This window comes from Petromyzon marinus, chromosome 85 (assembly GCF_048934315.1).
Source record: "Petromyzon marinus isolate PM22_M1 ecotype Great Lakes invasive population chromosome 85, UKy_Petmar_22M1.pri1.0, whole genome shotgun sequence".
NCBI lineage: Eukaryota > Metazoa > Chordata > Hyperoartia > Petromyzontiformes > Petromyzontidae > Petromyzon > Petromyzon marinus.
In genome coordinates, this window is record NC_133750.1 from 522,643 (window position 1) to 594,731 (window position 72,089).

The 72,089-nt window shown below is 46.4% G+C and overlaps 4 protein-coding genes across 4 annotated transcripts in view; 3 read left to right on the top strand and 1 right to left on the bottom strand.

The window, feature by feature from the left end:
- Positions 1–3,691: 3,691 nt before the first annotated feature.
- Positions 3,692–25,975, bottom strand: LOC116957745 (phosphatidylcholine:ceramide cholinephosphotransferase 1-like). The gene is made up of 8 exons (XM_032980079.2): positions 25,846–25,975; positions 23,917–23,981; positions 23,143–23,449; positions 21,275–21,408; positions 15,793–15,910; positions 13,889–14,042; positions 11,072–11,238; positions 3,692–5,137 (listed from the first exon to the last, which is right to left on the bottom strand). The coding sequence occupies exons 2-8, from the start codon at positions 23,973–23,975 to the stop codon at positions 4,973–4,975; spliced, it is 1,104 nt and encodes a 367-aa protein (XP_032835970.1). The 5' UTR covers positions 23,976–23,981; positions 25,846–25,975; the 3' UTR covers positions 3,692–4,972.
- Positions 25,976–39,359: 13,384 nt separating this feature from the next.
- Positions 39,360–61,361, top strand: LOC116957747 (tripartite motif-containing protein 14-like). Its single transcript, XM_032980083.2, has 6 exons — positions 39,360–40,347; positions 53,160–53,255; positions 54,230–54,463; positions 56,628–56,650; positions 56,795–57,015; positions 60,464–61,361. Exons 1-6 carry the CDS (start codon positions 39,727–39,729, stop codon positions 61,003–61,005), a joined length of 1,737 nt encoding a protein of 578 aa, XP_032835974.2. The 5' UTR covers positions 39,360–39,726; the 3' UTR covers positions 61,006–61,361.
- Positions 61,362–70,488: 9,127 nt separating this feature from the next.
- The window catches only part of LOC116957746 (uncharacterized), a 21,511-nt gene continuing 19,910 nt past the window's right edge, over positions 70,489–72,089 (top strand). Inside the window, exon 1 of the mRNA XM_076057942.1 lies at positions 70,489–70,597. The gene's annotated coding sequence lies outside the window, so the exon portion shown is untranslated. The remainder of the gene's footprint in view (positions 70,598–72,089) is intronic.
- LOC116957743 (uncharacterized) overlaps positions 70,491–72,089 on the top strand; it is a 192,890-nt gene continuing 191,291 nt past the window's right edge. Inside the window, exon 1 of the mRNA XM_076057828.1 lies at positions 70,491–70,597. The gene's annotated coding sequence lies outside the window, so the exon portion shown is untranslated. The remainder of the gene's footprint in view (positions 70,598–72,089) is intronic.

Here is a 72,089-nt window from a genome sequence, read left to right on the forward strand (position 1 = left end):
GTTCGTCATCTGGCCACATGGCCTGCCAGCACTGAACCAATTTCTCAACCACATCAATTCCATACACCCGTCTATCAAATTCACCTTGGAAGTGGAAAAGGATGGCAAGCTACCATTCCTGGATGTTTTGATCGAGAAGAGACATGATGGCTCGTTGGGACACTGTCTACAGGAAAGAAACCCACACGGATGCCTATCTAAAGACTGACTCCCACCACCATCCAGCCCAGAAGAATTCCCTCATCAAAACACTACACCATGAGGCCCGTTGATCTCCGACCAGCACCGCCTAGCCAGTGAGTTGGAGCACGTAAACCAAGCCCTCAAGATGAACGGATACTCTGACCATACAATCCGCAAAGCTGTCTCCCCAGCCATGGGGAGACAACCTGAGGATCCAACCAAAACCATCACTTTACCATACAGATCCGTAATTTGATCGCATCTATAAAGGATGTGATTCCTGACATGCAATTCCCTGGTGTCTACAAACTGAGTTGTGGTTGTGGCAGCAGGTACATTGGGGAAACGAAACATGTCTCGGACCGTGTTCGTGAACTCAAGGCAGATCTGAAACACGGTAGGCCCAATACCTCTACTGTTGTTGATCATTCTTTAAACGCTGTGGGCTCACACGAAATGTATTTTCCCAAGACGAAGGTACTCTGCAAACTCACCAGCTACCTTCAGAGATTTGTTCATGAAGCCATCCAGATATATAAACATAGACATAACTTCAACCGAGAAGATGAATACAAATTGAACAATCATTGGAAGGATGTTATTAGCCAGGTAATGCCTTAACTGGTTGTGGTTGTTTCCATTGTACCTGCCGGTTTACGAGTAATTTTTTTTTATTTAAAGCCTTCGTGACTGCAGAGATTCATATTCAAAGTCACGTAGAAGGGAAACAATAAAATAATAAAAATATAAAACAATAAAATTCTCACGACGTTTCGACTGCAACACAAGCAATCATCATCAGGTGTGAAACCCACAGCAAGAAAATTTTAAAAAAAGTGGCGGTTTTTTTTAACGTTAGCACCACGGAGAGCGATTTGGCAGTTATTCAGATGGACGAGTCCATCTATGTTCGGAAAAGAGGAGGGGGGGAGACAAAAATAATGGATGCGGTCTGAAAGCCACCGTGAGCGTGAACAATCAATTAAGACCTGAAATGGTTTATCAAATCCTTCCAATGATTGCTAAGCCAGAATCCATCTTCTCAGTTCAAATTGTCTGTGTTTGTATATGTGGATAGCCTCATGAACGAATCTCTCATGGTAGGCTCACATGACATTGACTTCTCCAAGACAGAGGTTCTCTGCAAGCCATCTGGCTACCATGAGAGATCAGAATCAGAATCAGAAAGGGTTTTATTCGCCATGAAAGTTCACACAGACACGGAATTTACTTTGGCAGGATAGTGCATACATTCAACATATAGGAATCTAAAATCTTAAATAAGTGGTAAACAAGTCTTACTATAATAAGGGTTCAAAGTCTAACTAACACCAAGGGGCTAAAGTATATAAAATTGAATAAATATCGAATATAAAATAACTATAAGATACAATAAAAAATTAAAAAAATACAAATAAGGTAACATAGTTAATATTGGCAAGGTGTCATTTTGTAGATAAAATGCTTAAGTCAGTTTAAGCCATTGGCCTTGTTTAAGAGGCCAGCAGCGGAAGGGAAGAAACGATTTTTGTGGCGTGAGGTTTTGGTCCTGATGGACCGAAGCCTTCTGCCGGAGGGGAGTAGCTGAAACAGAGAGTGTCCAGGGTGGGAGGAATCGGCCATAATCTTCCTCGCTCGCCTCATGGTCCTTGTCGAGTGCAAGTCCTCGAGGGTTGGTAGATTGCAGGCAATTACCTTCTCAGCAGTGTGGATGATACGCTGCAGTCTGCTCTTGTCCTTGGCAGTTGCAGCAGCGTACCAGCCGGTTATGGAGGAGGTGAGGATGGATTCAATGATCGCTGTATAGATTTACACCATCATTGTCTTTGGCAGGTTGAATTTGTTCAGCTTCCGTAGGAAGTACATCCTCTGTTGTGCTCTCTTGGTGAGGGAGCTGATGTTCAGTTCCCACTTGAGGTCCCGGGAGAGAATAGTGCCCAGGAAGCGGAAGGACTCTACAATTTTGGCTGGGGAGTCGCACAGGGTGATCGGGGTGAGTGGGGCTGTATTCTTCCTGAAGTCCACAACCATCTCAACTGTCTTTAGAGCATTTAGCTCTAAGTTGTTAAGGCTATACCAGGTCACCAAGTTGTCAGCTTCCCACCTATAGTCAGACTAATCCCCACCAGAGATCAGCCCAATGAGGGTGGTGTCGTCCGCAAACTTCAAGAGTTTGACAGATGATTGGAGGTGCAGCTGTTGGTATACAGGGAGAAGAGCAGTGGGGAAAGGACGCAGCTCTGAGGAGTTCCGATGCTGATGGACCTGGAGTGAGAGACTTCTGTTCCCAGCTTAACGCACTGCTTCCTGTCAGACAGGAAGTCTGTGATCCACCTGCAGGTGGAGTCGGGCACGTTCAGGTGGAAGAGCTTGTCCTGAAGCAGGGCAGGGATGATGGTGTTGAAGGCAGAGCTGAAGTCCACAAACAGGATCCTGGCGTAAGATGCTGGGGAGTCCAGATGCTGTAGGGTGAAGTGGAGGGCCATGTTAACTGTGCCGTCCACAGACCTGTTGGCTCTGTAGGCAAACTGAAGGGGGTCCAGGAGAGGGTCTGTGATGGCTTTGAGGTGTGCTAGGACCAGGCGCTCAAAATACTTCATTACCACAGATGTAACGGCGACCGGTCTGTAATCATTTAGTCCTGTTGGCCTTAGCTTTTTGGGCACAGGGATGATGGTGGAGGACTTGAGACAGGCTGGTACATGGCATGTCTCCAGGGAGGTGTTATAGAGGCTATCCACATATACAAACACAGAGACAATTTCAACCGAGAAGATGGATTCTGGCTTAGCAATCATTTGAAGGATTTAATAAACCATTTCTGGTCTTGATTGTTCACGCTTACGGTGGCTTTCAGACCACATCCATTATTTTCTTCTCCCCCCTCCTCTTTTCCGAACATCGCTCTCCGTGGTGCTAACGTAAAAAAAAAACCCGCCACTTTTTTCAAATTTTCTTGCCGTGGTTTTCACACCTGATGATTGCTTGTGTTGCAGTCGAAACGTCGTGAGAATTATTGTTTTATATTTTTTTACTTTATTTTGTTTCCCTTCTACGTGACTTTACCGAAATAACCAAGAATATAGTAAATTTGTATTTATTTTCCCCCGTGTCCCACACTCAGCCTCACACTTCTAGCCCCACCCACTTCCCCCGCCCCCAGCCTCACGTCCTCTTCCCCTAGTGCTCACGCAGCCACCCCCCCCACCTCTCTCTCTCTCTCCCCCCTTTCTTACCTATATAACCTCTTGCCACGGCAGCTCTCTCGCCTACTTCAGCATTTCCTTGCTGTGGTTGTTCCACCTGATGAAGATCGCTTGTGTTGCGATCGAAACGTCGTGATTTGTTTTATTTGATTTTATTTCTACCTACGTGACTTTACTGAAAGAAACAAAAAGTATGGATTCCTGCAGTCACAAAAGCTTCAAATCAAGATTCAACTCCTGCGCTCACTACGCATCTCCCCGATTTCTCAATCACCACCATGCAGGATGCACACACACTCCACTGACAATGTCACTTTTTATTAAACATCATCACCACCATCATCATCAACACTGCTATTATCACGTCGTATAAACAGGTACTAAAATGTAATCGGTAGCAGGGCTGCATTTACAAGAGCGAGGAATCCGAGAGATGCACAACCTACTTGCTGTACTGCAGTGTGCACGACATTGTAAACGTCATCACCATAATTTCCACCAACGACATAATCAACATTGCTCACCTTTTCACCGATATTGGCTTCATCACATTTAACATCACCACAACGGCAATTCTCATCACCAACCACCTTCAGGTTAGGGGCTGGGGCTACAGTCAATGTTAGGGCACCAGAGTCAGTGTTAGGGCGAGAAACGGTGCTACAACTAAGAGTCATGGTTAGGTTAGTGTCATGGTTAGGGGAAGGTCTAGTGTTAAGGACTATGGTTAGGGATAGCGCAATGGTTAGGGCTAGAGTCAGTGTTAGGTCTAGGGGCAGTGATAGGTCTAGACTCTAGACAGTGATAGGACAAGACAACGATGGGGCTACATACAGTGATAGGGCTAGAGTAGTGATAGGGCTAGACATTGGATAGGGCTAGAATCATGGTTAGGGCTAAGCCTAGTGTTCGTGTCAGGGGTAGTGTGAGGGTTTAGCCATAGCACTAACAAAGACCCCCCCATAAAGCCTGAACATACTGTTGAGGCAAGTGCTGTTAGTGAGCAGCACCTATGAAGGCCGGCACTGCACACAATGAGGTGGGTGGCCAACACCAAAGCCAGCTAACTTGATCTCCCCAGTGGCGATGATTTTTATGCACTGCACCAAGTACTCATTTGAGGCCGAGTCGACTTAGGGGAGGCCCAGGACTGGTTCAAATAATCGTCACTGGTGTTGCCTGTGAGCGGTAATCGAACTTGGGCCACAGGGTTCTTCGTGTAGCGTAGCGCTAACCGCTACTACACTACCGCTCCCCACGGCTCAGTGCTTTGGCTAAACCCCATACAATATGGTGCAATGGGTTCAGACACAGCACTGACAGACACAGCCACCTCAGTGTCTCTTCCCCGTGTCCCCCTCACGGAAGACGCATCCCCTCCTCCCCGCGTCTCCCCTCCTACCTGTCTCCCCCCTCCCCGTGTCACCTCCCCCTCGCCGCATCCCCACGTCTCCCACACTCCCTGTATCTCCACTCCTCCCCATGTCTCCCCCTCCTCCCGGCATCTCCCCTCCCCATGTTTCCCCCTTCTCCCTGCGTCTGCCCCCACCTCCCCGTGTCTCACGCATCTCCCCCTGCATGCCTCACGCCATCTCTACCCTCGTGTACCTCCCTCTCCTCCCCGCGTTCAGCATGGGCAGGGAGAAGCGCAGGGGAACACTGGTAGAGACGTTCCCCTCCAGTATGAGGAAAATGCGGAACCACCAAAGCTTCCTGAACCAGTTCCCAGACCCTCGCGACTTGAGATCCTAAAACGCGGTGAGAATGAGAGGGGAGGGGAGGGAGAAGAGATCGACGAGATGTTAACTACCTTGCCTGGTATGCAGGAGTCCTAGGTTCTATCCCGACCAGGTCCCCTGCTGTATATTTGAAGTTTGCGTATCTCTCGGTCCCAGTCGTTGCATGGATTTTTCTCTGGGTCATCCAGTTTTTTTCCCCTCCACATTTGAAGTCGATGTCTCAACGAGTTTAGAGTATTTAGTTGGATGCGAAAAATTTGCACGTGATGATAAGCCACTTCGTTGAGCTATCATTTGAGATAGCCAGGTCGCTTCTGAAAAAGAGCTGTAGCTCAGTGGGTCTTACCTGGTAAAATGTAGTTGGTTAATAGACTGTGAATGAGAGACCGACAGTGCGAGTGTGAGCTAGTCGTGCTCCACGATTCAATTACTGCTCACGTTCAACGCCCATGACGATTATCTGAAAAGGTCCTGGGCCTCCCCTAGATTGGCTCAGCCTAAAATGAGCACCTGGTGCGGTGTGTAAACATCGCCACTAGAGAGACAAAGGCGGCCGGGCATGGTGTTCGCCACCCACCCCTTCGTGTGCCGTGCCGGCCTTCATAGGTGCTGCTCCCTAACAACACTTGCCCCAAGAGGCTGTTAAAGCTATACGGGGGATCATTGTCTTTGTGCGAGTGGCTATGCGAGTGGCTATGCGAGGGGTTGGGTCATGAAGCCCACATTCTCAGCCACCACATGCCCAAGCAACTTCTGTTTCGCCGGATGGAGAGGACTAAACGAGCACGGCATTGGCTAGAGAAGATGTTGAGCTGATGCAGTACAGGAGGATGTGGAGCTGATTGGACTTCCCGAAGACCGGTAGCAGCAGTGTCCAGATCTGCTTCATTGGAGGAGGCTCATAAAGGATGCTACTGGGCAGTTGGAGGCAATCGCCATCCAACAACAGCGGAGGGCAGAGGAGCGACGCTCACAACAACGAGCGGAGTGCCGGATGGCTAAAACACAGCAGGTTGGCACAGTAGAGGGCACAGGTGGTGTACAGTGAGGGAAAAAAGTATTTGATCCCCTGCTGATTTTGTATGTTTTCCCACTGACAAAGAAATGATCAGTCTATAATTTTAATGGTAGTTTTATTTGAACAGTGCGAGACAGAATAACAACAAAATCCAGAAAAACGCATGTCAAAAAAGTTATAAATTGATTTGCATTTTAATGAGGGAAATAAGTATTTGACCCATCTGCAAAACACGAATAAGTACTTGGTGGCAAAACCCTTGTTGGCAATCACAGAGGTCAGACATTTCTTGTAGTTGGCCACCAGGTTTGCACACATCTCAGGAGGGATTTTGTCCCACTCCTCTTTGCAGATCTTCTCCAAGTCATTAAGGTTTCAAGGCTGACGTTTGGCAACTCGAACCTTCAGCTCCCTCCACAGATTTTCTATGGGATTAAGGTCTGGAGACTGGCTAGGCCACTCCAGGACCTTAATGTGCTTCTTCTTGAGCCACTCCTTTGTTGCCTTAGCCGTGTGTTTTGGGTCATTGTCATGCTGGAATACCCATCCACGACCCATGTTCAATGCCCTGGCTGAGGGAAGGAGGTTCTCACCCAAGATTTGACGGTACATGGCCCCGTCCATCGTCCCTTTGATGCGGTGAAGTTGTCCTCTCCCCTTAGCAGAAAAATACCCCCAAAGCATGTTTCCACCTCCATGTTTGACGGTGGGGATGGTGTTCTTGGGGTCATAGGCAGCATTCCTCCTCCTCCAAACACGGCGAGTTGAGTTGATGCCAAAGAGCTCCATTTTGGTCTCATCTGACCACAACACTTTCACCCAGTTGTCCTCTGAATCATTCAGATGTTCATTGTCAAACTTCAGACGGGCATGTATATGTGCCTTCCTGAGCAGGGGGACCTTGCGGGCACTGCAGGATTTAAGTCCTTCACGGCGTAGTGTGTTACCAATTGTTTTCTTGGTAACTATGGTCCCAGCTGCCTTGAGATCATTGACAATATCCTCCCGTGTAGTTCTGGGCTGATTCCTCACTGTTCTCATGATCATTGCAACTCCACGAGGTGAGATCTTGCATGGAGCCCCAGGCCGAGGGAGATTGACAGTCCTTTTGTGTTTCTTCCATTTGCGCATAATCGCACCAACTGTTGTCACCTCACCAAGCTGCTTGGCAATGGTCTAGTAGCTCATTCCAGCCTTGTGTAGGTCTACAATCTTGTCCCTGACATCCTTGGAGAGCTCTTTGGTCTTGGCCATGGTGGAGAGTTTTGAATCTGATTGATTGCTTCTATGGACAGGTGTCTTTTATACAGGTAACAAGCTGAGATTAGGAGCACTCCCTTTAAGAGTGTGCTCCTAATCTCAGCTCATTACCTGTATAAAAGACACATGGGAGCCAGAAATCTTTCTGATTGAGAGGGGGTCAGATTTTATTTCCCTCATTAAAATGCAAATCAATTTATAACATTTTTGACATGCGTTTTTCTGGATTTTTTTTGTTATTCGGTCTCTCACTGTTCAAATAACCCTACCATTAAAATAATAGACTGATCATTTCTTTGTCAGTGGGCAAACGTACAAAATCAGCAGGGGATCAAATACTTTTTTTCCCTCACTGTATCTACCGGCCATTTCAGTCAACGCATGGCACACGCGGGTCTGCGGTAACGTCCTACCAAAAGTGAGCCTTCCACACCTCGTGTGACGGCCTCAAAGGTACACCTAGCCGGGCACAAGTGCCGTGGTGACATCACCTCCACTTAGTGGGCGAACAGACGGTGCTGCTGTTGTGCGAGTGGCAAAAACAATCCCCTACCCTCCTCGGCCGGTAACACAGTGGTGGCTTCGAGCTATGGAAGGATGATAGGATGAGAGTCAAACCCTGACCAGGATTTGAACTTGCATTCCAGCCTCCTGGGAGCCAAGCACTCGAATGTGCCAGTGGCGTATGCCTAAAAAAATTGCCTTAAGGCAGGATTGGTTTTCAGTGCATGAGGTTAAAACAACCCCCTACCTCCCCGGTGGTGCCGCGCGGTAACGCTATGGTGGCTGTGAGCAACACCATTGGGAGGGGGGGGGGAGGAGGTTGATTCCAATCGGCTGTTCCCCTCACGGCGATCGTAGCCACCACAGCGCCAATGGGGGGTTCTGGGTGGCTGTAAGGGGCTGGTGACCCCTTCACCGCTTAACCACGGGGGAACCGAGACCAACTGAAGCCTGTGCCAGAGGCCCCAGGGGCACAGGCGTCTATGACATACCCTGGCCAAACCCCATCCGCCTGGACTTGTTGGAATACAGGAGGCGTCTGGTGGACCAGCTCTGGCTCGAGTCATCATGAGGGGTGAGTAGCTCTTCTTCTGAACAAAAGAATGAAGGGGGCGTGGGAGCGTCGCGGTGAGGTATGGGAAGCTGTGAGTACCATGATATTATGGGCTCGTCTCCCCTTTAAAAAAGGAGGCCAGAAATGGTGGTGGTGGTGGTGGCTTACGCCACCACAGAAGATTAACATCAATGGAGGGATGCATGCAAGGCTGATGAGTCAGATGCCTTCTATGACCTCCTGTCACAGGTGCTAGCTAAAGTGGCCCCTCGGGATAGTCATCCTGTTGGGTGACTTTAATGCCCGAGAGGGTCATGATGCAGGAACCTGGGATAGAGCGATTGAGAAGCATGGGCCAGTTCAGCTCAATAACAACAGGAGGAGGCTGAATTTCGATTTACAATTTCAACCGAGAAGATGGATTCTGGCTTAGTAATCATTGGAAAGATGTTTTAAACCATTTCGGTTCTTAATTGTATTTTACGGTGACCTTCAGACCGCATCTCTTTCGCTGGCATTGCCTCTTAATACCTCTCACACCACGGTTAATGGTATGGTTTATAACATGGAGTATAACAGCACATCGTGGCTATTTCTCCCCCCTCCTCCATTCCGAGCATAGATGGACTCGTCCGTCTGAACAAAGCTCATCGCTTTCCGTGGTGCTAACGTTGGAAAGAAAAAAACACCACCTATTTTTTCGCCATATGGCATTGTAATGTATAACGACTTATTGTTAGTAGCTCAGCTGATTGGAGAGTATATAGAGTTTATTGATAACATTGATGTAGTTGATATTTTAGTTTTTTTTATTAGTTTACTATATGGTATTCATTATATAGTGTAGTGTATACCCAGTTACTTTATGTTAATAGCTCAACTTATTGAAGAATATATTGAGTACATTTATTATATTGATGTAATTTATACATAGTTTTTTCACATCGGTTTATTGTATGATAGTTGGGTAGTTGCAGTCCTTTAGCGTCCATATACTAAATGCCTCTGTTGATATGTAAACTTTCACTTTAACATAGCTATTTCCGTGACCAGTCACATGCTAATCCCTCACATTAACATCATGCTAATCTCCCAGTTACATGCTAATTTCTGACTTTAACACCCTGCTGATCCAACACTTTAACACCACTATTTCAATGCTAAATTCTCCTGTTTGATATGTAAACACCTTTGTCAAGGCGCTTTACTTCTCCCACCTAGCTTAAAAGACGCTGCGAATCTTAGCAGCGTTCATTGAAGCGCTGTCGTCCCGACAGTTCTGTTCCTTCACCTGAAGAAGGCTACTTGTGTTGTGGCCGAAACGTCGTGAGAATTTTATTGTCTTATTTTGTTTGATTGTTTTAGTCTCATTCTACGTGACTTTATGGAAAGAACCAAGAAGAGGAGGAGGCTGCTCGACTTCTGTGCAGCCCATGTGCTTGTAATCATGAACACGCTGTTCCAGCATCTGCTGGACTACATAGTGATGGAACAGATAATGCAGGCCCATGTCCCAGACATCACGACCTACCGTGGAGCTGATCTGCCCACTATCGGCTTGTCGTCTGTAAGGTGCGCCTGCCATTCTTCAACTTAGGTGGTGGGCATTCATATAAAACCTAACTCAAGCCCATAGTGGCCTGCTGATGAAAGTTGCAGGTGGGAATTTCATCATCGCATGCAGCTGGGGTTGGCATCGTCCCCCATGACTGGTTGAATGAGTGAATGATTGGTTGAATATATGAATGGTCGAGTGAGTATATGAATGAATGGTTCAGTTTGTGACTTAATGGTTGAGTGAGTAAATTAATGGTTGAGTGAGTATATGAATGAACTATAGGGCATATGAATGAACTATAGGGCATGTGAATGGTTGAGTGAGCTGATGAATGCACGGTTGAGTGAGTATATGAATGGAAGATTGAGTGACCAACATGAATGAATAGTTGAGTATAATGAATGAATGGTTAAGTGAGTATATAAATGAATGGTTGAGTGAGCATGTTAATGACCGGATCAATGAGCATGTGAATTACTGGTTCAGTGAGCATATAATTGAATGGTCCAGTGAGTATGTAAATTAACAATTCAGTGAGTATATGGCCAGTTGAGTTAGTATATGGCATAGTCAGCATATAAATGACCGGTTCAGGGAGTATATGAATGAACGGTGGAGTGGGCATATGAACCAGTGGTCAAGTGAGTATATGGACGAATGGTCGAGTCAGTATATGAATGAACGCTTCAGTGAGTCTATGAATAAATGATTGAGTATATGAATGAACGGTTCAGTGAGTATATGAATGGATGGTTGAATGAGTACATGAATGAACGGTTCAGTGAGTATATGATTGAACGGTTGAGCGAGTGTGTGAATGGTTGAGTAAGTTTTCAAACAGTTGAGTATATGAATGAATAGTTGACGTGAACAGGTGAATGACTTGTTCAGTGAGTATCTGAATGGTTGAGTGACTTTATGATTGAACGTTTGAGTGAGCATGAATGGTTCAGTGAGTTTATAAAGGAATAGTCAAGTGAGCATATGAATGAATGGTCGAGTGACTTTATAAATGAACAGTTGAGTGTGTGAATGAGTGGGAGAACTCACGGTCGTGCTGGCCATGCTGTGGTAGGTGTAATGCAGGCGCGTCGTCACGTAGTACGCGGCCAGCACGTCGATGCTGTAGTGGTCGTGCGCTGCCAAGATAGCCACTATGCCGCTCGCCGCCAGCAGGAAACAGAGAACCCGGTACCAAAGCCAGCGTCGGGGGGAATCTGGAGGGTCAATGCACTGCTCACTTACTCACAGTCGCTCATTCACTCACTCGTACTCACACACTCACCCATCTACACACTCGCCCAAACACTCACTCACTTGCTGACTCAGGTACACACTCGCTCGCTCACACACTCACCCATGTACACACTCACTGACTCACACATGTACACACTCGCTCACTTCACCATGTGCACACTCGCTCACTCACCCATGTGCACACTCGCTCACTCACTCATGTACACTTGCTCATTCATGAACAACACTCACTCACTTACTTGCTCACCCACTCGTTCACTCACCCACTCGTTCACTCATCCACTTGTTCACTCAATCTTCATAATTTCATTGCATTTCACACTTGAGAGGCCCTCAATGTTCAGCTGCATGATTCTCTGCGACGGACCAACAATTACATTACTTTGGCCATGAGAAGGACCTATTAAACTGTTTCTTTTCATCCGAGATGCCTTAGTGGGGCATTCGGGCGCCAATTAGATGACAGTTCGTTGTACTTTCACACGTAGCAGGGCAGGGAAGTCAGCGAGCAGGTTGTCATCTTCTCACTCGCTCACTCATTCACTCACTCGCTCACTCACTCGCTCACTCATTCACTCACTCGCTCACTCATTCACTCACTCGCTCACTCATTTACTCAACCACACATACACACTCAGTGCTTCATGTACACACTCGCTTACTCATTCACTCACTCGCTCACTCATTCACTCACTCGCTCACTCATTCACTCACTCGCTCACTCATTCACTCAACCACAGATACACACTCAGTGGTTCATGTACAGACTCGCTCACTCACTCATTCACTCAACGACACATACACACTCAGTGCTTCATATACACACTCGCTCACTCATTCACTCACTCACCCACTCATTCACTCAGCCACACATACACACTGAGTGGTTAATGTACACACTCGTTAACTCATTCACTCAATCGCCCACTCATTCACTCAACCACACATACTCAGTGCTTCATGTACACACTCGCTCACTCATTCACTCACTCACTCACTCATTCACTCAACCACACATACACACGCAGTGCTTCATGTATACACTCGCTCACTCATTCACTCACTCACCCACTCATTCACTCAACCAGACATACACACTGAGTGGTTCATATACACACTCACTCACTCACCCACTCATTCACTCAACCACACATACACACGCAGTGCTTCATGTATACACTCGCTCACTCATTCACTCACTCGCCCACTCATTCACTCAACCACACATACACACTGAGTGGTTCATGTACACACTCGCTCACTCATTCACTCACTCACCCACTCATTCACTCAAACACACATACACACTCAGCGCTTCATGTATACACTCGCTCACTCATTCACTCACCCACTCATTCACTCAACCACACATACTCAGTGCTTCATGTACACACTCGCTCACGCATTCACTCACTCACTCATTCACTCAACCACACATACACACTCAGCGCTTCATGTATACACTCGCTCACTCATTCACTCACCCACTCATTCACTCAACCACACATACTCAGTGCTTCATGTACACACTCGCTCACTCATTCACTCACTCACCCACTCATTCACTCAACCACACATACACACTCAGTGCTTCATGTATACACTCGCTCACTCATTCACTCACCCACTCATTCACTCAACCACACATACTCAGTGCTTCATGTACACACTCGCTCACTCATTCACTCACTCACCCACTCATTCACTCAACCACACATACACACTCAGTGCTTCATGTATACACTCGCTCACTCATTCACTCAACCACACATACACACTCAGTGCTTCATGTACACACTCGCTCACTCATTCACTCACTCACTCATTCACTCAATCACACATACACACGCAGTGCTTCATGTATACACTCGCTCACTCATTCACTCACTCACCCACTCATTCACTCAACTACACATACACACTGAGTAGTTCATGTACACACTCGCTCACTCATTCACTCACTCACCCACTCATTCACTCAACCAGACATACACACTGAGTGCTTCATGTACACACTCGCTCACTCATTCACTCACTCGCCCACTCATTCACTCAACCACACATACACACTGAGTAGTTCATGTACACAATCGCTCACTCATTCACTCACTCACCCACTCATTCACTCAACCAGACATACACACTGAGTGGTTCATGTACACACTCGCTCACTCATTCACTCACTCACCCACTCATTCACTCAGCCACACATACACACTGAGTGGTTCATGTATACACTCGCTCACTCATTCACTCACCCACTCATTCACTCAATCACACATACACACTGAGTGCTTCATGTACACACTCGCTCACTCATTCACTCACTCGCCCACTCAACCACACATACACACTGAGTAGTTCATGTACACACTCACTCACTCATTCACTCACTCATCCACTCATTCACTCAACCACACGTACACACCGAGTGCTTCATGTACACACTCGCTCACTCATTCACTCACTCATCCACTCATTCACTCAACCACACATACACACGAAGTGCTTCATTTACACACTCGCTCACTCACATACAGTATGCGTGAGCGTTTATCTGTATGAGTGAGTGAGTGTATCTTTGTATGAGTGAATGAGTGAGCGACTCACACTCCTGGGCGAAAAGGCAGGTGAGGGTGAGCACTACGGTGTGCCCACTATAGAGGTAGTCCCCACATAGAGTGTGCGCGCCCGTGAGGCTGAGTCCACCGCCCGCGATCAGCTTCATCACGCGCCTCATCTGCAGCTCCACGTCGCCCAGCACCTAGGCGCATACACAATTACAGAGATTCAGTCACTCACTCATTCCCTGACCCACTCCAGCACACAGTCAGCCAGTCAGCCACTCATGCGCTCACTCACCCACTCACCAAGCAAGTCACCAACTCATTCACGCACTCAGTCACACACCCACTCACTCAGCCAGTCACCCACCTACTCACCCACTATATCACCATCTCAATCACTCACTCAGCCACTCAATCACTCACTAACTCACTCACCCATCCACTCACTCAGCCAGTCACCCACCCACTCACTCAACCACTGACTCACTCACTCAACCACTCATCTATCCACTCTCTCACAAAGCCAGCCACCCATTCATTCACGCATTGTCACTCACCCACTCACTTCGTCACCCACTAAATTACAAACTCACTCACTGACTCACAGCTAGTCACTCACTCATTCACTCACCCACTCACTCACTAAGCTAGTCACTCACCCACCCACTCAGCCAGTCATCCACCTACTCAGCCACCCACTCACTCAATTACCCTCTCAATTATTCACTCAGCCACTCAATGACTCACTCACCCACTCATTCATTCAACCATTCAATCACTCACTCAGCCAGTTATCCACTCACTCACACCCTCAAGCACACACTCACTCAGCCAGTCAGCCACTCAGTCACTCACTCACCCACTCACCTCATCTACTCATTCACGCACTCAGTCACTCCCTCACCCTCTCAATCACTCACTCAACCAGAAACCCAATGACACTCACTCAACTAGTCACGCGCTCAGACACGCGCTCAGTCACATGCTCAGTCACCCGCTCACCCACTCACTCACTCAGCCAGTCACCCATTCACACACTCAGCCTGACACTCATCCACTCACTCAACCAGTCACCCACTCAGTCACCCGCTCAGTCACGCGTTCAGTCATGTGCTCAGTCACCCGCTCACCCACTCGCTCACTCAGCCAGTCACTCATTCACACACTCAGCCACACACTCATCCAGTCACCCACCCGCTCACTCAGTTAGTCACCCACTCACTCCGCCAGACATCCACTCACTCAGCCAGTCACTCACCCACGCCGTCACTCACTCTCTCACTAACCAACTCGCTCACTCACCCCCAAAGGCAAAGATCCCCAATATAGCCTTAACAGACTGTTGGAAAGCACCTATGAAGGCCGGCACGGCACAAGAGGGAGTGGGAAGCCAACACCATGCCCGGCCACCTTTGTATCCCCAGTGGTCATGTTTACACACCCCACCAGGTACTCATTTGAGGCGAGTCGACCAGGGGCTAAGGCCCAAGACCAGATCAAATAATCCCCACTGATGTTGGCCATGAACAGGAATCGAACTAAGCACTAACTGTTGCGCTACCGCTCCCCACTCAGTGGTGAGGTGAGTGCTTATGTGAGTGGTGGTATGAGTGAGTGGTGAGGTGAGTGTGTGGGCGAGTGTGTGAGTGGGTGAGTGAGTAGGTGATTGTGTGAGTGGGCGAGTGTGTGTGGGTGTGTGTAGGTGTGTATGAGTAGGTGAGTAGGTGAGCATGTGAGTGAGCGTGTGAGTGAGCGTGTGAGTGGGTGAGTGTGTGAATGCGTGCGTGCGTGCTCGCTAACAGCACTTGCCCCAACAGTCTGTTAAGGCTATACGGGGGGATCATCTTTGTCTTTGTGGGCGAGTGCTTGAGTGCGAGCGTGTGTGGGTGTGTGGGTGAGTGGGTGAGTGGGTGAGTGGCTGAGTGAGCGAGTGGCAAGGTGACACACCTTTGGGCTGCAGTGGAAGTGCCGTCCAGGCACGGGGAGGGTGGTGATGTACATGGTGACGCAGCGGTACAGGTACAGCGTGCCGATAATAAAGAAGTAGCGACGGCCGATGATAGACCTCAAACGCACGCAGAAACACAAAGACCACCACCCCCTATATAACCAGTCATCTCACAGATTAATCTTGGAACAATAACAGATACCAATGAGGCAGTTTCCATACTATCACGTTGTCTTGCTGCGACAATTTTAACTTGCGTACTTTATTTATTCAAGGGATGCCATGGTGGCTAAGATATGTTGTCTTCCACCTCTGGTTTGCAGGAGGTCGTGGGATGGATCCTAAACCCTGACAATGCCTGTTGTATATTTGGAGTCTGCATCTTTCTCCCCGTGGTCACGTGGATTTTTCTCCGGGCCCTCCAGTTTTACCCCTCCACATTTAGAATCAACGTCTGTACGAGTTTAGAATATTGGCTACTGCTATATATCTCCACGTGATAAGCCACTACACTGAGCTATCATTTGTGGCCATGTTGCGTCTTAAAGAGCTACATAGCTCAGTGGGCCTTACCTCGTAAAATAAAAAAGGGTTCAGTTTATAGTTTATAGCCTCACCAGACTGTACGGATAAGTGATTTAGCAAGTAGCAGCACCTATGAACGCCAGCACTCTGGCACACAAGGGGGTGGGTGGCCAGCACCACGCCCGGCCGCCTTTGTTTCCCCAGTGGTGATGTCTACACATCACCCCGTGGTACTCATTTGAAGCCAAGTCGACCTAGGGGAGGACCAGGTACAGGTTCAAATAATCATCACCAGTGGTGTTGGTGGTGGTAGCCATGAGTGGGATCGAATTCAGGTCGCCGAGTTCGAAGAGCAGTGTGAACCACTACACTACCGCTCCTCACTCAGAAACACACACGGGCACTGCCCAGTTATTGTGTAGGAGTCTATAGTGTAGTCTATAGAGTACTCGTATGTGAGACAGGCCCACTGCGTATGTAGTTTATAGTGTAGTCTATAGCGTAGTAGTCTATAGTGTAGCAGTCTATCAGTATACCTGTGGGTGAAACAGGCCCACTGCATGAACCACATGGAGACTAGGATGGCGCCGATGATCTCGCAGGCAGAGAAGGCCCACTCCACATGGTTTATAGTGTAGTAGTCTATAGTGTAGTCTAAAGTAGTCTAGAGCGCAGTAGTCTATCGCGCAGTAGTCTGTAGGGCAGCCTCCTCAGCCTATCCACTGCATCCAGCATCATCTCCAGCCATCCAGACACAGTCTTGCCACTGGCTACAGATGAGCTTGGGACGAGAAAGTGAGGTCGAAGCTGCGAAACTCTCCCCCAACTTAAATAAAAATGGAAATCACAAGTAATGACATCATCATCATCATCCAAAGTCCCTTGGTCGAGGGGCGAGCGATGAAGCAACAGGCGTGGATGCACTGTGAGCTGTAGCCGTGGACCCACACAAGAGCAGCTCAGGTTATCGGGTCGCATTTCACTCGACTGAAGCGGCAGCAGAACTCGGCATCAGCCCTTAGCATCTGAGCAGCCCCATTCAGGATCACACCGCTCACCTCCCCAGCACGAGGGAGCGGCTAGAAAAGGTGCCCGATTCATTGTCTGCTTCACGTTACCCTGGCCAGCCCACCACAACTGAAAGGATCCCACCTCAGTGGTCGAACAAAAAAAAATGTAAAGTGACACCACCACTTAATATTGGTTCTTGGAATGTGCGCACACTTATGGACACAGCTGGCCCAAACAGACCTGAACATGCCAAATACAAAATTGACATTGCCGCCCTAAGTGAGACCCGGCTAGCTGACACAGGACAGATTGCAGAAGTTGGAGCCAGCTATACCTAGCTTCTTTTGTAGTGGGCGTGGAAAAAGAGGAGAGACGCGACGTTGGTGTTGGTTTTGCAGTAAAATCTAACCTGCTCAACCGACTTTCAAGCTTGCCCAAGGGTATAAACGCCCGTTTGATGACCCTGAAGCTCCAACTACCAGGCAAAACGCAGGTCACCATCATCAGTGCCGGATGCACCAACCGTGACTAACCCTGATGAGGTCAAAAACAAGTTCTCACCAGACCTGGAGACTGCAATTGCTGCTGTACCCAGCAAAGAGAAACGCATCGATCTCAGCGACTTCAGTGCCCGAGTTGGAACTGACCATCAGTTACGGAATGGGATCATAGATGCACGTGGTTTTGGCAAACGCAACAGCAATGGCCTTTTGCTACGAAGGACACGTGCTGTGCAATGACCCACTGATCCCAAACAATTTCTTCTACCAAACCGCAAGAACACACAACATGAATGCACCTATGGCCAAAACATTGGCGCTTGATTGACTCTGTACGTCAGGAGGAGAGAGACAGGCATGACGTCTAAGTGACAAAGACCATGTGTGGTGCAGAATGCTGGACAGATCAGACGCAATTATCTCTAAGCTCAACGTGCGGATCAAACCTCCCAGACGTCCACAATGCCACCAATCTTCTAAGCACCTCAACATCTCTCGGCTGAAAAAGGAGAGCATCCTGCGGAACTTTGCTGAAGCCCCAGACCACTGCTCGGAGTCCCTAAGTATTTGACTCTGGTGATGCTGAGGCCGATAGGACAGCTCTCAAGAAATCTGCTGCACTCGACGGTGCTTGCAACAGTTGGTGCTGCCACAATGAGACACCAACACTGGTTCAGTTAAATTGATGCAGAGATTCAGGCACTCCTTGATGAGAAACATCGCCTGCACAGAGCCTGCCTGAATGACAGCAGCGCGGAGTCCAAGAAAACCGCATTTCTCAACATCCGCAGGACTGTCCAGCTCAAGCTTAGAGCTATGCGTGATGCTTGGCTCAGTCAGAAAGTAGAGGAGATACAATCATATGCCAACAGCAACACAAAGCGATGTACTCGAATCAAGTCTATGGCCCACAACCCCCAGGAACCTCACCTATCCTGAGTGCAGATGGAACCACACTGCTTACAGAAAGACAAAAAATCCTTGGCAGATGGGCCAAACACAACTCAGTCCTCAATCAGCCTTCATCCCTAAATAAAGACGTGTTCAAGAGTCTGCCTCACGTTGAAATGAACCTGTCACTTGCAGATCCACCCACTTTGAAGGAAACCAAAAAAAAGCCATCAGTCTCCTCTCATCGGGAAAAGCTGAGCTGATGCAATACCAGCGGAAGTCTACAAGGCAGGAGGGCCTTCGTTGGTTGAGAAGCTAACCAACCTCTTCCAGTCATTGTGGAGACAAGAAGCTGTCTCTCAGGAGTTCAAGGATAACTCGATTATCCACCTCTACACGAGCAAGGGCAATCGCCAAGCCTTTGATAATCAGAAGCATTTCCTTGCTGTCAATGGTGGGGAAATCTTTTCAAGAATCCTCCTAAATAATCTAACAGAAAACCTAGACCAACGCCTGCTGCCCAAGAGCCAGTGTGGCTTCAGAAAAAAGCCGTGGAACCACTGACATGGTGTTTGCAGCCCGTCAACTCCAAAGAAAAATGCCAAGAGCAAAGCTCTGACCTGTAACTGACCTCTGTCAACCTGAGAAAGGCTTTCGACACAGTCAGCCACAAGAGCCTCTAGAAGATCACAGCGAAGATTCGATGCCCAGACAAATATATCACCGTGATGCGGCAGTTGAACGATGACATGAAGGCAAGTGTGCAAGATCACCAAGAGTCCTCTGAACAGTTTTCAGTCACAAATGGAGTGAAGCAAGGCGTTGTTCTAGCATCAACCCTGTTCAGCACGATGTTCTCCACCACACTGCAAGATGCCTCCCCAAATGACCACACTGGGATCCGCTTCATCTACCTCTATGACGGGTGCTGTTCAACCTGTAAAGGATGCAAGCCAAAACAAAGGTGCAGGAGGTGACTATTCGAGACCTTTTGTTCGCCGATGATTGCGTACTAGCTGCCGGCGCGCATGCCAACCTGCAGGCCCTCAAAGACTAGTTCTCAGCTGCATACGACAACTTCGACCTCACAATCAGCACAAAGAAGACTGGAGTAAACGTAACAACCTGCCCCCGGTAATCCTTACGTGGACCCAACCATCTCTGTGAAAGGTCAGAAACAACTGTAGAAAAGTTAACCTACCTTTGGGACCACTCTGTCACGTGCTGTTCACATTCATGATGAAATAAACAAGGATCACCAAGGCTAGTGCAGACTTTGGCCATCTGCGAGATTCCGTGTGGAAAAGGACAGTCATCAAGCTGGCCACCAAAACTGAAGGTTTACCAGGCAGTCATACCAACGACATGCCAGGAAACTCAATCACTTTCACCTAAACTGCTTGAGGAAACTCCTGAGGATCAAGTGGCAGGACAGAAACCCAAACAATGAAGTCCTCAGCCGTGCTGACATGCTGAGCATTCCCACACACCTTATGAAGCACAGCTCAGATGGGCCGGCCATGTGACCAGGATGCCTGCCACCCGTCTCCCGAAGCGGATCTTCTTTGGAGAGCTGAAGAATGGGAAGCGAGCACAAGGTAGGCCGAAAAAACGCTTCAAAGACACCCTGAAGGTCTCCCTCAAGAGCTTTAACATAGATCAAAAGTCATGAGCAAAGCCTTGCTCATGATCGTCCGACCTGGCGAAACCTCGCCTGGGATGGTGCTACCACCTCTACAATGAGCAGGACCTAAGATGCCACGGTGAAGAGACAACAGCGCAAGACGCGTATCAAGAGACCTGTCCCCCAGCAGGCTACTACCAACATATCATGCCCAGTGTCCTACAGAGTGTCCTGGGCTCAGATTAGCCTCTCCAGCCATCCGCGCACTCACTGTACCCCAGACTCATCCCAATGAAGCGTGTCATGGTCACCATCAACCTTTGACGGACGAACAAGGAGACCTGTGGGTGAGGCAGGCCCACTGCGTGAACCACATGAAGACTAGGATGACACTGTTGATATCACAGACAGAGAAGGCCGACTACACGCAGTCTATAGTATATTAGTCTAGAGTGTGTGTAGTAGTCTATAGTGTAGTCTATTGTGTAGGAGTCTATAAATCTTGACTTAAAAGCTTTCGTGATCGCAGGAATTCATATTCTTTGGGTCTTTCGGTAAAGTCACATAGATAGGTTCAAAGAAAATAACAAAAAAATTGGACGTTTCAATCGCAACACAAGCGGTCGTCTTCAGGCAACGCCTTTGCCCCAAAGAATAGGAGTCTATAGTTTAGTCTATCGTGTAGTAGTCTATTGTGCAGTAGTCTATAGTGTGGTAGTTTAAAGTGTAGGAGGCTATAGTGTAGGAGGCTATAGTGTAGGAGTCTATTGTGTAGTAGTCTATCGTGTATGAGTCTATAGTGTACCCATGGGTGAGAGAGGCCCACTGTATGAACCACATGGAGACCAGCATGACACCGTTGATCTCGAAGACAGAGAAGGCCAACTCCACATGGTCTATTTTATAGTAATCTATAGTAGTCTAGTGTACCTGTGGGTGAGACACGCCCACTGTATGAACCACATGGAGACCAGGATGACGCCGTTGATCTCGCAGACAGAGAATGCCCACTTCACACGGTCGACGCGGTCAAAGAAGACATCGGGCAGCGGAGGGGACACCTCCTGGGGGACAGCGAGAGAAAGAGCGAGCTATTTACTCGCCGACTCACCATTTAGTCGCTGACTCACCATTCACTCGCCGACTCACCACCAGCAACATACTCACCATCCAAAACCAACATCCGCCATTCGCCACTAAGTGGCGGTGGTGTCACCAGGGCACCTGTGCCAGATCAGGTGCACTTTTGAGGCCACGTGACGTGTCGAAGGCTCGCTGCTGACAGGAGGTGGTCGCGGGACAGACCCATCAGGTGCCACGGGCTAACTGACTGAGATGAGTGGCCGATGCACTGGCTGCGTCCCCTGCTGTGCCAACTTGCTGTGTTTTAGCTGCCCTGCGTTCTGCTCATTGTTGTAAGCGTCACTCTTCTGCCTTCCGTTGTTGTTGGAGGCTATGAGTGTGTGAGGTGCCAGGCTATGAGTGTGAGTACGTGGGGTGTCAGGCTATGAGCGAGTGTGTGGGGTGCCAGGCTATGAGCGAGTGTGTGGGGTGCCAGGTCATGAGCGAGTGTGTGGGGTGTCAGGCTATGAGTGTGTGTGTGGGGTGTCAGGCTATGAGTGTGTGGGGTGTCAGGCTATGAGTGAGTGTGTGGGGTGTCACGCTATGAGTGTGTGGGGTGCCAGGCTATGAGTGAGTGTGTGGGGTGCCAGGTCATGAGTGAGTGTGTGGGGTGCCAGGCTATGAGCGAGTGTGTGGGGTGCCAGGCTATGAGTGAGTGTGTGGGGTGCCAGGCTATGAGTGAGTGTGTGGGGTGCCAGGCTATGAGTGAGTGTGTGGGGTGTCAGGCTATGAGTGAGTGTGTGGGGTGTCAGGCTATGAGCGAGTGTGTGGGGTGTCAGGCTATGAGCGAGTGTGTGGGGTGCCAGGCTATGAGTGAGTGGGGTGTCAGGCTATGAGTGAGTGTGTGGGGTGCCAAGTCATGAGTGAGTGAGTGGGGTGTCAGGCTATGAGTGTGTGGGGTGTCAGGCTATGAGTGAGTGTGTGGGGTGTCAGGCTATGAGCGAGTGTGTGGGGTGCCAGGCTATGAGTGAGTGTGTGGGGTGCCAGGCTATGAGTGAGTGGGGTGTCAGGCTATGAGTGAGTGTGTGGGGTGCCAAGTCATGAGTGAGTGAGTGGGGTGTCAGGCTATGAGTGTGTGGGGTGTCAGGCTATGAGTGAGTGTGTGGGGTGCCAGGTCATGAGTGAGTGTGTGGGGTGCCAGGCTATGAGTGAGTGTGTGGGGTGCCAGGCTATGAGTGAGTGTGTGGGGTGCCAGGCTATGAGTGAGTATGTGGGGTGCCAGGCTATGAGCGAGTGTGTGGGGTGTCAGGCTATGAGTGAGTGTGTGGGGTGCCAGGCTATGAGTGAGTATGTGGGGTGCCAGGCTATGAGTGAGTGTGTGGGGTGCCAGGCTATGAGTGAGTGTGTGGGGTGCCAGGCTATGAGCGAGTGTGTGGGGTGTCAGGCTATGAGTGAGTGTGTGGGGTGCCAGGCTATGAGTGAGTATGTGGGGTGCCAGGCTATGAGTGAGTGTGTGGGGTGCCAGGCTATGAGTGAGTATGTGGGGTGCCAGGCTATGAGTGAGTGTGTGGGGTGCCAGGCTATGAGTGAGTATGTGGGGTGCCAGGCTATGAGTGAGTGTGTGGGGTGCCAGGCTATGAGTGAGTGAGTGGGGTGCCAGGCTATGAGCGAGTGTGTGAGGTGCCAGGCTATGAGTGAGTGTGTGGGGTGCCAGGCTATGTGCACGAGCCCCCCACCATGTCCGGCACGCGCTCGTGCACTACAGCGATGGCCACGCTGGTGGCCACGAGCGCGGACACGGCGTAGACGAAGGCAGCTGCCGTCTTCCTCCACTCGGGGGGCAGCGTGGAGCCCGCGGGGGGTCCCCCGCCCCCCCCTGCTCCTCCCACCACAGAGAGAGGGAGGAGGAGGGGGGGGCCCCCGGGGGCCGGGGGAGGCGAGGGGGGGGGCCCCCCGGGGGCTCCGTGATGGAGGGCCGCGGGGTCGCAGGGCGAAGGAGAAGGCAGCGAGAGGTCGGCGACGAAGTCGGCGGAGACGCGGGAGCTGTGTGGGCGACGTCATTGTCATCAGCATCGTTATCATCGTCATAGTGATCATCATAGTGATCCTCGTCAACAGCATCGTCGTCAACAGCATCGTCATCGGAATAGTCGTCATGGTTATAATCAGCATCGTTGTCATAGTGATCATGGTCATCATCAGCACTGTCATCAGAATCGTCATTATCGACACCATCATCAGCATCGTCGTCACCATTGTCATTATTAGCAGTCATCAGCAAAGTCAGCATCGTCAGTATCATTGTCAGCAGCGTCATCATCAGCATTCTTATAATCATCATCAACATCGTGATCAACATCGTCATCATCGTCAACATCGTCGTCATCAGCATTAGACGAGGGAGATAATATCTCACCATCATATATCTATCTCTGTGCGAGTTTGTTTGTCTGTGTGTCTCTGTGCAAGTCTGGGCAAGCATGCGAGTCTCGTTGTGAGTCTCATCTCACCTTCTCACTCCGTGTTCCCCTCTGCCTCCTCCTTTCATCCCATTGCGGTGCCCGTCCATTGTGACCTGCACAGGGATCACCGCTCCCAGTCACTCAACACTCACTCATACACACACTCACTCATTCTCACTTATACACACACTCACTCATTCTCACTTATACACACACTCACTTATACACTCACTCATAAAACAACAACAACCGCTATTCGCCACTAAGTGGCGGTGACGTCACCACGACGCTTGTGCCAGGCCATGTGCACCTTGAGGCCGCGTGAAGTGTCGAACGCCCGCTGGCAGGAGGTCACGGGGCAGACCCAGCAGGTGCCACGGGTCGACTGACTGAGATGACTGGCTGGTGCACCACCTGTGCCCCCTACTGTGCCAACCTGCTGTGCTTTAGCCACCCGGCGCTCCCCTCGTTGTTGTGAACGTCGCTCTTCCACCCTCCATTGTTGGAGGGCGATTGCCTCCAACTGCCCAGTAGCATCCTTCACGAGCCTCCTCCACAGAGGCCGATCTTGACACCGCTGGTACCAGTCATCGGCAAGTCCGCTGAGCTCCACGTTCTCCTGTACCACATCACTCCATCTCTTCTCTAGCCCGTGCCGTGCATGTTTAGCCCCCTCAATCCGGTTGCTTTGGCATATGGTGGCTGGGCATGCAGGCTCCATGACCCATCCAATGCAGCCTTGCCTGCCGGAGGAGTTCGCTGATGGGAAATGTGTCCAGATCATTCAAGGATTTGTGAGCTCCTGATCCGGAGTGACACCTCTGCTGTCAAACCAGAATTGGTCATGAGCACACTGCCCAGGTATGGAAACCTCTCCACTCTCTCCACAACTGCCCCATCATTCACAGGGAGTTGAGTGTTTCACGACACGAAATAAACACGCAGGTGCCTGCTAACTTTCGTGGGGTTGACGGTAACATCCCGACACATCGAGTTCGTCTTTGATACTTCCCCAACAGATGTTACCTCAGCCAGCTATGTACAAGAGATAGCTACTTCCTCTAAAATCAAGGAACTCGCTCACTCATTTTCCCACTCACTCATCCACTTACACACTCACTCATCCACTCACCCACTCATCTACTCACTCACCCACTCACTCACCTACCTACCCACACACTCACCCGCCCACTCACCCACTCACCAGCCCACTCACTCAATCCCCCACTCAAATCTGTCGTGTTCACGACTCGTAAACCTATACAGATTGAATCTTGACTTAAAAGCTTTCGCGACTGCAGGAATTCATATTTTTTTGGGTCTTTCGGTGAAGTCACGTAGATAGGTTCAAATTAATAAAAATAAAATAAACAAAAACTACGTTTCGATAACACAAGCGATCGTCATCAGGAGGAAAACAGAGTGGAGAAGCTGATAACATATCCGCACTACGCCCTATAATCACATATACCTATACCGACTACATATTCTAAACACAATGCGTGGCAATGTCTATCTGAACTAGATATTTAAATTCGGCACTTGCGCTGAGCCCTTATACTTATATGCACTACGTTAAAGCTACGTGTACCAAAGCAAACCATACATTATAATTGCACATTCTAATTTAGTCTACCTATTAAAATCGGACTTGGAATTTATAACGTATATACGTAATAAATTACAATCGCTTATACTTATGATGATGATGATTGCGAACCGCATTCGCAATGCCGCCGTGCTCAGGCGCCCCACCGCCGGGGAGTGCACTAGACAAGGCCGAGGCTTCGGCCTAAACCCCTCGGTCTCCTTTGGAGCCCGACAACCGCGGGGAGCCCGGGGGACATTCGGAGAGCGAAGCTACAGATGGAGCCGCCGCGGCAGCGAGACGTTGAAGCGCGAAGGAAGAAAGCCCCCTGAGGGTGGCAGACAGAGGGGAAACGGCGGAAGAAGCACACCGAGGAGAGAGCCACCCACCTCCACCAACCACCGGGGCCCCCAAACTCTCAATGCAAAGCGAAGGCCCCCTCGCAAGACGCCTCCCTGGGAATCGATTCCATGTGCGGGTTGAGCGCCTACGATTCCGTGACTCGCGGATCGATTCTCTTCCTGCTCCGACTTATTTTCGTAGCGCGTGGTTCAGAGTTCATAAATTTTGATTTAAAGCTTTCGTGACCGCAGTAATTCATATTCTTAGCTGTTTCGGTAAAGTCACGTTGAAGGGAAACAATAAAATAATAAAATATATATAAAACAATTAAAAAATTATCACGACGTTTCGACCATAACACAAACGGTCGTCATCAGGTGTGGTCGAAACGTCGTGAGAATTTTTATTGTTTTATATATTTTTTTATTATTTTATTGTTTCCCTTCAACGTGACTTTACCGAAAGAGCTAAGAATATCATAGTTTCATTTATTTGGTATAGCCCTGTGAGCCATTCGGCTCTTGAATCGGGTGCAACCGCAACAAACAAACAACACGAACAAGAAAACATCTTCTTTGGTTCTTTCGGTAAAGTCACGTAGAATGATAATAAAATAATAAATTGATAAAATAAAATAACACAATAATATTCTCACGACGTTTCGGCCACAACACAAACGTCGTGAGAATATTATTGTGTTATTTTATTTTATCAATTTATTATTTTATTATCATTCTACGTGACTTTACCGAAAGAACCAAAGAAGATGAATCATTGCAGTCACGAAAGCTTTAAATCGAAAAAGAAAACATCTTAAAGTGACTTTGTGTGACTGTGCAAACAGAAAATCCATGGGAGGAAAAAAAACATCAAAAATATTCCTGAAATAGCACCTTAGGAGAGGCACACGACTTGTTCAAATGTTCGCCACTGAATTGAACTCAGGTCCGCTCGGTATGCAGCGCAGTGGTGATGGATGCCAAGGACGGCCTCCGTGTATTATCATCTTGTGCTAATTCCAAGCGTTGTTAGTGGTGTGTTTTAGGCTAATTTCCTTTGCCAAGGCGTTTTCTGTTTACCCCCCTCACAGCTTAAGAAAGGAGGCGACCTGCGCTTGGCTTTCTTCAAGCTCGTCATTCTCCGTCGTGCTAATCCCTCATACTAACATCATGCCAATCCCCCAGTTACATGCTTATTTACTGTTGATATGTAAACTGCTGCTAATCCTAGATTTAAAGCTTTCGTGACTGCTAGGATCCATACTCTTTGGTTCTATTGGGTAAAGTCACTCCAGCGCTGTCCTCCAGACAGTCTCGTCCCTTCACCTGATGAAGGCCGCTTGTGTTGTGGCCGAAACGTCGTGATTTTTTGTTATTTTATTTTCACCTACGTGACTTTACCCAATAGAACCAAAGAGTATGCTGCTAATCCCTCACACCAGCATCATGCCAATCCCCCAGTTACATGCTACTTTATATGTTAACTCCTTTGTCAAGACGTTCTGTTCCTCCCACACAGCTTAAAAGACGAGGCCCATGCTTGGCAGTGTTCACTCAAGCGCTGTCTTCTGGACAGTCCTGTTTCTTCACCTGATGAAGGCTACTTGTGTTGTGGCCGAAACGTCGTGATTTTTCTTTTATTTTTACCTACGTGACTTTACCGAATAGAACCAAAGAGTATGGATCCTTGCAGTCACGAAAGCTTCAAATCTAGAAAATAAATATTTAACAAGAACTTTTTTTTTAAAACACGCCTTAACGAAATGTACTGTTAATGGAAGAACTCCACGACTCTAGGAAGTGGCCCCGAAGCTTGCCATAACGTAAAGGGACCGTGGTGATTTTACAGCCAACGTGAGGTGAGCGTGGACAATTAGACCCAAGCCGAAACACAACATATGAAAAATTATGTTTAAAAATATATATTTTTTCAATGATAGAATGCAGTATTGTCATCAGCATGACATCAGTATACCAAGCTTGCAGTCGATACCACATTGGGAAGTGGGTTAAAATTGAGTTACAAGATTTGAGGATACGGCAACAGACAGAGTGAGTTCATAGAAAGCATGTAAAAACATTGTTTACAATTTTTATGTTTAATGATAGAATACAGTATTGTCATCAGCATGACATGAGTATACCAAGCTTGCAGTCGATACCACATTGGGAAGTGGGTTAAAATTGAGTTACAAGATTTGAGGATACGGCAACAGACAGAGTGAGTTCATAGAAAGCGTGTAAAAACATTGTTTACAATTTTTAATGATAGAATATAGTAGTGTCATCAGTAAGACATAAGTATACCAAGCTTGCAGTCGATATAACATTGGAAGTGGGTTAAAGTTGAGTTACAAGATTTGAGGATACGGCAACAGAGTGAGTTCATAGAAAGCGTGTAAAAACATTGTTTACAATTTTTAATGATAGAATGTAGTATTGTCATCAGTAAGACATAAGTATACCAAGCTTGCAGTCGATACAACATTGGAAGTGAGTTAAAGTTGAGTTACAAGATTTGAGGATACTACAACAACAGACAGTGAGTTCATAGAAAGCGTGTAAAAACATTGTTTACAATTTTTATTTTTTAATGATAGAATAGAGTATTGTCATCAGTATGACATGAGTATACCAAGCTTGCAGTCGATACATTGGGAAGTGGGTTAAAATTGAGTTACAAGATTTGAGGATACGACAACAACAGACAGAGTGAGTCCATAGAAAGTGACTCAAAATCGCGTAAAGTTAAAGGTAGAATGTTCCTAGACTAAATAATGGATAATGGTTGGGGTTAGGGAGAGCACGCTATCGAACCTCATTGCCATGTCATCCCCCAATCAGTGCCCAACCTTATTTCAGACCAATTCAGACCGTATTGGTCACCACGTGCGCTTGTAAATTCTCAATTCTCAGAAGCACAAACAAAATAAGATTGTTGTTGTTACCCGGATTGAAACGGTTGTACGCCGTATGGACTTGGAAACTCGATTTCCCTGTACAAGAATACGGGGTAAACCGTATGGGTTGACACGTCTGTCATTCTTACGTCCTACATATTTCACTGGGTACAGTAGCACACATTTATAATACTACCGTAACTTTACCGAAAGAACCAAAGAGTATGGATCCCTGCAGTCACTAAAACTTCAAATCTGGAGTAATCAGCCTATTTCAAGAAATAAAATACATTTAAGTAAAACCAAAATAATCTTGATTTTTATTTTTAAACACGTAGTGAGATGCTTACCGGACATTATGGGATATTTTTTTGCCACGATCCAAGATGGTGAAAAAATAAGAATAGGTTTTGCCCTTTCTTGCAATAGAACTGATGTTCAAATGTTTGTGCTTCACCTTTTAGCATCCTCTGGTCTAACACTGGTGCAGAGACACGGTCCTGCAGAAGTCAATCTCTGCTGTAGACCAATGAGTTTTAAAGCCAATGCATATATCAGAGCAGATTTGTTTGCATGTTTTGCCACGAGGATAAGGTTATGGTTAATGCAAACTTGGTGCTTTCAAAAGATATCTATTTAGTGCTTGAACATCTTAACACAACTCATGTTCTTTTTTTATCGTTACCGGATGTAGCCGGTGTGAGCTCATCCGTGATTACTCACTTGTGTACTCTGCTAACAGCTACGCGTCGCCAGGTGTGTTGTATGATTATTTAAGATCAACGGCAGAGATGATCAGAGGTTGGACCCCGAGCCCAAAAGTACGAGGCACACCCCAATAGAGACGTGGACTATCTTCTGGACCAAGGAATTTAGCTACGGTGTTGTGACGTGGAGGGTATCTCTGATCGCTATTGCGCATACCAAATTTGCCCTTCTGAAGAGGACCTTTGAAACCAATCTAGATTTGAAGTTTTCGTGACTGCAAGGGATCCATGCACTTTGGTTCTTTCGGTAAAATCACGTTGGTATAAAACAAAATAAATGAAATAACGACGTCTGTCATCAGGTGGGACAACCACAGCAAGAAACAATTGCTGAAGTGGGCAAAAGGGGCTGCTGCTTTGAAACCAGTTTAGCCGTTTCACAAACCACCCCCTGGGTGTCCAGCCGTTGTTGAGTCGCCCACTTCTCCGGAGTACGTAACACAACGCAGAGTCACTCATCTTCTCTGAACTTTCATTTTTATTGTTTATTCAGCCGACCTGTGTCTCTCCCCCCCCCCCCCCCCCTCTCGCAGTGATTCACGACGGGAGGAGAGGGGACTTGGCGGACCGGCTCCACGAACATTAATGTTTGGCGAATGCGTGTGTGACACATGGTGTCAGTGAGAGTCGGGGGGAAAAAGCCCCCTATTACAATACAGTACAACCTTGGATTGCGAGCATAATTCGTTCCGGAAACGTGTTTTGTAATCCAAAGCACTCGTATATCAAAGCGAATTTCCCCATAAGAAATAATGGTTTTACCGTACCCATCAAGATGCTTTCAACTCTATCCCAAGCAATGGCGGCTGCTCAGAGCCCAATGCTTACCCAAGCAGGATAACACTTAGACCCTGCCCTCTGGCCCCTGAAAGCAACAATCAGATTCACAGCACTGATGTTGTGAAGCAGTGAGGGGCAGCGAGAAGCAGGCTGAACTAAAAGTGTTACTTCTTGTGTACAGGTACGTGAAATAAAGTAACTGGTTAGATTAAATGTACTCTACTATGAGGTAGGGAGCAGTGAGATAAGCATACAACTTATACTGGTAGGAACGAAGTTGTAAACTGAGTGTACCAGCCTGCAAAAGATTAATGTGTCCGTCCGTCCGTCCCCTTTCAATACTTTAACGAAGTGAAATCTCGTGCTGTTGGGTGTAAAATCAGCAATAGACAGCGCAGAGACTTGATGTCTTATTGCACCCAACATTTGGAAGTCACATTATCTCATTTGCGAACTTCGCTTTTGGGGACGTGGCAAATTCACACACAGCCCACAGCCGAATACCATCTGCGAGGCGAAGTTCGAAGGCACCGTGACGTTACTTTGCCAATGTTCCCACCAGCCCACCCTGCAGGGACCTGTTACGGATGAAGTTATGTGATTAAGAATGTATCACAACTCTTGCATTCTGAGCTAAATATTTAATAACATTACGGATTTAAATTCCAAATGGCAACATTCATAGTAACAGTTACATAGTTTATATTATTCACTCGTTTCTGTGACTAGAATATGAAGTAAATATGATTGGTAAAAATGCTGCATTTACATGGTTTATAGGCATAAATAGATACAGTATTTAAAGCTGTTAAAGTCTATAAAAGCATTTTAAAGATTGTATTTGAAGCTTTCATGACTGCAGGAATTACTCTTTGGTTCTGTCGGTAAAGTCACGTCGAAAGAAAATCAATTACACAATAGAATACGACGTTTCGATTGCAACACAAGCAATCGTCATCAGGTACAAAACAAACCTAGTGAACTTAGAAATAGAATGCATTACAACACAGAGTCGGCCAACACAACACTCATCACCTTACCTGATTGATTACGTTCTTCCAAAGATTGATACATTTGAGAGAGACAAAACACAGAAACGGGGACACACAAGCAGAGAGAGACAACACAGTCACAGAGAAAGACACACAACATAGACAGTGTCCTTGTGTCTGTGTTTTGTCTCTCAATCTTGATTTGAAGCTTTCGTGACTGCAGGAATCCATACTCTTTGGTTATTTCGGTAAGTCACGTGGGTAGAAATAAAACAATAAATGACGACGTTTCGATAGCAACTCAAGCCATCGTCTTCAGGTGAAAATCTTGACAGCCGCGATGTCTGCTGCCTTGTGAAGAGAAGCTGTTAACCAGCAAGAGTTTATATAAGTTTTTGAGAAGAAAGGTAGCCGAAGTAGTGTTAATGGGGCATTATAGTGTAAAAGTAATAAATAGCGTGGCATGTTAAAGGAAATTAACTTAGATTAGCATGTTGGATTATAGTGCAAAGTTAATGAGCTTCCGTAGCACATAAGAGCTCAGATTAGCATGTAGGATTAGCATATGTATTTTGATGAGAGAAGCATGTAAAAGTTAATGCAAAAAATAGCAAGTTAATGTCATTCTATGTGTAACCAAGAATAACATGTTAAAGTTGATTAGTAAAGCATGTCAAAGTCAATGAGCGAAGTTATAGATGAATACAGCAGTCACTTTTAATAAAATAAGCATTTAACAAATAATTGTCTGGTCTGATATAATGAATTCATCTTAATGGTATATTATACTACAATTATATTATTGTTAACCCATTATTATGCTTTATGCCCGTTTGCCTCCTTAGCGCAATTAATTAATTCGACCTAAACGTTAATTACAGCATATTTCCCTATCATATTTGCTTGCAATCATATGCAAACTTGTGTAATGACGACGACACACGTGTCTACTCGGAGGCTTTTATTGGACACAGCACTAATACTAGGCCCGGGCGTCGTTCATCATGTTTTAGCTCGTAATCTCCCACGAACGTCCCCTCTCCCCTTTTGCTTTCCTCTTTTATCCCTCTCGAACCCTCTCTCTCTCTCTAGAACTCTCTGTCAATGTCTTTCTGCCAGCCAATCCCCGTCCTCCATTCACGGTTCTCAACCGTCGCCTCCAGGTTCGACTGATTACCGCCTTTTCCCGTTTGAATCTCTCCTCCAATCCCTTCAAACCTCCCAACCAATCATCCTGGAGGCCTCTTTAGACCAATAGGAGGCCTTAGCCTTTCTTCCTGGAAGTCCGTTTGGCTGCACATTTGCTTGGGGTAAGTGCTTCTTAATTTTAGTCATTACACTCGCAAACAAGTTTTTAAAATCATGTAAGTTACTTAGCTATGTTATTCTGAATGCTTAATTATACATATGACATCTTTAATATGCTCTTTGGTCGTTTCGGTAAAGTCACATAGAAACTACATTTAATAATAGAATACGACGTTTCTATTGCAACACAAGCAATCGTCATCAGGTAGAGAACAAACCTAATTAATACTCTTTGGTTCTTTCGGCAAGTCACGTATGGAGAAATAAAATAAATCACGACGTTTCGAGAGCAAGACAAGCCTTCGTCTTCAGGTGAAAATCTTGACAGCCGCGATGTCTGCTGCCTTGTGAAGAGAAGCTGTTACCAGCAAGAGTTTATATACGTTTTTGAGAACAAAGGTAGCCGAAGTAATGTTAATGGGGTATTATAGTGTAAAGGTAATAAATAGTCTGGCATGTTAAAGGAAATGAACTTAGATGAGCATATTCTTAGCTCTTTCGGTAAAATCACGTTGAAGGGAAACAATAAAATAACAAAATATATATAAAACAATAAAAAAACTCTCACGACGTTTCGACCATAACACAAACGGTCGTCATCAGGTGTGGTCGAAACGTCGTGAGAATTTTTAATGTTTTATATATATTTTATTGTTTCCCTTCAACGTGACTTTACCGAAAGAGCTAAGAATATCATAGTTAATTTATTTGGTATAGCCCTGTGAGCCATTCGGCTCTTGAATCGGGTGCAACCGCAACAAACAAAAAAAAACATGAACAAGAAAACATCTTAAAGTGATTATGTGTGACTGTGCAAACAGAAAATCCATGGGAAAAAAAAAACATCAAGCAAAAGCCTTAAGAGAGCTCCGTGTAAATAAAGATATCCAAATCCTGGCAGCTGATAAAGGCCGCACTACTGTAGTGATCTCACGAGCCGATTATGATGATAAAATTATAAATTTACTAGAGGAAAGTACATACGTTAAAATTAAACGGGATCCAACTATTACTTTAGAACGTAAGACTACTGCAATAATTGCAAATTCATTAATCCCTAAGAATGAGCAATACCAAATTAAGGCACGGGCCTCAAAACCACCTAGACTGTATGGGTTACCAAAGATTCATAAAATCGGCATCCCATTACGACCCACGTAAATTAGCAAAACATATAACTAAACAAATACAGCCCTACATCGGTAGGACATCTTCATTCATCCCAAATTCAGAACATCTTGTGAATGTGATTAAAGATATTAAACTTAATCCTAATGATATTCTGGTAAGTTTTGATGTGATTTCTCTATTCACTAAGGTTCCAGTGAACGAAGCACTAAAATTACTTGATACACTAGTAAAGAATACAGGTTTACCAAAAGATATTCCGAAACTTACTGACCATTGTTTAAATAACACTTCTTATGGAGAGGGGATTTCTTTAAACACAAGGAAGGAGCAGCAATGGGCTCTCCTTTATCTCCTGCTATAGCAAATCTGTACATGGAAAACTTTTAAATAAGAGCATTGCCTCGAGCACAGTAAAACCATCTTTTTGGTTTAGATATGTGGATGACACTTTGGTTGTCTGGCCACATGGTAAAAATACACTTAATGATTTTCTAAATCATCTCAATGCACAAAACCCGGCCATCTAGTTCACTATGGAAATGGAGGTGAATAACACACTCCCGTTCCTAGATATTTTGCTTGAACATGGCCTAAATGGTAAAATAACACAGCGTTTACAGAAAGCAAACGCACACTGATGCCTATCTGAATGCAGATTCGCATCATCATCCAGCTCAGAAATCCTCTCTTATCAAGACGCTCATACATCGGGCTAAAACAGTCTCAGATGGTGAAAGTCTAGTGAGAGAGATCAAACACGTTAAAGAAGCACTACGACAGAATGGCTACAATAATACTCAAATTAACAGAGCACTGAATGCCAAATCACGATCGCAAAGCAATACTGCTGAAAGTGATCAGATTGTTAAAACAATTAAAATTCCATATATCTCAGGAGTAACTGACAAATTAGCCCGTGTTTTGCAAAAGCAAAACATTACAGTAAGATTTGGTACAGTACACAAAATTCAAAAACTAGTATCTTGCACTAAAGACGCATTACCTAAATTATCAACAGAAGGTGTATATCGGATTAGTTGTTTATGTGGCAGATGCTATATTGGACATACGAAACGTAACATCAGCATAAGACTAAAATAACACCAAAGAAATATTAAATTATCTCAAACACAACTGTCGGCAGTGGCAGAACATGCTTGTTAACAAGGACACTCAATTGATGGATAACGTTGAAGTGTTCTGTAAAACTAATGATTACTGGCAAAGACTAATTAGAGAATCCATTGAAATTGATAGAAATAGAAATAACTTTAATCGCTCTGACAGCTGCAGGCTTAGTGCGGCTTGGAAGCATATTATTAAATAATACATATTACAATTCCTTATAGGGGAAACACATAATAATTAACAGATTACTAACGTAGCATATAATCACAATAACACACATTACAACTAATTTCTAATCTACAACTCATTACTAATCATAACCATTGACTGATTACCAATCGATTATATAATTACAATACCCCCCCCCGCCTCAAATCACTGCACCTGAAATGAGTTAAATGATGACGTCACCCTGCTGCTCTATTTAAGACCGGAAGCAAGTGAGGGCTTTACCATTCTGGCGAATTGCCCGATGATGCTGGATGTAATTGCCAGCGAAACGTCGTACTCAAACTGTAAATGTTGTGGATTCACTCTTCAACACACCGGTGGGCTAAAGTAGTGAACTATTTGTCTTTTGTCAACGTGACACTTTTTTGCTGATTGGCCGTATCGGGTGGTGGAGGGTTACGACACATTTATAAATTACCAGATCTAACCCAAAAACCTTTATTATGAACTGGGATGTGTTTAGGGGTGACTGTGAAATTCAACCCTTTAGCTATAACCGATTTTAGGCTGTCAAAAATTGGGCTTTTTCTCTGATTGATAACAATCTTGTCACCATCAAATTTTTTAGTGTCTGAATCTGGCTTCTCCTTGGAGAGGAGGTTGAACTTGGAAATCAAGTTATCTTTGCATTTAACTGACATTGAGGCGGCTGAAGAGGCTGTCATGTTATCTACATGGTCCCAATCAGATGTAGACATTTTTTCTGTTAATGTTAAGTGTGATTGCAAGTTATTTTCGACTCTCTGAGTTACATTCACTAACACAGCCACCGTTAGCTGTGTTAGTAAATGACAGCTTGCCATTATTTTCCACCTCCATGTGGCCACTGCGCTGTCTGAGCTCTCACCGAGCTTCAAATTTCTTACATTGACATGCTAATCTCTCACAATACAATGGCCACCCCACACAGCTCCGTAGTACCTCTCCCGCATTGCCATTAGCTACCTCGCCCATCTCTAAACCATTTGTAAACGGCTCTTTGATTGGTGAAGACCTACTGCAGGTTACGGAGACCTCTCCTACATTAACTGCCCCGCCCATCTCTAAACCTTTGTAGGGGTGTTGCGGGAAGGGAACACACAGTCACATAGTGGTGGCTACAAACACGTCCGCTACAGCCCCGCCCCCCTCAGTGGTGTATTGGTATAAAGGGCGGGGAGCCAAAGCGCTCGGGGCAGAGTGTTGGGGTAAGCCAAGAGTGAAGAACCAGTGAAGAAGGAAGGCCGGCTAGATAGACCCTGGGACTCCCCTGACCGCTGCCCTTTTCAGGGCCGGCAGGGCAAGCCAGTGGTGTGGCCCCAGAGCCTCAGAGCTGGAGCCCTTTTAAGGGTCTGTCTGGTGGGGTGCCGTGACCTGTGCCATGACCAGGGCCAGGTCAGACAGCCTCCTCTAGCGCCTGTAGCGGAGAAACTGGGAGCATAGTGGTCAGGCTGTTAGCCTAGAGGGTGTCCCAGTGTGTATGCGGGTGAAGGGGCCGTTACCCCTTCTAAGTGTAAACCTGCCAAGCTTTGAATAAATAGTGCTGCTTCTACTCCACCGTCTCCGTGTCTCGTGAACCTACCACACCTTCATAAACAACCTGTCTCGGCGATCGAAACGTAGTGATATTATTATTTTTATTATTTTTTCTATCTATGTGGCTTTACCGAAAGACCCAAAGAATATGAATTCCTGCAGTCACGAAAGCTTTAAGTCAAGATTTAATGTTATCCCTAATTTGATTGGTCAAATGTTATAATAATTGTTGATATAAATGCTTTAAATTAAACTGCTAAATGTGTGCACGTTGAATACAGTGTCACGATAAGTTTGGTTGTGCATATACGCGCGTTGTCATAGCATTGCAGTATATATGTGTGCTTGATGATTTCAAAAATTACAATTAAACGAGATATACGTATCCTGTTGCTCCAAATGTAATTTCCCTACGCAATCAGGGTGATCGTCATTCTAATTGTAATAGCCGTGCTTCGTGTTGCGTGGGATCAACCTTTCATTACGTAGACAGTTTTATAGCAATGCACATGCTTTCATTTATTCTAGGCTCATTGGTTGGCACAGGAAAGCCATCATCATTACCATCTCTACAGGGTCATAAAATAGGTACCACTTTGTGCGAAGTCATCAGTGGTTGTTAGTGATGGTCCCTTTTTTGTGAACGTGGAATTTCCACTGCTGGAGATGAGCGCCGTACAATGCCTGTAGGAGTATAGAGCCTTTGTCAATCGACTCTACCTGTGTCAATCGACCGTCTTCCACCGCTGCTGGTCAGTGCAGATTGGTAAAGGCGGGCAGCATAGTTCATAGTTCATTTATGTTGGTATAGCCCTGTGAGCCATTCGGCTCTTGAATCGGGTGCAACCGCAACGAACAAAAAACATGAACAAGAAAACATCTTAAAGTGACTTTGTGTGACTGTGCAAACAGAAAATACAGGAAAAAAACATCAAAATATTCCTGAAATAGCACCGTACACCAACGCTGTGCGCAAAAATCCCAGTGGGATGCAAGTCAAATAACAACAACAACCACAAGACAACTAAGATTAAGGCCATCAGTCAACTCGGTACTACAATAAACAAAAACATGGCCAAAACAAAAAAAACTTTTCGAAATCACCAAAATAAAAGCCATAAATCCAATGTAACAGTGATGATAGGGACTGTGACCGAATTTTTTACAATAAACTACATAAATAAATTATAACACCAAAATCTAGAGCCATATTATAAGCCACTGAATAGCAGTGGCAGCTAGGGTTGTACAACTCCTCTAGAGCAGTTTTGAGTGAAGATCTCATAGGTAGTGATTCAAGTTGCAGTTTATTGGCAATAGCATTCCAGACCCTGGGGGCATCAATAGCAAAGGCCCTTCCTCCAGTTTTAGTACGGCAATAGGGAATGTGAAGCTGGTAAATGAGCGAAGACCTGAGGTGAAATTTGTTCTTTGAAACAGAGGAGATCCAGTAGGTAGTCTGCGGAATTTTTTGTAAGTACATCGTGAATAAATAAGATCTGGTGCACAAGCCGTCGAACATTAAGAGATGTTAAGTTTGACCCAATGTAGAGATCACAGTGGTGAGTCCTATATGGGCAGTTCAATGCAAATCTTAAGGCCGAGTGATAGACGTACAGTATAACTGGATATAAACACAACGTGGCCCCGAAGCACTATGACTACCTGTATGTACATGGTGGCGACCCATCCAGGCACTAGCCAAGCTCAGATCTGCTTGGCTTTAGAGGTCCGACCAGATCGGGCGCATTCCAAGTCCGGGTGATTTCATAGGCGTTGAGGGTTATAGTGATGCTGTTTTTAACAGTTAACCTATCGAAAATAAGCCACTCACTTTTATTCAGCACATCCAATTTAATTAATTTATCTTCATACTTTTGAGCGAAAATAAACGTGTGTCTTGAAAACTTTTTTTTACCACATTTGTTTTACCAGAAGTGACCTTCGCCGCTAATGATAGCCCAAGAAAGTAGCTTATCACTTGGACATTTATTGCAGCCAAATGGTGTACGCGATTGAACCGACAAACCTTTAATATGAATAGTATTGGTCGCGAGAGCCTTCGTGTTCTTTTGACTCTATGTAACCCTATGGGTCTCTATGTAAGCCTCTGGGTCTCTCATAATGATTATCTATGGGTCTCTGTGTAAGTGTATGGGCCTCCAACTGTGGCTTAGGTGTGTGATGGTCTGGTGGTGTACGGCTGTAGTGTAGCGGTGGGGTGCATGGTAACTGTGTGCTGTGTACGTTCGGCTGTAGTGGCGGGTGTGTGTTCGGACACCGTGGCATCACTCACATATTTTCCCTGATTATTTTACGGTGAGTCGTGTTTAACAGTGCAACGCTTAACTCTCTACACGTGAATTTTTTTATTTAAAGCTTTCGTGACTGCAGTAATTCATATTCTTAGTTCTTTCGGTAAAGTCTCGTTGAAGGGAAACAACAAAATAATTAAAATATATATATAAAACAATAAAAAAATTCTCACGACGTTTCGACCATAACACACCTGAAGATGACCGTTTGTGTTATGGTCGAAACGTCGTGAGAATTTTTATTGTTTTATATATTTTATTATTTTATTGCTTCCCTTCAACGTGGTGACTTTACCGAAAGAACTAAGAATATCTCTACACGTTATATGTTTCCCATGCAAAAGCAAAGCCCGAGATTCACAGTGCTTTAACCACTGGTCACGGGTTCGCACAAAACCTACGCCGGCCCGCCCGCATTGCGCATCGCCCAGAGCAACATTCCCACAGAGGTGGCTGGGTGGGGTGGGTGGGTGAGTGAACATTGATCTCATTGCCACGCTCGAGGCTCAGGGCGAGGCACGAGTGTTTGTCAGTGGCGTGGTGTGGTCAGCGCTACGCTATCGACCCGGCGACCCGAGTTCCGATTCCCGCCTGTAGGCCAGCACCAGTGACGACTATCTGAGTCTGTCCTGGGTCTCCCCTAGGTCGACTCGGCCTCAAACGACTGCCTGGTACGATGTGACAAACAGTGCCACTAGGGAGACAATTGCGGTCGAGCGTTGTGCTGGCCACCTCGTGCACTTTGCCAGCCTTCATAGGTGCTCGCTAACAGCACTTGCCCTAAGTCTGTCACAGGCTATACGGGGGATCTTTGTCTCTGTGGGTGACAGCATGGTTCGACGCCCACTGCATCATCACTCAGATGACACAGAGGGGTGGTTTCCATAGCGACCTCACACTTAGACGAGGGCGAGGCTCCTCATTAATGCGACGCCTCCTCTTCCTCGACTCTCTCAAGTCGCCCTCTGGCCGCGCGACCGCACAACTCCTCCGCTCCGCAGCGATGGATTCCCCGGCTCCGGAAGAAGACTTCTCATGCTCCATCTGCCTGGAGTTGTTCAAGGTCCCTCTGAGTTTGAGCTGTGGCCACAGCTTCTGCAAGTCGTGCATTGAGAGCCACTGGGCAGTGCAGTCAGAGGAGACCGGGTTCTCCTGCCCCGAGTGCCGCCGGGTCTATTACCGCAAGCCAGAGCTGAGCAAGAACGTGTTCATAGCCAACATGATGGAAATTCTCACGGAAATTCCCATAAGCCCACGCGCGGGGACCAATAGCCCACGCGCGGGGATCAATAGCCCACGCGCGGGGATCAATAGCCCACGCGCGGGGATCAATAGCCCACGCGGAGGGAGGAGATGCGAGCCTCACGGGCAGGGCCTGGAACTCTACTGCAGGACGGACGCACAGCTGATCTGCCCGGGCTGCACGAGCTGCCACAGGAGGCACGACATCGTCCCGGTGCAGACAGAGCAAGAGGATAAGTCGGTGAGCACGGGGCATCCGATCCACGTCCCACTCTCACTGCAACCTCTCCTCGCCCCCACCCCCCCTCTTTTCCTGCTGTTATTCTGGGAGGCACTTCAGCAAAGACGTGAACTACAGTAGTCTTTATATATGTGTTTTTTTATTCGGCACGTTACTAATTTGCGCAGTGAAAAATGATCACGTTTAACACGTCGGCTTTCGCAACCAATGTCATCCATAATAGAGGTTTTTTTGGGTTAGATCGCGTACATATATGTGTCGTGAAAACCCGCCACCACCCCGCACAGCGAACTAGTAAGGGTTGTCACGTGGTTTGTGGTGCTTCATGAAGTCAGTGCAAATTTCGATTGAAAGCTTTCGTGACTGCAAGGATTCATCTTCTTTGGTTCTTTCGGCAAAGTCACGTAGAATGAGAATAAAATAATAAATTGATAAAATAAAATAACGCAATAAAATTCTCACGACGTTTCGGCCACAACACAAGCGGCCTTCATCAGGTGAAGGGACGAGACTGTCTGGAGGACAGCGCTGGAGCGAACAAAGCCACGCTAAGATCGCGACCTTTAAGCTAGATAGACGTCAACAAAGTCGTAATTAATCGCAGTAACAGTTCCATTTCGGATGGTCTGAAATCCGTTTTAGCTAAAGGTCTAAACTTTGCTGTCACACCGAGACACATACCGGTTAATGATATCATTGCCCATGTCGACGTTGCACTCAAGGGCTTGAGTCACATCTCTGCAGACGTAGCAAGATCTGAAATCGCTGCAACCCTCAAAAACGCTAAGTTGCCACCCAGCAACATCAGCACAGATAAACGCTTTTAATTATCTCAATTAAAAAAGAGAGATGATATTGTCGTCCTCTCAGCCGACAAGGGCAATGCCACTGTCATCATGGACAAAACAGAATATAACAACAAAATTCAAGAACTACTCAACGATAGCAGCTATACAAAAATAAAAAGAGATCCCACCAACAGCCTGGTTGCCAAAACGAACAAAATCATCTCTGATTCAACAGCATTAATTGATCAGACCAAACAGTGCTCGTTGAAACCCTCTGCTGCCAGACCACCAAGATTATATGGCCTTCCAAAGATACATAAAGTAGATACACCCCTTCGTCCCACCGTCTCTACTATCAACTCCACCACCTATAAACTGGCACGTTTTCTTGCTGATATACTGCGACCTTTCACTGGAAAAAACACCTCTGCGGTACTAAATTCTACTCACCTGGTATCGACAATCAAAGGCATTTCCCTGTCCCCAGACGACCTGCTTGTCAGTTTTGATGTGGTGTCCTTGTTCACCAAAGTCCCGGTACCTGACACCATCGCTATCATTGAAGACCTGGTTCATCAAGGACTGCATACTGATGTACCCCCCCCTGGTGAGCCACTGCTTAACCAACACATACTTCACCTGGAATGGAACTTTCTACAAACAAAATGAGGGCACCCCAATGGGCTCCCCCCTATCTCCGGTTGTAGCCAACGTATTCATGGAAAAATTTGAAACTGACGCCATCCAGACTGCCACTCTACGCCTGACCTTATGGAAGAGGTACGTGGATGACACCTTTGTCATCTGGCCACATGGCCAGCCTGCTCTAGATCAATTCCGCGGCCACATCAATTCCATACACCCAGCCATCAGATTTACCATGGAGGTCGAAAAAGATGGCAAACTACCCTTTTTGGATGTCTTAATTAAAAGGAGACATGATGGTTCAATGAGCCACTCTGTCTACAGGAAAGCTACCCATACAGATGCTTACTTGAAACCGGATTCCCACCACCATCCATCCCAGAAGAACTCCCTCATCAAGACTCTATACCATAGAGCCCAATGCATTTCCGACCAGGAACACATTGCCAGTGAACTCTAGCACGTACACCAAGCTCTCAGGTCTAATGGTTACTCCGACTACACAATCTGCAAAGCCATCACTCCAGTCATGAAGAAGGATCCTCTTGTGGAGCCACTCAAAACCATCACCTTACCCTACATTGCAGGGGTCACTAAAAATATCTCCAAAATCCTGAATAAACACAAGATTCAGGTCCGATTCAACACAGTACATAAAATCCGTGATCTGGTTCCATCTGTAAAAGATGCTGTTCCAGACATACAGTACCCGGGCGTTTACAAACTAAAGTGCCTCTGTGGTAGTAGCTACATTGGAGAAACCAAACGACATATCTCGGACCGCATCCGTGAACACAAAGCAGACCTAAAACACGGTAGGACCAACACCTCGGCCGTGGCAGATCACTGTTATAATTCAGTAGGCTCACATGACATTGACTTCTCCAAGACAGAGGTTCTCTGCAAGCCATCTGGCTATCATGAGAGATTCGTTCATGAGGCTATCCACATATACAAACACAGAGACAATTTCAACCGAGAAGATGGATTCTGGCTTAACAATCATTGGAAGGATTTGATAAACCATTTCGGGTCTTAATTGATTGTTCACGCTTATGGTGGCTTTCAGACCGCATCCATTATTTCGTCTCCCCCCTCTTTTCCGAACATAGATGGACTCGACCATTTGAATAACTGCCAAATCGCTCTTCGTGGTGGTAACGTAAAAAAAACGCCACTTTTTTCAAATGTTTCTTGATGTGGTTTTCACACCTGATGATGATTGCTTGTGTTGCAGTCGAAACGTCGTGAGAATTTTATTGTTTTATATTTTTATTATTTTATTGTTTCCCTTCTATGTGACTTTACCGAAAGAACCAAGAATATTATTGGCTACTGTTCCCAAAATATTTAAGTTTTTACATTTAACGTCTATGTTTATTGTGTAAATAGAGTTTTACTCATAAATTGTAAACCTCGGTCTTTTCATGTGTTTATAGTTGCTTTATATGATAACATGTTACCTGCCCTGTTCATAATCAGCAAAAGGGTTATATACATAACATTTATTATGAAACGAAAGGCAAAAAACTATTATGCATATATATAAGTACGTAGTTTAATCCTTATTCAGTGTATAGTCGGTGCTTCTTGGCTTGCATCTTGTAGTCATTAAATGGAGCATCTCTTGTCATTGTCCAGCAATAGTCTGCAAGCAATGATGGTCTGTCTCCATTTGCCCTGATAGCGTTTCTTCATTGTTGGAATGTCCTGGTGAAATCGCTCGCCATGCTCATCGCTCACTGCTCCGCAGTTCGGTGGGAAAAAATCTAGATGAGAGTGAAAAAAATGTATCTTTAGTGACATGTTACAACCAAAGCTTTTGGATGCCTTGAGGAGGTTTTCCACCAACTCTCTGTAGTTGTCTGGCTTGTTGTTTCCGAGAAAAAATTGTTGCCCCTAACTGTGGAAGGCTTTCCATGCCGTCTTTTCCTTGCCACGCAGTGCACTGTCAAATGCATCTCGAAGAAGTTCACGAATCTGAGGACCAACAAAGACACCTTCCTTTATCTTAGGCTTCACTTAACCTTGGAAATTTTCCACGGAGGTACTTGAAAGCTGCTCGTGTTTTGTCCATCGCTTTGACAAAGTTCTTCCTCAGACCCAGCTTGATGTGTAAGGGTGGTAACAAAATCTTCCTTGGTTCAACAAGTTGTGGAATGCTGAACACTTTTCCTCCCAGGCTCCAATGACTGTCAGAGTGTCCAATCTATCTTAATGTAATGGGAATTTCTTGCACGACTATCCCGTTCGTAGAGAAACCGCACTACTTTGTGTATACAGTCTGCAGACCAAGCAAGAGAGTAACAACCTTCAAATCGCCACAAAGCTGCCATCGATGTCGGTATAGTTTATGCACCTCAAAAGTAGTTTCATGTTGTCATAGCTTTCCTTAATATGGACTGCATGACCAACTGGAATTGATGGCAAAACATTGCCATTGTGCAGCAAAACAACTTTAAGACTCACCTTCGATTACTCAATGAACAGTCTCCTTTCATCTCGATCATGAACTGTGTTGAGGGCTGCCATCACATCATCGATGTTGTTGCAGGCTACATGATCACCTTCCCTTAAGAAGAATGGGACAAGATCCATTTGACGGTCATGGAACATGGAAACCCTAACATCACCTGCCAGGAGATTCCACGACTGTCGTCTGGAGCCCAACCGCTCTGCCTTACTCTTGGGTAGTTCCAAATCTCTGACAAGATCTTTCAGTTTACCTTGTGTTACGAGGTGTGGTTCAGAGGAGGAGGATCGGAGAAAATCCGTGTAATGTGACCTTGATGGTTCTGGGCCAGAAGTTTCATCCTCTTCCTCTTGCTCGTCTGACTCAAGTGAGAATGATTCTGGTGCATCACGAACCGGCAGTCCTTCTCCGTGGGATACTGGACGTATAGCTGATGGAATGTTTGTATAACGCAGAGTCCACTTTTTCTTCTTTGACACAGCTTTCCCAACTGGAGGCACCATGCAGCAGTAACAATTGCTGATATCATCTGTTGGCTCTCTCCGAATCATTGGCACTGCAAAAGGCATAGATTTCCTTTTTCTGTTTAACCACTAGCAAATATTTGTTGCACAAGTGTTGCAGCATATGTGTGGGGCCCACATCTTGTCCTGATCTACAATTTTGTAGCCAAAATAAAGGTGATTGTCTTTCTTAACCATAGTAGTTATATTGCCATTTTGTGATGCAAAAGTCACTTCACCACAAAAATAGCAGAGGTTATCTATTTTGTTCACACAAGTACGAGGTATCTCTTCTCACTTTGGCTAAACATAAATGTGTCCCTTTGCAAAATCAAATACTGACAAATAAGAGAGCACGACACTGAATGATTTCAAGAGCTGATATAGGGCAATTTGTTCAGCTGAGGGATGTAAGCCTAGTTATGATTGCACCATCCATTACTTCTAGGAATAACATGATGCAATTAATATAATTTATGATGCAATATCAGGTTCAGATTGCACTGTTCATTGTTTTGCTCAAAGAGCAAGTGCTGTCCAAACCCAGTCATAGATGTATTCATAGATCCAGTCAAAGATGTATTTTAGTGATTTCTGGTTTAAATTGAGATCCCTTCCCTTTATAACTCACTTATCCTCCGCCATTCCCAAGTCAAGGGTCGTCGATACTGACCCAGTAGCATATCGTGAACACTAGAGCCAATCAATCATTTTAAGCATCATTTTCATTCTCAGTGACCCAGAATTAGTCAAGTTGGACTACATTTATTTCAGAAGCATTTTGGCTGTAGACCTGTGTAATGTGCAAACACATAGAGACCGTACTCATAGAGGCTTCACTCCAGAAATTCGCCCCTAGCTCTCTCTCTCTCGGGCCCCTTATATATCCTCTTTTCCTTTAATCACCTTTTCCAATGGTTATCAACCATCCCTTATTAATTATTTTTATCTTCCCGCCTCTTCCCTTTGCACCAATCTGATTTAAATGCTCTGTTGCCTTCCAGTCAGATTGGTGTGCGGCATCACCGACAAAGTCGGTTGTCAGTGGCTCTGCTACTTTTAAACTTGGCCTGCCCGTGAAGTTAAGACTTCTGGAATACTACCCCATACACAGACATAGGCTTGGCTACCAGACCTAACCCTTTTCTTGTTCGTGTTTTTGCTTTTTTTTTGTTTGTTGTGGTTGCACCCGATTCAAGAGCCGAACGGCTCACAGGGCTGTACCAAATAAATAAAGTGAATAAAATAAATAAATAAACTGAAACTTTATTACACAGGGATGGATGGACCTAGCCGAGGATGGCTCGTTTTTTTCCGCAGGTGGGGGTAATGTAGTGATTCTCTCACATGATCCCTGGGACAGAGTAATCAAGAAGGCGGGAGCAAAACACTCCATGCTCTGATTCGGTTAGAGCATGGTGTATGCAAAACGGAAAAGAGATATAGGTTTGGGTGAGTGTCAGGTGGAATGGTTAGGCTAGGTGAGGGTAAGAGATGATTGGTGGAGACAGTGCAATAAGGGGCAGGGCCAGAAAGAGCTTAAAAGAGGGAGCGGGAGGTGGAGTTTGGGGTCTTGCGGGAGAAGGCGAGGATCAAGGTGTGGACCCATGCTGTGAAATAAAGACCTTATCTTGCTGTGAAATTTTACCTTGTGGATAAAGAAAAGGGCCAGAGTCTTATTTCACCAGTATAAGTTCTAAAAATGTAAGCTCCCCAATTTGCACCCGCACATCGATTTGCCCTTCAATCTCCAATTCATCACCATTTGCTGCCACATATGTGCTGGTGACAGGCGTCAAGCGACAGGACAGTAACAAGTTGAATATCAATTTTGAAATAATAGTGGCCGACGCCCCAGTATCAATTAAAATGCGTGCCTCCACTCCTCCCACTGAGCCCACCACGACCGAGGTCCCTGGGGGCTGCCGCTACGACCAGCCGAGCCAGCTTCTTCCACTATTTGCCCGACTCAGGCCACTGATGAAGAAGCGAGTCCCAACCCTCTCTATGGAATTTCATGACCCCGTTATCCCCGACGCTCACCGATTTAGATGGTACATACTAGATGTCGATGGAGGTGGTGAGAGGCGAGGAGTCCCTAGGTGCATGAGATTAATTATCTAGCCGGGTGCCTGGGGTGTCGCGACATGTCTGATGTTGTTGAGCTGCGGCAGCCAATGATGAGGTGGATGCTCTTGGCGCTGATGGCAGTGGGCCGCTCCTGTACCCGTGTACAATGTGTCCTTGACAGCCGCAGCAGCAATGGCAGGTGATGGGTGGGCTGCGCCGTGGAGCCACTCTCGGCCCCCACCCTCGAGGTCGTTGCAGAGCCATTCTGCTGGGCCCTGTCCACCCGTGGACCACCGCTGATATTTCTCCTAGGAGGCCTCCCCTCCCCCCAACTGCAGTTGCGATGGGTGGGACCCTGCTGGCAGTAGAGGTGCAGGCGCCACTCCCCAGGACCTCTTCTACTCACGCCACCACTCAGGTCCGCCGGTTCAATTCTTGTGCCCGCCAGACACCGGGCTACCTATAAGGAGGTCCGTGCTTCCTCCTGCGCTATGGGCAGTGCAACGCCCATCTCCTAAACCAGGGCCAGCATCCTCTCCATCACCAACTAATCTAGCCCCGCCGCTCCATCCAGCTGAGGGTAAGCCGCCTGCCCAAGCACCGTCAGAGTGCTATGGTAGGCGAGGGGCGACTTTGCTTCCTCTCGCTTGCGATAGTGGAACTTCCTCTTCGCGTTGGATGGCGGGTCAAAGACTTCAGCCATCTCGCGGCAGGTTGCTTGAAGCGTAGCCCTTCGCTATGCCGATATGGCTTTGAAGATGGTGACGGCTTCGTCGTTTAAGGCCATGGGTTGTGTATTCAATGCCTCCTCTTCCGTCTAGTCTAATGCCTGGTATATAGCCTCGAACCGCCTGGTGAAGGCTCCCCACTTATGACACCAGTTGTAATGACGACATGTTCGTCAAGTTATTAGGAGTTTTTTTCGGTCGACATGAACACTGTCTTCAAGCATGAGCTTCGGTTCTTCAGGTACGAACTTTGTCTTCTCTCCAAGCATCGCTTCCCCTTGTGCTTTCCCTTTTTATATTCCTCGAGCCTCCTTTCTCGAATGTTCCCTCACCCTATCTCTCTCAGCCAATCCCCATCCTCCAATGGTTGTCAACCATTCTCCTGTCAGTCAGCCTTCATTTTGCCACCATTTGCGTTTTTATCTTTCCTCAAATAATTTCAATTCTCTGTATCCAGCCAATCCCTTTCCAGGCCCCTCTGTACTTCCCCTTTCACCATCCACCCCACGTGGTCTCTCCCAGATTAGGGGCACCAATCGGAGGTTTTGTGCTGCTTCCTGATTGCCAGTGTTTGCACGCACAGTGTATGCATTAACAAGTATTCTGTTCTGTTTTTGGTCTTCACACGTTTATACGTGCATGTTTTATATTACGTCGAGCACTGTACATTACAGGCGCGTGTCTCTCGATTAACGAGCGTTCTTTATACGCTGAATTCACCCTAACGAGACAACTTGAATTCAGACTCCAGTTGTTAGAAAAACGAGCAAAATGTTTGCTTAGTAGTGTATAGTGTAGTATATAGTGATATAGTGCCGTATATAGTATATAGGGTAGTATATAGTAGCGGAGTGTATAGAGTAATGTATAGTGTAGCATATACAGTAAAACCTTGGATTGCGAGTAACTTGGTCTGCGAGTGTTTTGCAAGACTAGCAAATTTTAAAAATAAATATTGAATTTGATAAACGAGCGATGGTTTTGCAATACGAGCAGTGTACGTATACGCTTTGTCTGCCGAGCATCACGTGATCACAACTGATATACGAGTATTTTGATATACAAGTGCTTTGGATTACAAACACGTTTCCGGAACGAATTTTGCTTGCAATCCTAAGGTTTTACTGTATATAGTGTATAGGGTAGTATATAGTGTAGTGTATAGGGTAATATATAGTAGTGTAGTGTATAGAGTAATGTATAGTGTAGCATATACAGCAGTATACTGTGTATCCCGGAATGGAGTGCACAGTGAACCCCCAGCAGTTTGTAATAATAGGGTTTTACCCCTTTTTTCTGGCAACAAACTGAAACCTTTTTACAAGGATTCATGTCTGCATTAACCACAATACCTGCAGAAAAAATGCAAAGAAAAAACATACTATGATAATATATGATGCATTGTCCTTGAAACTGATTGGTCCACACCAAGGGACGGCTTTCTTTTGAGCCTCGACCCAATTGGTGCTCGACCACATGACGCCAGAAGGCGTACAGCTCAAAGACAATACACTATCAAAGTAATGAGGGCTAAGGAGGTCTAATGATGTAGATGCTCACCCCGAGCCCTCATTACTTTGATAGTGCATTGGGCAAAGGAGGTCTAATGATGTAGATGCTCAAAGGAGGTCTAATGATGTAGATGCTCACCCCGAGCCCTCATTACTTTGATAGTGCATTGTCTTTGAGCTGTACGCCTTCTGGCGTCATGTGGTCGAGCACCAATTGGGTCGAGGCTCAAAAAAAAAGCCGTCCCTTGGTGTGGACCAATCAGTTTCAAGGACAATGCATCATATATTATCATAGTATGTTTTTTCTTTGCATTTTTCTTGCAGGTATTGTGGTTAATGCAGACATGAATCCTCGTAAAAAAGGTTTCAGTTTTGTTGCCAGAAAAAAGGGGGAAAACCCTATTGTTACATTTTGGTACTGGCAAAGGAGGTCTAATGATGTAGATGCTCACCCCGAGCCGTCATTACTTTGATAGTGGCATTGTCTTTGAGCTGTGTGACGCCTTCTGGTGTCATCTGGTTGAGCACCAATTGGGTCGAGGCTCAAAAGAAAGCCGTCCCTTGGTGTGTACCAATCGGTTTCAAGGACAATGCATATATTATCATAGTATTTTTGTTTGCATTTTTCCTGCAGGTATTGTGGTTAATGCAGACATGAATCCTTGTAAAAAGGTTTTAGTTTTGTTGCCAGAAAAAAGGGGGAAAACCCCCCTATTATTACATTTTGGTACTGGCAAAGGAGGTCTCATGATGTAGATGCTCACCCCGAGCCCTCATTACTTTGATAGTGCATTGTCTTTGAGCTGTACGCCTTCTGGCATCATGTGGTCGAGCACCAATTGGGTCGAGGCTCAAAAGAAAGCCGTCCCTTGGTGTGGACCAATCAGTTTCAAGGACAATGCATCATATATTATCATAGTATGTTTTTTCTTTGCATTTTTCCTGCAGGTATTGTGGTTAATGCAGACATGAATCCTTGTAAAAAGGTTTCAGTTTTGTTGCCAGATAAAAAGGGGGAAAACCCCCCTATTATTACATTTTGGTACTGGCAAAGGAGGTCTCATGATGTAGATGCCCCAGCAGTTTGTTTACCAGCTGTGCTGCGTGCCCGCGTGTTTAGTCACGTGGGGGAGGCGGCCACGTGGTGGCGCTGTAATGGGTGGGTGGGTGGATGGGTAGGGCAGTGGCGCTCCATCTCGCATCCCTCCATTGTGACTATGAACCCAGCCACCCTGGTTCGATTCCAAGCCACGGCTAACATCAATGGCGAGTGATGTTTGAACCAGCGGTCTTGCATGGCATCTGCTAAACCCTCCACCCGCGATCATCATCTACCCTTTAAACAAAATTAAATGCAAGGTCACCTGCAAGCACTGTGGTTCTTAATGTGTGGTAAAGCGTTTTAAATGTCATGTTTCATTGCTTTATTCTAACATTGGAATTTGTTTTTTCTCACATTAACCGAAAGCTTTTCAAGAGTTTGAACATTTTGAATAAAGGTGTCAGTTTTTGGGCCAGTTAAAAGGGTAAAACCGATTTCTATATCTTGTTACTGGCAAAGGAGGTCTCATAATATTTTGAGTGCACGTCGATCCTTTCACGAGTTTTCCACTTAGCAATTTTCGCGGAACGCGTCAGCGAGAACACATCTGTACTGTAACGTACAGTGGAATTTATTAAGGTGAAGTGCAGTGTGGCATAAAGAATAGTGTGCAGTAGTGTAGTGTAAGATCAATGTTGTAGTCTGCGCTGTCATTTAGTGCATATAAGTGTGGTGTGTAGGGCATTGTGTGGTCCGTAGTGCATTGCATGAGACGTCATTTGAGGTGTGTAGGGGTGAGTAGAGGGTGAGGGTGGTGTGGCTGAAGGGAGTGTGACTCGGGGTCAGTGTGTTGAGGCAGAGGTGAGTGTCAGTAGGGGGTACGTGTGCAGATCTCGCCACTAGGGAGACAAAGGCAGCCGGGCATAGTGTTGGCCATCCACCGCCTTGTGTCCAGTGTCAGCCTTCATAGGTGCTCGCTAACAGGCACTTTCCACAAAAGTCTGTTTAGGCTAAATGGGGGTTTTTTTGTATATATATCGAGAGCAGAGTGTATGAGGGGCTGGTAACTCCACCTGGCACTAATTTATATCAATTACCTGTGAGCAGGACACTCTAGTGGCCACGTGGAATGTCCAAACGCTCACTGTGGAGAAGGGGCTTACATTCCCTTGTTTGGAGCTGGACAGGTACCACCTGGACCTCTATGCTATCCAGAAGGTCCAGTGGACTTGTTGTGGCTCCAGTCACCATGAGGGGTGGATAGTCCTCGATTCGGCAGGAAACTTTTAAACAACAGGAAAAAAAATTAAGGGGGCAAGGCAGTGTGGAAGGCGAAGTCTGAAGTCCTAGGCTATTGCGGGCTTGCCTTCCCATGAACAGAAGGCAAGGAATTGTGTTTGTGATGGCTTACATACCCATCGAAGATGCACATCAGTGGGGGGATGCTCCAAGGCTGATGAGTAAGATCCCTTTCTCGGACCTCCTCTCCCTGTTGTTGGCTAAAGTGGCCGCTCGGGATAGCATTATCCTGTTGGGTGACTTTAACGCCGAGGTGGGTCATGACGTAGGCACCTGGGCTGGAGTGATTAGAAGGCATGGGCCAGATCAGCTCAATAACAACGGTAAGAGGTTGCTAGACAAATATGCAGCCCATGGGCTTGTGACACCAAAACGCTGTTTATCTGACATTGGAACATTCACACATCATGGATGTATGCCAGGTCCAATCAAGGGCATCTGCTAGACGACATCATTACATAACAGTGAATGTGGGGCCATGACCTTGACTCTCATCTTCCCCACTGACCATCGACTTGTAATCTGAAAATTCGCCAGCCATTTCTCCTCCACTGCCGTGGTGGGCATGCCCATAGAACCTTACTCAAGCCCACAGTGGTCTGGTCTCGGATCGCTGTTGGCAAAAGTCCCAAGCGAGAATGTAATCATCGGTTGCAGCTGCAGTTGGCGACCCCCCACCCCCATCACCAATCTCTACTCACCTCCCCTATGCAACAGCAAATGCTTCCGAGGGCAAACACACGGTGGAAAGCGTCACAGAAACCACGTGTGTGCAAGTGTGTCTCCCTTGGCTAAAATCTTAATACGAGGGGGAATATATATACGGGACTTTTTTGTTAGTATCCAAAATGATGAAAAAAGTAAGAATAGATCTTCTTTGGTTCCTTCGGTAAAGTCACCACGTAGAATGAGAATAAAATAATAAATCGATAAAATAAAATAACACAATAATATTCTCACGACGTTTCGGCCACAACACAAGCGGCCTTCATCAGGTGAAGGGACGAGACTGTCTGGTAGGACAGCGCTGGAGTGATGTCCTACCAGACAGTCTCGTCCCTTCACCTGATGAAGGCCGCTTGTGTTGTGGCCGAAACGTCGTGAGAATATTATTGTGTTATTTTATGTTATCAATTTATTATTTTATTCTCATTCTACGTGACTTTACCGAAAGAACCAAAGAAGATGAATCCTTGCAGTCACGAAAGCTTTAAATCGAAAAGTAGGAATAGATTTTACCTTTTGTGGCAATGAAACAGGTGTTAAGATGTGTTTGAACATCTGCTGTGTTTGAACATCTTAACGCAACTCCTATTATATTGCCAGAAAGGTTAAAACCTATTCTTATTTTTTTGTTCACTAGGGGCACACTTTCCCACACGCCCAGCGACAGAGAAACATTCATCATAGTAAAGCATCACCTTATATCTGAACGAAGTGAAACCCCAAATTTTTTTCAGGTGCTTTTTAGTGCAGTAATTATTTGGTGACTGCATTGAAAACCATCAACTTCCTCCACTTCAAGCGCCAGTTTATTCATGGACGCCTGAAACTCTTCCCCGAATCAGGTCCTCAATGGTGCAGTCAGTGTTCCTTGCCTCCGAGATTCCGAGACACGTCTATTATGTTGACATTGAGTGATTAATATCTGATTGGTTGAAGTTGGTTCATGGGACGTAGGGAGTTCGAATAATCCAGGCATCTACGGAGCAGGAGCTGTCCCCATGTTCATCGCGAGTCCCACTCCATGCAGGAGGAGCTGAGCTCGATGAAGCTGCGACTGAGCAAGAGAGAGGGGTCGGAGATCTCCTTCGTGAACGACCTCGTGGACTCAACCAAGACTGTGGAGGTGAGGGATCACTCTGTCATCTCATGGTCACACTCGGAGAGGTAACCCGGTGTCATTAAAGACTGCAATCTGATACATAACTGCAGCAGGAAAGACTCAACAATGTATGCCACCTGTAGTCTCTGGTATAAAGCCAGGAAACGGAGTCTCCACAACTGACACCTTTTTTTACAAGGAGTCATGTTTGCATTGACCACAATACCCTGCGGTCAGAATGCAAACAAAAAACATAACTCTGATAATGTATTGGCACTGTCCTTGAAATTGATTAGTCCACACCCGAGACAGCTTTCTTTAGAGCCCTTGTCTCACATGGTGTTGGACCAGATGATGCCAAAAGGCGCACAACTCAAAGACAATGCACCATCAGAGTATGAGAGCTCGGGGTAAGCATTTACACCATTGGCACCTCCTTTGCCAGTAGCAAAATATGATAATTGTTTTTTACCCTTTTATCTGGCAACAAAACTAACACCTTTTTTTACAAGGAGTCATGTTTGCACTGACCACAATACATGCGGTTGGAATGCAAAAAAAAACATAACTCTGATAATGTATGCACTGTCCTTGAAATTGATTGGTCCACACCCGAGAGAGACAGCTTTCCTTAGAGCCCTAGTCTCACATGGTGTTGGACCAGATGACGCCAAAAGGTGCACAACAACACCATGTGAGACTAGGCTCTAAGGAAAGCTGTCTGTCTCGGGTGTGGACCAATCAATTTCAAGGACAGTGCCACATACATTTATCAGAGTTATGTTTTTTTGTTTGCATCCCGACCGCAGGTATTGTGGTCAATGCAAACATGACTCCTTGTAAAAAAAGGCGTCAGTTTTGTTACCAGATAAAAGGGTAAAAAAAACAATTATCATATTTTGCTACTGGCAAAGGAGGTTCCAATGGAGTCTCCACAATTTGTGTAATGACTCTCGAGGAGTTGAGAGCGACTGTGATGTCCCATGCTGCCACTGCAGGCAGCAGCGGAGCAGATCAAGTGGAGGCTGAGCAGCAGCTACGACAAGCTCCTGTACCTCGTCTCCGAGGACAAGGCCTCGGCGCTGAGGGCCGTGGACAAAGAGCGCGACCTCAAGCTCTCGGGGATCCGGCAGGAGATTGAAAAGAGCCGGGCAACTCTGGGCAGCCTGAGGGAGGCACTGAGCAGAATCCGCGGCTTGGAGGAGACCGAAGACCCCGTGGAGTTTCTCGAGGTGCTGCCGCGTGCATGACGTGACATGGCTATGGCCCAGACTCGCCCCTTCCCGGTGTGCTTTGTCTGCTGCGTCTGGCGATAAACAATCCCCACCTCTTTGGTGGTTGCTGGTCAGTAACGTTGTAGACCCTCGCTATGCACCCCAACAATTGGAGGGAAGGCCCGATACCAATCAGCTGATACCCTCATGGCAATTGCAGCTGTCACAGTGGCCAATCATTTTTTGACCCCGTGCCCTTGAACATCTGTGAAAAAGAGCATTCTAGCTCAATGGATTCCGCCAGTATAAATAAATATTCTGATTCTGATTCCTTATGGACCATCATGGTGGTGGGCAGGCCCAGATAAAGTTGCGTGGTCGAGAGTCACATGGATGTCATCTGGCCTCTACATTCGGTTTAACGTAGGCTTTCACGACCAACATTATTCATAATAAAGGTTCTTGGATTAGATAGCGTAAGTATAAATGGGTCAACCCTCCACCACCCAATACAGCCAATTAGTAAGGGATTTGTCTTGTAAACAAAGCGCCAAATAGTTACTACTTCAGCCCACCGGTGTGTTGGAGAGTAAATTCACAACGTTTATAATTTTCGTACGACGTTTCACTGGTAATTACATCCAGCATCATCGGGCGATTTACCAGAATAGTGGCCAGAACCTGTATTATGGCCTCTACATTAACTTACATATTTTTCAACCACATAGTTCGAAAAGCTTTCCATGGCTGAACCAGAGGAATTTCCAATCTTGAGCGGATACAATGGGATAATCAGTGCCCAGGAGCGGTCAAGGGATGACTCCTTTATGGTGAACCATGTTTTTGCATGCTGATTTTCTTGGCAATTGCTGCTCACTCTGATAATTTGAAGAGTCTGCTGCTGTACCTGGAGTGTGTCACTTAGAGATCGGCCCCACAAAAATTATTAACCTGCCTGCGTATTTTTTTTGCCATCAAATACTCCCCTCCCTTCATTCCTCATGATCGATGGAGCAGTTGGGAGAGAGAGTGGTGACGTTTCTGTACCTGGACAGTGTACTTATGACCAGATCCATTTTGGCAGAGGAGCTCTTACTGAATCAGTCGAGTGGCATTTTATTTTCATCAGCTGTCTGACGCTGTGTGGAAGCTATCTGACCTATTGCTCAATATGAAGCTCAAAGTCTTCTCCGCCAAATTTATATGGTCCCTTCACTATGCTTGTGAAACTTTGCCAGTTTAAAACATTTAAACTGGCGTGCCTACAATCCCCCCTTGGTTTAACCAGGCTGGATTGTGTGAGGAGCTTAAAAATCTTTGAAAAATTTAGATACGGAGCTCCTCCGGCAGACGAGGCTGCACTGGCTGGGTCATGTAGCCTGCATACCCAGCCACTTCTTGACCAAGCAGCTTCAATGTGGCCAGATAGAGCGGGGTAAATGGGTGTCATCGGCTAGAAAAGAGATTAACTGACGTGGTACAGAAGGAAGTGGAGCTGAGTGGTCTTGCTGATGATTGGTATCAGTGGCGTTAGTATCAGCCTCTATGGAGGAGGATTGTGAAGGATGCAACTGAGGAGTAGGAGGCGGTTGCCCTTCAATAACAATGATGCTAACAACAACGAGTGGAGTGGCGGGCAGATACAATGCAGCAAGTTGATACAGTAGGCACCACAGATGGTGCATCTGCGAGTCATCTGAGTGAGGCAACCCATGGCACCTGGGTCCATCCAGTGACCTCCTGCCAAGGAGCCATTGACAAACTCGATTTGGTGCTTTCATTAGCTGCCATTGACACTTCACGTGACCTCAAAGTGCAACTGGCCTGGTACAAGTACTGTGGGGACATCACCACCACTTCGTGGTGAATGACAGGTGTTCAATCTTGATTTGAAGCTTTCGTGACTGCAGGAATCCATACTCGTTGCTTCTTTCGGTAAAGTCACATAAGTAGAAACAATAATAGATCACGATGTTTTGATCGCCACACAAAAAGAAAGAACCAAAGAGTATGACAGTTGTTGTTTGCTGCAGGTGTGTTCACTTCTTGATGCTAGGTGCCTCTAACAGCCGCACACACTCAGTACTCAGTGTTTAAGGGGAATTTGCTACCACTCACACTGACACTTTGTATTGTGCATTGACTCTCTGCTGCATTTTGTCTGTGTGTTGTCGTGTTTTAGGGCTGCACTCTACACTGGGAAAGGTAGGTATGCCCCATCACACTCACGTTCAGCTCTCACGAATTCCATCGATGCTCATGAAGGACCCATGCATGGTTCTCTATGCTGCCATTTCCCCTGTTCTGAGTCTTTCTTTGATTTCTCCACCACGTCTCCACCTCGCGTAGCTTCGCAAGTCTGGAATGTGAGCAGATGGAGCCAACCGGGCCCAGCACGTTGCTGGAGTTTGAGACAACGGCTGCTCTGCAGGAGCAGATAGACGAGCGCCTGCTGTCGTTCAGAAACTCCGCACTTACGAATCCACCGCAACCCAAACCCACGACTCCTAGAGGAAGACTACCTGCAGTTGCTCGGCACGGCCTCGACAGAGCGAAACTCATCAGTAGATGTGAGTCACGCTTCGTGCAGCAAGGTTGAGGTACAGCGGGAATCTGTTGTGGATAGCAATAATGCTGTGGTTAGGATTGTAGCTTCTTTCGTCGATGATGAGGACGTCGTCATCAGTGTTGATCCTGTGTTGTTGTTGATGGAAGAACATACAAACTCCCCATATTCACTCAATTTCATTCACTCACGCTCTCACACTAACTCACTCGGCTATTCAAACTGTAAAACAGGGGAGAAAACATAAACTCCACTTACTCAATGACACACTCACTCTGCCTCACGCTCTCATGATAGTTATGGTGGAAGTGGTGATGGTGGTGGCGACTGGCAAAAACAACCCCCTACCTCCTTAATAGTGCTGGTCGGTAATGCTGTGGTGACTGAGAGCAATGCCATTGGTGGGAGGCCGATCACAGTTGGCTGTTCCCCTCATTGCACTCGCAGCTACCACAGATGCCCACCGTGGGTTCTGGATGGGCCAGAGGGCCAGGTAACCCCTCCACCTTCATCCCAATCACCACAAAACCACGAATAACAGAGATTAAGCTAAGTTAGGGATGGAGGCTCCTGGCCAAATCTCCTGGCCAAACCTCAATTCCGTGAGCCAGGAGACTAAAGCCACACCCTCCAGACACAGCAGGAAACATGGAGTGGCCCCATGGAATGTCCGAATGCTCACTACAGAGGAGAGGCTGCAATTCCTCTTTCAGGAGCCAGAACGGTATCGCTTGCACCTCTGCATAATACAGAAGGCCGAGTGGGCTGCTTCTGGCTCCAGTCACCATGGGGGGTGGACAGTCCTTCACTCGGGGGAGGAAACTGCCGAACAGCAGGGAGTGGCGTTCCTACTGAACAAAATAATGAATGGGATGTGTGGAGCGCGGAGGCATCGTGTGGAAGCTGTGAGTCCCAGGCTTACTGTGTATACACCTCCGCATCAACTGAAGGTGAGAAATGGTGGTGGTGGCTTACGCCCCCACAGGAGATGAACATCAGTGGAGGGATGCAGGTGTAGTGAGTTACTTTGGAACCACTATTCAGGAGGCAACAAAGTTTATTCTACATTACGTAACACCGTTACACACGGGACTACAATACACCTGACTCTTACACTCGTTAATACACGGGACTATAACACGCCTATCTCTTGCGCACACGGGATAACTATAACCGTGTCAGAGCAGCCGATGTGCTGTCTGACCCACGGTGTTAGAGACGGAGATGAAGACGAATACGTTGCATTTGGGTTCCACTTCACCTGCAGACAGCCCAGATATGCGATTGGGGTCCCCCTCTTATCCCCTCGGCGCGACCTGGCTCCACCCTTGGCCGTGCCCCCCTCTGGAACATTCTCGAAGGTTCCAGACTACCTTGCACGTGCCACCTGCCCGGCTCCGCCCTTAACCACGCCCCAGAAGATTCCCGGCTACACTTCCCGTGTCCCCTCGGTTACCTTTTCCCCCCACTCCTCATCCCGGCCCATCACCTGCTTCATCCGATGCCAGGGTGACTCGTGCTCACATGCCCCACCCTGCTAGCAGCCCTCACCACACTCCCCAGTGACCAAGTATGTGGCAATCATACTCTTTGGTTCTATTCGGTAAAGTCACGTAGGTAAAAAATAAACAAAACTCACGACGTTTCGGCCACAACACAAGTGGCCTTCATCAGGTGAAGGGACCAACCTGTTCAGAGGACAGCGTTGGAGTGAAAAGAAGTCAAGCGCAGGTCGCCTCCTTTAAGCTGCGAGTGGGTAAACAGAAAAGGCCACTTGTGTTGTGGCCGAAACGGCGTGAGTTTTCTTCTTCTTTGGTTCTTTCGGTAAAGTCATGTAGAATGAGAATAAAATAATAAATTGATAAAATAAAATAACACAATAATATTATAATAATAATATTCTCACTGTGAGAATTCTCACAGTGAGAATTCTCACTGTGAGAATATTATTGTGTTATTTTATTTTATCAATTTATTATTTTATTCTCATTCTATGTGACTTTACCGAAAGAACCAAAGAAGATGAATCATTGCAGTCACGAAAGCTTTAAATCGTCGTGAGTTTTGTTTATTTTTTTTACCTACGTGACTTTACCGAATAGAACCAAAGGGTATGGATCCTTGCAGTCACGAAAGCTTCAAATCTAGAAATTCTGTGGCAATTACTCGCTGCACTGGCGGAGTGGCTGGTATTCCCTATTCTGTCGGTAGGACTCATTGGCCTCTTTCTGCTAGCACCCGGTAGAATGCCCCTAATGACCCACTGTATGGTACTGCATGGTGTGCTAGCCTCTGCACCCATATTTCCTTGTTTTACAGCACTTAGCGCTACGTGCCGTTGTGATCCATTTTACATCACTACACAGGCAAGACTGATGAGTCAGATGCCTTCTAGGACCTGCTTCAGGTGCTGGCTGAAGTGGCCCCTCGGGAAAGAGTCATGCCGTTGGGTTACTAATTCGCAAGTGGTGATGTACGCACATAATGTAGGCACATAATTAAAGGCCAGATCAGCTCAATAAAAATGTCAGGAGGCTGCTAGACTTCCGTTCAGTCCATGGGCTTGTAATCACCAACAAGTTTTGGGAGCAGAGGTCTCCAAATCAGCTGAGCAGCATCATCTTTTTTTCAGGTGCATAATCCTCTTGTGTGGAAGCGACCTTGTCTGTCACTTCATATAAAGCTCCAGGTGTTCTCAGCCACAGTTATTTCCTCCCTTTATGTTTTAGAAATGTGAACCTCTCTAATGGAATATCTGCACCGGTTTGAAACATTCAGGCTGGCCTGCATACATTCCATCCTTGGTTTCACCAGCCTGGATTGTGTGATGAGCTCACAGTAACCTCGTTCAGCAGGCTGTATTTGCTGGGTCATGTAGCCTGCATGCCCAGCCACTGAGTCCCCAAGCAGCTGGAGAAGAAATGGACTGATGGGGTACAAGAGGATGTGGAGCTGATTGGACTTGCTGTAGACAGGTATCAGTGGTGGAGGAGGCTCATGATGGATGCTAAATTGTAGTTGAAGGCAGTCACCCTCCAGCAGCAGAGGGCAGAGGTGTGAATCTCACAACAATGAGCAGAGCGCCAGGTGGATAAAATACAGTAATTTGGCAAAGTAGAGGCACCGGTGGGAATCTGCCAGTCATCTCGATCAGTCATCTCGGTCAGTCAACCAGTGGAAACTTGGGTCTGTCGTGTGACCTCCTTCCAGCATCACGTGGCCTCAAAGTGCACCTAGCCTGGCACAAGCCCTGTGGTGACGTCACTGCCACGTCGTAGCGAATGGCAGTTGTACGTTTTCCTGCATTCTGCATTATGTGAGTGAGAGTGTTGCTGATGGTGTTGATGGTGTTGATGATGTTAATTTTGCTGATGGCGATGGTTATTTTGCTGGTGGTGATGTTTCTGCCGATGGTAATGGTGATGTTGATGGTGGTGATGTTGGTCTCCCAGATGGATGTTCACCGACTTTTGACACGAACTCAGCCCATAACCTGCTCCAGATTTCCCCGGATCTCAGGATGGTGGCGGTGACCCGCGACTCCCAGCGCCACCCCAATCACCCCCTCCGGTTTGAGTTCTGTCCACAAGTCCTGTGCTGCGAGAGCTTCTCGTCGGGTCAGCACTACTGGGAGGTGGACCTTGGGAACAAGAGCCAGTGGTGTTGGGTTGGAGCCGCGTACGGGACGATCCCACGGAAAGGAGACAATGCTGCATGCACCCTGGGAATGGGCGATGAGTCTTGGTGCTTAAAGAAAGATGGCACCCGCTTTTCAGTGAGTCACGGTGGAGTGGAGATCCCAGTAGAGGTGAGGGAGCCTCTCCGCAGAGTCGGGGTTCTTCTGCACTGGGAAGAGGGGCTCCTGGAGTTTTACCGAGCAGACTCAATGCAGTCGCTGCACGCAATTCACTACCGGTTCATTCTGCCTCTCCACCCCGCACTGGGGGTGGGGGGTGATTCCATGAGGATCATTGATCTGAGTTGTGAATCCTGAGGGTAGAGAGCGACAGAAATCCAAGAAACAGAATGGAAGTTAGAGGGGTGAGGGGGAGGGGTGGTGACGGTGGAGGGGTGAGGGGAGGGGTGGTGACGGTGGAGGGGAAGGGTGAGGGGTGAAGGTGGAGGTGAGCGTCGGATAGGGATGGTTTAGTTTTATTTGTAAGTTGTTGGGTGATTTGTTTGCCTTTCCTGTACTTTGTATTGGTTATTGTTGTAATGGTTTTACCCGCCCCAACAAGACATCTATTAAAAAGAGCTGTAAAGCTCATCGGATTCATCTAGTATAATATTCTGATTTCGACTCCGCTGGTGCAGGCGTTTGAATTATTTTAATAAAATGTGAGGAATCGGCCCAGCTGCGTGGTGTGATCCCTGCTTCAACTGGACTGTTTGGCGTTGTCACCAGTGCAAACCTAACCATATCCTGTATAATTTCTACTTCTGTATATGTGCACCAGAGGGCATCACGTCGCATTGTACTTTACAATCTGTAGTACTATAGACAGCTGCAACCCAACACCACTGCCCCGTGTTCCCGAGGTCCGCTTTCCAGTAGCGCTGACCCGACAAGATGCTCTCGCAACACAGGGCGTCACGTATCCTTGAATTGTACAACTTGTACAAGTGTATGTGGGCACCAGATGGGTGGGAAGAGTGAGGGTGGGGTGATCCTCACCACCGACCAAGAGGAGGGGTGGGCGCTTGGCCAAGCCTCGCTGGAGGTCGTTAGACTGTGGTGCGGCCTGTTCAGCACGTGGCCAGCCTGTCCTTGCCTGCGCACACTGCTTCTGAGAAGTTTCCTCAATGTCTCCACAACGACCAGGAGCTGCTCTTCCAGCTCTCCTCGTTACACCTCTCCACCAAGCCATTAAACTAGGGGTTGTAGGGGGTGTGTAAATATTTGTTTAATAGACAACAACCGCCCTATTTTTCTCATAAGCTCTGCAGTGAATTGTCCCTCTTTCACCCAATAGCTCCTATTGGACTTCTGTTCCATTAGAGCTTCTGCCACCTCCATTGTCCCTATAGATTTCAATATTTTCGCATCTGGATAACGTGTTGCGAAATCCACCATTGAAATAGTGTAGGCTTATAATTGATATTTACCCAAGGGAGCCTTCGGCATCTGGCCTTAGCTATTGTCTGTTGACAGGCATCACACGACTGGCAATATCAGAATTGACATCCGGCCAATAAAGGTTTGCGAGCTTGTGTGCGTGCTACTTCCATATGACCAGCCATGAATGAGTCATCTGCCAACTTCATTATTTGTGTAGTGAGTCCAACTGAGTTGCAGACGTTGGTCTTGGGAGCAACACATTTTATTCAACTCTTAGCACAACATACTCCAGGCTATGAACACAACACACTCTCGGGTGGCGACCACCCAACTAACCACGCTACAGCGGAACCAGACACGGTTCCGCTATCCCGGTCCGGACCACAAGCTGGGTCCCGGACCGCGTGGCTGGAGGCTTCTTCAAGCTTGACGTGGATCTCCTGCCTCTCCAACAGTAAGAACCCCGAGCCCTACTCTTTGGTTCTATTGGGTAAAGTCACGTAGGTGAAAGTAAAACAACAAAAATTCACGACGTTTCGGCCACAACACAAGCGGCCTTCATCAGGTGAAGGGACGAGACTGTCTGGAGGACAGCGCTGGAGTGGAAGAAGCCACAAGCTCAGATCGCGACCTTTAAGCTGTGTGAGAAGAAAAAGACCAAGTGCCTTGACAAAGAAATTAGCATATAATTTAGCATTGAAATGGCTCATTGAAATAGCTAAGTTAAAGTATACACATCCGCAGAGGTACCCCTTGACAAAGGAATTAGCGCTGGAGTGGAAGAAGCCACGCTTAGATCACGACCTTTAAGCTGTGTGAGAAGAAAAAGACCAACCGCCTTGACAAAGGAATTAGCATATAATTTAGCATTGAAATGGCTCATTGAAATAGCTAAGTTAAAGTATACACATCCGCAGAGGTACCCCTTGACAAAGGAATTAGCATCGAATTTAGCATTGAAATAGCTGAGTGATTAGCTTGTAACTGGTCACAGAAATAGCTGTGTTAAAGTTAGAGCATATACATTCACCGAGGCACCTAGTACTCATCAAACAGGAGAATTTAGCGAAACACAACCACGCTCAGACATCGGACCTGTGTGCGAGCAAACAAGGTGTTCTGACAAAGAAATTAGCATAAAAAATAGCATTTGATTGGCGGATTTTAGGAAAGAGGTGGTGTACGTGCCGGTGGACTTGCAGTTTGGCGCGGGGGGAAGGGGGGAGGGGGAGTTTACCTATTGATGGTGTGAAAAGGGGGAATTTATAAGAGCTGCGAAAGTTTGGGGTACCACTACTTGAAAAATATACTGTACCATTGAAATTATTTTATGTTTAGTTCGATTTAGAACATCTTTCCAATGGTTGCTTAATTTGAAACCATCCTCTCGGTTGAAATTGTGTCTGTGTTTGTAGATCTGAATTGCTTCATGAACAAATCTCTATAAAAGCCCGTGGGTTTGCAAAGAACCTTGGTATCGGAGAAAAATATATCGTGATCCCCCACAGCATTGTAACAGTGATCAGCCACGGCAGAAGAATTCGTTTTGCCGTGTTTCAAATCAGATTTGTGCTCGCGAATTCGGTCAGAGACATGTCGCTTTGTCTCACCGATGTAGCAATCACCGCAGGTACAACTCAATTTGTAAACCCCGGGGTACTGTAAATCAGGAATGGCATCCTTCACGTATGGGATCAGATCACGAATTTTGTGTACTGTATTGAACCGGACCTGGATCTTGTGTTTGCTTAGAATTTTGGAAATCTTTTTAGTAACACCTGCTATATATGGAAGTGTGATGGTTTTGACCGGAGTATCAAGTGGTTGTTTCTGTATGGAGGGAGAGACAGCTTGGCGGATGGTACGGTCAGAGTAACCATTCCTTTTGAGGGCCAGGTGTACATTCACTGGTTTTGAGGGCCAGGTGTACATTCGCTGGTCAGGTGGTGTTGGTCCGAAATGCAATGAGCCCTATGGTATAAAGTTTTGATGAGAGAATTATTTTGGGCTGGGTGGTGGTGGGAATCAGGTTTCAAGTAGGAATCTGTGTGGGTGGGTTTCTTGTAGACAGAATGCCCCAATGAGCCATCAGGTCTCCTCTCAAACAGAACATCTAAGAATGGTAGCTTGCCATCTTTCTCCACTTCCATGGTGAATTTGATGGCGGGATGTCTGGAATTGATGTGGTGTAGGAAAAGGTTCAGAGCTGGGAGGCCATGTGGCCAAATGACGAAAGTGTCATCCACATATCTCTTCCACAGGGAAGGTCTGAAGGTGGAAGTCTGGATGGCGTCTGATTCAAATTTCTCCATGAAAATATTGGCTATCACTGGTGATAAGGGGGATCCCATGGGGGTACCCTCATTTTGTTTGTAGAAGGAGCCATTCCAAGTAAAGTAGGTATTGTTGAGGCAGTGCCTAACCAGTGCAGGTGTGTCGGGGTCTAGTCCATGTTGGACCAAATTTTCAATTATTTCAATGGTATCAGGTACTGGGACCTTGGTGAACAAAGAGACCACATCGAAGCTGACAAGGATATCGTCAGGGGACAGTACAACGTCTTTGACCATAAAGACCAATTGGGCTGAGTTAAGTACTGCTGAGGCAGTCTTGCCAGTGAAAGGCAGCAAGGTATCTGACAGAAAACGGGCTAGTCTATAGGTAGGGGAGTTGATCGTAGATACGATGGGTCGAAGTGGGGTGCCTAGATTCTATGGTCTTCCCAAGATTCATAAAGAGCCCCAAAAAGTAGTAGACAATTTTAACCTTCATTTTTCTGAAGCTGGTGACCTTTTTAATAATGTATTGGGAGTAACCCCTACTCATCCAATTTCCTACACGCCTGTCCAAACATTCAACGAATTTAGTTTGCAGCCTATCCATGAAAGAAATGTTCTGAAATAACTTTCCTACCTCAAAGGGTCCTCCTCTACCGGAGCGGATAGCATTCCCATCTTTGCTCTGCTAACTGTTGGTCAACTAATTTACAAACCTATAGCCCATATTTTCAACCTCTCCATCAAAGAGGCATCAGTACCTCTAGAATGGAAACATTCCTATCTTCGTCCACTTCACAAAGGGGGTCCTAAAGATGATCCAAATAACTACCGACCTATCTCAATTTTTGAAAAAAAAATTAACTATCAAATGAGCAGATTCCTGTCCAACAACAATCTCTTACATGGAAACCAATCTGGGTTCCGAAAAAAATACAGCACTACATCTGCTGCATTAGACTATCTGAATCACATTTACAGTAGTCTTGATAATAAGCAGTACTGCGCCAGTATTTTTCTTGACTTGTCCAAAGCCTTTGATACAGTCGACCACAACACCCTGCTTAGTAAACTAAGTTACCTCCGTTTCTCCAAACACGCAGTGGAATGGTTAAAAAATTACCTCTCTTCTCGCACCCAAACTGTATTCATAGATGGCTGGACGTCAAACAGTGTTAAGATAACAAAAGGGGTTCCACAGGGTTCCATCCTCAGCCCCCTCTTGTTCTCTCTTTATGTCAATGACTTGGGCACTGAACTGGATCATTCCAGGGTAAATCTTTTTGCAGATGACACGATACTGATTACTGCTGGCCGCTCTCCGGATGACGTGATTGCTAAGCTCCAGGGTGATTTCAACAAACGACAACATCAGCTAGTTTCTCTTAAACTAGTCCTGAATACCTCCAAAACCAAGGTGCTATGTTTCTCTCCGGGATTAAAGCAGGAAGTTATTTTTCCCCAATTACATTCCTTGAATAATTATCAAATAGAGCAAGTCAAGATCTATAAGTATCTTGGGGTCATCCTGGATTCCAAACTTAGTTTTGAAGATCACATTGATTATATTGGTAAAAAGACAAAAATAAAAATTGTTTTTCTGTATTGACACAAGCACTGCTTCCCCCCAATGTTCCGTTTGGAATTGATAAAAGCTACCATACTGCCTCTACTTGACTACTGTGACATCGTGTATAAATCAGCCCCAAGTACTGTACTGAAGAAGCTTGATTCCATCTATCACTCGGCCTTAAGATTTGCATTGAACTGCCCATATAGGACTCACCACTGTGATCTCTACATTGGGTCAAACTTAACATCTCTTAATGTTCGACAGCTTGTGCACCAGATCTTATTTATTCACAATGCACTTACAAAAAATTCCGCAGACTACCTACTGGATCTCCTCTCTGTTTCAAAGAACAAATTTGACCTCAGGTCTTCGCTCATTTACCAGCTTCACATTCCCTATTGCCGTACTAAAACTGGAGGAAGGGCCTTTGCTATTGATGCCCCCAGGGTCTGGAATGCTATTGCCAATAAACTGCAACTTGAATCACTACCTATGAGATCTTCACTCAAAACTGCTCTAGAGGAGTTGTACAACCCTAGCTGCCACTGCTATTCAGTGGCCTAAAATATGGCTCTAGATTTTGGTGTTATAATTAATTTATGTAGTTTATTGTAAAAAAAATTCGGTCACAGTCCCTATGATCACTGTTACATTGGATTTATGGCTTTTATTTTGGTGATTTCGAAAAGTTTTTTTTGGCCATGTTTTTGTTTATTGTAGTACCGAGTTGACTGATGGCCTTAATCTTAGTTGTCTTGTGGTTGTTGTTGTTGTTTTGACTTGCATCCCACTGGGATTTTTGCGCACAGCGTTGGTGTACGGTGCTATTTCAGGAATATTTTGATGTTTTTTTCCTGTATTTTCTGTTTGCACAGTCACACAAAGTAGTCACTTTAAGAAGTTTTCTTGTTCGTGTTGTTTGTTTGTTGCGGGTGCACCCGATTCAAGAGCCGAATGGCTCACAGGGCTATACCAAATAAATGAACTATGACTCCCGACGTCACTTCCTGGTTCAGGGGTCGTCTCGTGACGTCATCGAGCGCGAGACTCCCCCACCCACCCCTCTTCCCCTCCCCTCACTCTGAGCCGTTTCGGGCTCGATGACGTCACGAGACGACCCCTGAACCAGGAAGTGACGTCGGGGAGTCGACTCCGTGCGTCTCTGAGCAGAGGTGCTGATGGTGGTGCTGGTGTTGTTGTGGTGGTGTTGTTGTTGTGGTGTTGTTGTGGTGGTAGTGTTGTTGTGGTGGTGTTGTGTTGTTGTTGTGGTGGTGTTGTGGTGGTGTTGTGGTGTTGTTGTTGTGGTGGTGTTGTTGTGTTGTTGTGGTGGTGGTGTTGTTGTTGTGGTGGTGTTGTTGTGGTGGTGTTGTTGTGGTGGTGGTGTTGTTGTGGTGGTGGTGTTGTTGTGGTGGTAGTGTTGTGGTGGTGGTGTTGTGGTGGTTGTTGTGGTGGTAGTGTTGTTGTGGTGGTGGTGTTGTGTTGTTGTTGTGGTGGTGTTGTGGTGTTGTTGTGGTGGTGGTTTTGTGGTGGTGTTGTGTTGTGGTGGTGTTGTTGTGGTGGTGTTGTTGTGGTGGTATTGTGGTAGTGTTGTGGTGGTGGTGTTGTGGTTGTGTTGTGGTGGTGGTGGTGTTGTGGTGGTGTTGTGGTGGTTTTGTTGTTGTGGTAGTGTGGTGGTGGTTGTGTTGTGGTGGTGGTTGTGGTGTTGTGTTGTGGTGGTGTTGTGTTGGTGGTTGTTATTTCAATGAGCCATTTCAATGCTAAATTCTATGCTAATTCCTTTGTCAAGGCGCTTTGTTTTCTTCTCACACAGCTTAAAGGTCGTGATCTATGCTTGGCTTTTCTCACTCCAGCGCTGTCCTCCAGACAGTCTCGTCCCTTCACCTGATGAAGGCCGCTTGTGTTGTGGCCGTAACGTCGTAATTTTTTGTTATTTTATTTTCACCTACGTGACTTTACCCAATAGAACCAAAGAGTATGGTGGTGGTTGTGTTGTGGTGATGTTGTGGTGGTGGTGGTTGTGTTGTGGTGATGTTGTGGTGGTGGTGTTGTGGCGGTGGTGTTGTGGCGGTGGTTGTGTTGTGGTGGTTGTGTTGTGGTGGTTGTGTTGTGGTGGTGGTGTTGTGGCGGTGGTTGTGTTGTGGTAGTGTTGTGGTGGTGGTGTTGTGGTGGTTGTGTTGTTGTGGTAGTGTTGTGGTGGTGTTGTGGTGGTGGTGTTGTGGTGGTTGTGTTGTTGTTGTGGTAGTCTTTGGTTCTATTCGGTAAAGTCACGTAGGTAAAAAAAATAAAACAGCAAAAATCACGACGTTTCGGCCACAACACAAGTGGCCTTCATCAGGTGAAGGGGACCGTACTGTCACGAGGACAGCGTTGGAGTGAAGACAGTCCAGTCCAGGTCGCGTCCTTTTAAGCTGTGTGGGAGTAAACAAAACGCTTTGACAAAGGAATTATCATAACATGACCGAAAAGCACAAGAGGACCGGCACGGGGTGGGGGTTTACAAATGTATGTGTGAAGCGAAATAAGCTTCTATGAAAGTTTGGTATGTCACTATTTGGATAAATGCTATTGAAAATTAGTTTAATGTTCGGTATGATTTAGAACATCTTTCCAATGGTTGCTTAATTTGAAACCATCTCGGTTGAAATTGTGTCTGTGTTTGTAAATCTGAATTGCCTCGTGGACAAATCTCTGATGATAACCCGTGGGTTTACAAAGGACCTTGGTATCGGAGAAAACTATATCGTGATCATCAACAGCGTTGTAACAGTGATCAGCTACGGCAGAAGAATTCGTTCTGCCGTGTTTCAAATCTGATTTGTGCTCGCGAATTCGGTCAGAGACATGTCGTTTCGTCTCCCCGATATAGCAATCACCACAAGTGCAGCTCAATTTGTGACTTTACCGAATAGAACCAAAGAGTATGGATCCTTGCAGTCAGGAAAGCTTCAAATATAGAATTGTTGTGGTAGTGTTGTGGTGGTTGTGTTTTGGTGGTAGTGGTGGTTGTGTTGTGGTGGTGTTGTGGTGGTCGTGGTTGTGGTGGTCGTAGTTGTGGTGGTCGTAGTTGTGATGGTAGTGGTTGTGGTGGTCGTAGTTGGGGTGTTTGTAGTTCTAGTTGTGGTTGTGGTGGTCGTGGTCGTGGTTGTTGTGGTCGTAGTTGTGGTGGTGGTTGTAGCGGTTGTTTTGGTTGTGGTTTTAGTGCTTGTAGTAGTGGTGGTTGCTGCAGGGACGGGTCAAGGTTCTTGTAGGCCCTAAGTGACAACTTTCAACAGCTGCTACTGCTGCCCACGTTACTACCACCGCTGCCTTGGATCTGGCCGAGATTTAGCCAGGCTGCTTTATGTGAGGAGCTCGCAAATCCTTGAAAGATCTGGACAGTCCCATCGGTGAACTCCTCCAACAGGCGAGGCTGCGTCGGCTGGGTCGTGTGCCCCGTATACCCAGCCACTGCCTGCCCAAGCAGCTTTTGTTAAGTTATATACAGGAGCCTAAACGGGTGTGTCATGGGCTAAAGATGAGTGATGGGATACAGGAGGATGTGGAGCTGAGTGAACTTGCTCACGACTGGTACCAGCGGTGTCAAGATCCGCCTCTCGAGGAGGAGGAGGCTCGTGAAGGACGCTACTGGACAGTTGGGAAGCAGTCGCCCTCCACTAACAACGGAGGGCAGAGGAGCGACACTCACAACAACGAGCGGAGCGCCGGGTGGCTAAAACACATCGAGCTGGCACAGTAGAGGACACAGGAGATGCATCTACCAATTATCTCGGTCAACCCATTGTATCTGGGTCTGTATTGTGACCAGCCAGCAGGCGTTCAACAATTCACGTGGCCTTAGAGTGCACAGTGTCTGGCACAACCACGTGGTGATGTCACAACAGTGGCAAATAGGTTATTGTTGTGTGTATGTGTATATATATATTGTGTGTAATATGTATGTATAGCTACTGGGTGTACTGCATGTGATCGATGCCCGGGTGGAGTCGAGGGATGGCTCCTTATTGGTCAACCATGTTAGGAGCCATCTATAAATGACATCACGCGAATTTGGCAGATTTTTGACCCCCCTCCCTCGTCACACGGCGTCACAAGAAGTCAGACCCCCCTCAAATATGACGTCACGAAGCTCTGCCCCCCCCCGCCAAAACCATATTTCCATTTTGAATATAAAACATTCTTCAAATCACTTTAAACTATTGTCATTGTAGTGCGTATTTATTGTGGCGCTGGACTCTGATGTAGGAGAAAACATTTAATAGGAGCCGTTGGAAAGCTGAAATTTACCATAAAATTCACTTGAAAATATTCAAGGATTAATTAAAACTGTAAATGTTAAGAATATATTGAAATTCTAAGCAAAATGCTCCTTCATGGAATAAATAAAAGGTGACCTTAGTAAATTTAAATAATCAAATAGTTAATAATGAAAATTTATCAAAATTAGTGTTATAACAATTCTATTGTTTATATTTATTTCAAGTTGCGTATTTTGATGTGACGTCACATCAAATCCCCCCTCCCCCCCTCGTCACGCATCGTCACAAATGTCTGACTCCCCTCCCCCCCTAGGTGTGTGACGTCATTTATGGACGGCCCCTTATGTTTGCTGATCTGGTGATTGCTGCTCAGAGGAGGAGTTGGAGGCGCTGCTGCTGAACCTGGAGTGTGCCACAAAGAGGTGGGGTCTTACCATCAGCCCCACCAAAACTAAGCACCTGCCTGGGTATTTTGTGTCATCAAAGACTCCACCCCCTCAGCTCCCCATTGGTGGTGTAGCAGTTGAGAGGTTGGAGAGTTTCCCATACCTGGGCAGTGTCCTCATGTCCAGCACCGGTTTGACAGCAGAGGTCTCACTCTGAATCAGTCCAACAGCATTTGCATTTAATCGACTGCATAATTCTGCGTGGCAGCTACCTCGCCTGTCGCTCCACACGAAGCTTCAGGTCTTCTCGGATACAGTCATTGCCCTCCCTTGCGAAATGGTGAGCCCCCTCTAGCTGAACATCTGCCCCAGTTTGTAATATTCAGGCTAACCTGTCTACAATCCATCCTGGGTTTAACCACACTGGTTTGTGTAAGTTGTTCAGGGATCATTGCAAGATCTGGACAAAGTCCCATCAGTGTGCCACAATGGTGAGATGTTAACTACATCGCCTGGTATACAGGAGGTCATAGGTTCAATCCGGACCCTGACATTTAGAAACATACTTTTAGATGATAAGCCACTTCGTTGAGCTATCATTTGTGGCCAGGTCATTTCTGAAAAAGAGATATATTGCTCAGTGGGCTTTACCTGGTGTGATAAAAATATTTAATCGTTTTAAAACAAAAATCTGTGAGCTCTCCTGGCAACGAGTCTGCATTGGCTGGGTTATGTCGCTCGCATTCCCAGCCACCGCATGGCTAAGTATCTGTTCGGATGGGTCTTTCATTTAGTTTAGTTTCATTTATTAGGTATAACCCTGTGAGCCATGCGGCTCTTGACTCGGGTGCAACCACAACAAAACAAAAACATGAACAAGAAACATCTTAAAGTGACAACGCGCAACAGAAAAATCCTGGAAAAGACAGCAAAGTCTTCAAGAAAAAACACCGTATTTCAACGCTGTGTGCAAAAATCTCAGTGGGATGCAGGTCAAACAATAACAACCATAAGACAATGTAGATTAAAGTTTTCAGCATCAGTAGCAGAATCCAAAATGTTCAATACACCTTTAAAGATCAGCACACTATAATCAAAACTCAAGATCATACTTTGTAGCATTCATCCGGAGCGAAACATTTTATTTCAGGCCATTCTGAATAGCAGTGGCAGCTAGGGGCGTACAACTCCTCTAGAGCAGTTTTGAGTGAAGATCTCACAGGTAGTGATCCAAGTTGCAGTTTATTGGCGATAGCATTCCAGACCCTGGGGGCATCAATGGAAAAGGCCCTTCCTCCAGTATTTGTACGGCAATAAGGAATGTGAAGCTAGTGAATGAGCGAAGACCTTAGGTCACATTTGTTCTTCGAAACAGTGAGGAGATCCAGCAGGTAGTCTGCTGATTTTTTTGTAAGTACATCGTGAATAATACTACGTGTAGGTGTATAATCTGTGTATATTGTGTGTAATGTGTTTATCTCATGTCCCCTGGGTGTACTGTGTGTCAGTATGTAACGCGTGTGTATAT

Excerpts from the sequence above, each read along its gene's own strand:
- LOC116957745 (XM_032980079.2), bottom strand. The coding sequence starts at position 23,975 with ATGGACGGGCACCGCAATGGGATGAAAGGAGGAGGCAGAGGGGAACAC. Across the intron at positions 15,911-21,274 it reads TGGGCGTGTCTCACCCACAG|GTCTATCATCGGCCGTCGCT; the intron begins GTACACTAGACT and ends CGTGCGTTTGAG. Across the intron at positions 14,043-15,792 it reads ACTTCCACTGCAGCCCAAAG|GTGCTGGGCGACGTGGAGCT; the intron begins GTGTGTCACCTT and ends GTATGCGCCTAG.
- LOC116957747 (XM_032980083.2), top strand. The coding sequence starts at position 39,727 with ATGACACAGAGGGGTGGTTTCCATAGCGACCTCACACTTAGACGAGGG. Across the intron at positions 53,256-54,229 it reads ACTCAACCAAGACTGTGGAG|GCAGCAGCGGAGCAGATCAA; the intron begins GTGAGGGATCAC and ends CTGCCACTGCAG. Across the intron at positions 57,016-60,463 it reads AGCGAAACTCATCAGTAGAT|ATGGATGTTCACCGACTTTT; the intron begins GTGAGTCACGCT and ends TTGGTCTCCCAG.